The sequence below is a fragment of the Ammospiza caudacuta genome, chromosome Z (genome assembly GCF_027887145.1).
Source record: "Ammospiza caudacuta isolate bAmmCau1 chromosome Z, bAmmCau1.pri, whole genome shotgun sequence".
Taxonomy (NCBI): Eukaryota; Metazoa; Chordata; class Aves; order Passeriformes; family Passerellidae; genus Ammospiza; species Ammospiza caudacuta.
This window is the reverse complement of record NC_080632.1, coordinates 72568918-72637473: the sequence shown is the minus strand read 5'-3', so window position 1 is coordinate 72637473 and position 68556 is coordinate 72568918. Positions and strand designations below refer to the sequence as shown.

Sequence of the window (68556 nt, the reverse complement as noted above, 5' to 3'; positions counted from 1 at the left end):
TGAGCGAGCACCAAGGCCAGAGGACAGACAGGATGGAAGAGTGCAAGAACAGAGCCTGAGGAGTGCGAGGGCACCGGCAGGCAGTACACTTCCCATGCTCTTTCTTCTCCTGTGTGGCGTGACAGCAGCAGCAGCAGCAGCAGCAGCAGCAGCAGCAAAAGAAAGGTGAGAGCAAGAAATCTCGGCTCTCCTTAAGCTCCAGCTGACAAGCAGCATCCGGGCAGTCTTGGGCAAGCACAAGCGGGATCCCTCACCTCCCGACAGACAGCGCCTATCTGTCCTTCCTCCAGGTACACTGCCCTCAGCACATCAAACAAGGTGCCGCTGTCCATGAACTCCATGGCCAGCCAGAGCTCCGCATCCACCAGGTAGCTGAAAGAAGAAAACCACGGCATGGAGCAACAGAATGGGCATAGCCTCAGTCACCCCAGGGCCTGAGACAGGTTTTTGCAGCTGCTCTCCAAGCTACGGGTGCCACAAGAGACTGTTGAACACCAGCTCCACCTCCTCCCACGCTCTGGAGACACGCAGAGAAATCATCCCCAGCTCTGTTCTCTGCCAGCGACCAAAGGGCATCGTCTCTTTGCGCTTGCACCAGCTAAAGCTACATTGACACCAGAATATGCCAACCTGTCTAAGTAGGTAACGATATTGGGACTCCTGTTGTCCCTCATGGCCAGGATTTCATTGGCAGCCAGCTCCTCGGACATCTCCTCCTCGAGTGACATGATCTTGATTGCCACCTGCAATGACATTGGCCACCGGTACCTTGACAAGACGCACCCCGCTCGAGATCACAAGGAGCATGGAGCGAGTGCTGGTGCAATGAGGCAGCACGCTGGGCCAAAGTGCCTTGTCACTAGACAGCAGAGCTTAGCAGAAGCACCAAAAGCCATCCCAAATGCATTCTGCCCCCTGAGCCTAGACTGTATTTCAGAAGAACAGCCCCTGCTGCAGACATGGAGCTGCCACCCAAACCTCCAAGCACAGCTCACAGCAGCGGGCAAAGCGCTCCAGAGCTGCAAAATGGCGTGAGGCTCTTGGCACTTTACCTGTTGTCTGCTGCTGGTGTCAAGGGCTTTATAAACAGCTCCAAACCCTCTAGAAAGACAAAAGCAGCAGAAAGAGACCTTTATCCCTCTGGCAGTGAAAGCAAGCCCAGGCAGCAGATCTCCCCAGGCTGCCTGGACGCCTTCCTTAGAAAAAATGCCTGGCTGCAGCATCTCTTCGGCCAACAGCATGTTAGCCCGTGAGCCCTCTGCCATGCGGGGCAGGCTGTCCAAGGGAACACTAAGGTGCAGCATGAAGACCAAGGGCCGCTGGAAATCTCCAAGGCGCACACCCTGCCAGGTCATTTCAGAACCTAAGGGGAACTCTCTCCTTGTGCAAGTGTGCATGCATGTGTGTGTCAAAAAAGGGAGAACAATTTGAGTCAGAAGACTGTCCTTGACAATCTGACCTTTCTTGGATGGCAAGGTGCTCTTTCAGGCCACAAAGCTGTAGGGCCAGGGCTTCTCCCAGCTCCTGCTCCTCACTGCTGCAAGCAAGACACTGCCAGCATCAACTTGTCTTTGATGAGGCCTTTGCATTGCTCTGACCGAGCAGTCCAGGCAGGCGACACGAGGTCAAGCCGGAGCCTGACCATGATTGGAGCTTGCCTGACTTCACGCTTGATATTGCACCAGCCAAAGACCTGGCCCACACTTTTGTAAAATGAGCTGACGTCACGCTTACCCTCGCCCGAGTTCCTCAAATGCCGTGTATTTGCCCGTTGGCCGGCCCGGACTCACGATGCTCCCTGAAAGACAAAAGCAGTGCAGGCCGCTCACTCGCACACAGAGACGCCGCTGCCCAGAGCGTCCCAAAGGCAGCCCCACTGCCCGCAGCTCTGGGCCCTTTGCGGTCCCGCGGCTTCCAGCTGCTGAGACCAGCAAGTGGGAGGGCCATCTTCTCCACCTTTCATCAGGTGGCCTTTCCAAGAAGGCCTTGATTTCTTTCAAGAGCAGCATCTCACGCGATAAGCCAAAATGATGAGCCCTTAAGAAGGGGGCCCTAAGAGGTAAGCAAGGGCCTTTGCTGCTTCCGCAGTCACACCCACCATCACTGGCAGGTCCACTGCCAGGGGCACAAAGTGTCTGGGCCGGAGGAGGAGTAAGAACCAGAGCCAGAAAACACCTGGGGCCAGACAGCTCCCTGGGCAATAGTCACTTGCTAGGTGCCAGCCTTCTGCTCAAGCAGAAACAATCTCTGCTTTTGCCTTTGGCCCAGAAGGCAGCCCAGGCAGGGCCAAGCCAGGCCCAGCCGCCCTCACAGGCAGCAGGGACTCCCTGGGTGCTGCCACGCTTCCTCAGAGCAGTACAACACCTTCTGCAGAGAGGCCTAAGTGCCTCTGAGACTGAGGGCCAGCATCTGGCGCAGCCTACACCCAGACACTCGCACAAGACCCTGCTCTGGCAGACAAGAAATGCACCAGACGGACGTACTCAGTGTCTTCAGGCCCTGCTCTTCCCTCATCTCGGGCTGCTGGGCTGCGCTGCTGCAAGAAGTGCCGGCAGCGGGGCTTGAGCTGGCTGCTGCAGGCCATGCTGGTCCGGCGGCACCAGGTTGAATGGCAGAGCCTGTCTTGCGCTGGGACAAGAAAGGATTGCCCGTCAGAAGGGTGGCTGGCACTCATGCCCCCCCCTAAGCGCACAGCAAAAGCAAGGCCTTGGGAAGGTGCTGCCAGCCACGGCCAGGCCTCTCCAGCTGGAGCAGTTCCCATGTCCCCTTCTCAAAGGCACCTTCGGGAGAAGCCCAAAGGCTACTTGGATCCAGCCCCTCCCGACCACCTCCATGCTCCACGTGTTCAGCTTTTCTGCAAGACACTGGCAACAAGGTATTGATGGGGCTGCCAAATCCACAAAGAGATCAGAGCAGGGCCCCAGAGCCTCGCTGCTTTCCTCCTCCTGTCTTTTCCTGGGCCGGAATGAAATCAGCCCGGAGTTGGCAGGCAACAGTCTGCTCAGAAGCCCGCAGCGTGTCCCTTCTCTGATCTGTTTCACGGATTTCCCTTCTCTATGGCAGCCTTTAGAGAGCGGCCCTTGGGAGCCGCCTTCCAGCCCTGCCCAGACCCACCCGCCCTTTTACAATGCAGGGCTGCCGAGGATTCTCCTCTCCAAACTCTGCTCTGACCGGCTGGAAGTGAAGCACAGCCTGAAGCTAATTAGTCCACGGAGACAGCAGGTCCCTTCCAGGGGCCAGTGTCTGCCAGGTACCCTGCAAGGCTGTCAACTGCGTATTTGGGCCGCGCTGTCCGCTGACCACAGGCAGCCTGCACTGACAACGGGCACAAGGGGCTGACTCCTGCACTGAGAGTCACTCAATGCTGCCTCCTGTCTGATCCCAAGAGACACTCTGGCGCCCTCTCAGCATCCCAGCTTCAATGTCAAACTTCAGAACCCATTGGCCAGGGCTCCCCAGCTTGCCTGAAGCCGCACTACGTCACAGCAGGCACACGGCTGCCAGCATCTTCAGCCACGAGCAACAAGGGCTGCTCCAAAACGGGTAGCCTGGCCCTGCGCCAAAGGCAGTGCCAAGCTCAGCTGTCACTTACTGGCTCTGCAAGTTCAGGCTGTGAAGGGACAGCGGCTGAAGGCTTCATCTTCCTTTGCTCCTCTTCATCCTCTTCCTCAATGACAGAGGCAGCCAGAGGAGCTGCTGACCCTGCTGTTGTGCCCTGCAGGCAGACAGAAGTGAGAGAGATGGGCAAAAGCCAGTGCCTTAGGAGCTGCTTTCTATTGAGCTGGGAAAGGACCCAGAAGAAGGGCAAATCATAGACTTTGATACAAGTGGGCCTCTGAGTCACGCAAAGCCGAGGAAGCTGGCTGAACGAGCTGCTACTCCATCTTGCTGTGCATTTGAGCTTCCCTGCTGCCTAGAAGCAGCAAGATGCCTTGGAGCTGTCCCTTTTGCCTTTCATCTCTTGAAAGGCTTTTCACTGGAAAATCAGCAAACAGCCAGTGCTCCCTTTGCTACTGCTGATGCCACCGGGCAGCTGGCCTTTCCTTCAGCCTCCCACGCCGGCACTCCACACTCGGCTGCAACAGGCCAAGCTGGCAGAATTGCTGCACAATTCTCACACGCCAGCAACGTCTCAGCTTCCTTTGCCACTCACCAAAGGACAGGCTTGTCTCCATCCGCGTGTCAGGTGACCTGCAGCCAGCAAGGCAAAAGGAACCAGAGGCCCTTAGAAAAGTGCCTGTGCTGGCCACTCCCACAGCACAAGGCAGTCCCAACACAGAGCATTTCCCTTTCCCAACATGCCTCCAGGAGCAACAGCTCTTTCCCACAGCAAGCAAGAGAACAAGAAGGACGCTAGAGGAGCCTCTGGCTACATTTGGGCCTCTTTTGCCAAGAGAGAAATAGGAAGACGGTGCTGGAAATGCCCGCTGCTCTTCAAAACTTTGAGCTTCTCTTGTGCCTAACAGCTCAAGCTACATTCCCCTCTTCCCTTTCCTGCATTTTCCATATACATTCTTTCAAATTGCATGCCCTAATTCCCATCCCTTGGCTGAAGATGATAGCCCAGCAAAGCTTCCACAAAGGGTCCCTTCCCTGTGGCAGCTCCCTGCTGAAGCAGCCCAGGAACAGCTGCTGGGCTCAGCAGCAAACCCTCCCTGCACTGGAGTTTGTGCTGCATGGCCAAGGCAATCGCAGTCTTGGCACAGCATCAAAGGCTCAAGTCATGCAGCCAAGGCCTCTAAGGGGTAGAATATGGAGCAAAAGGTGCTTTCCTTCACTCCTGGAGAGAACCACTGAGTTGGTAGAAATACTTCTGAGGATCTGCCCTCAGAGTCTGCAATTTGCAGCTTGTCTTGCTTGAAGCAGCAAGCTGAGGAAATGACAGACTCCGCAGCCACGCACTCTCCCGGGGAGGGAAGGCAACCGCTGCAGGTTGCATGGCAAATAGTCTGCACGCGCTACCCAGTACAGATGCCCCCTTTGTAGCTGATGCTGCTGGCAGGACATTGACCAAAGCGGTGGCACCTTCACGGCCATTTTGTTCCCAAAGAAACTGGGCCACTGCTGCGGCATAAAGAGCAGAGCCAAGCAAAAGTTGGGCAATGCCAGCCCCAGGAGAAACCTTTACTTACGAGTCAGCTGGGTCAGGTAGTAGCCAGAATAGACAACAGAAAAGATGGTGCAAACGGCGGCACAGACTTGCCCAATCATTTTGGCAGTGCTGTGCGCGTTTGCACGCTGAGTGCCAGCCAAGGGAAAGCCAAGACTCCTCTCGGGGTGCAGGCCGTCTGCTGAGAGCTCCTTGAGCACAAGGATCCTCCTGCAGGGAGCCAGCGGAAGAGCTGCTCTGGACGACCAGGCCTGGCGCGCACCGGGACAACGCTGTGCTGACAGCACTGTGACGTGGCACCTCTGGCTTGACCTCACAATGGCAGCAGCTCTGTGGCTTTCTTGTGCCCAGCAAGACAACCTTGTGTACAGCTGATGCAAAAGAAAAGCCTGGGAAATTCTCCTCACTCACAAAGGCAGTGCTCAAGGCATGCCAGGGGAACTCAGAAAATGCGCCAATCCAAGCGGCATCCAAGCAATGCAAGCAAACATGACTCTTGGTCCCAAAAGCTTTGACTGAAAGCAAGTCTGCTTCTTCTAGGTGGCATCCTAGCTGGTTTGGAAAAGCCTAACTTCTTCAGTGACATTTAGATGGCAAACGAAGCAAAGATAATAAATTTCCAGGACTATTGTAGGCTGCAGTTGCTCCTTGAGCACGCGGGTGCATGCTGACCTATGGAGGGGCTTGACAGCTGGCCTGCAAGCAAAGCTGAGTTCATGGAAGAAATAGCAGTTGATGGTTTTTGAGTGTATCCAAAGCAAGGAAGAAGACAAGGCCATCAGCATGGAAACCCATTAGAAGAGATTCAGGAAAAGTTGCGTATGCTAGACTAGGTGCCGAAGTAGATGTGCATACGTGCCTTATAAATTTCTGTAAAACTTTTGCCAGTTGTATTGACGTTAATTGCTTTGCACCAATGGATAGAAGAAGTTATTGTGATGTAGTTAGTGACTTGAGATCACGCTTTGTTAAGAGTGTATAAGCTGGAGAACATGCAGAATAAAACAAACAAACCTTTTTCTTCTTGGACCCTGATCACGTGTGTATGCCACGTCCGGCCTAACGGTGACGCTTGCCCCATCTCTGGGTCAAGAAACAAGTCTTGTCTGACTGGTAACTTTTCAACAAGCTGAGAAAGAAATTAGTAGCTGGACATGCAGATTTCTGAAGAGAGGAAAGAAAAGTGTTGACAAGAATAAACCTAAGTTTTCAATGCCTGAAACACTCAAAAATAACATGTTTTGGGATAGTGTACCATATGTTAGACAGAGTTAAAACAAACCACAACTCATTAGTATCTGGACTTCATTGCCCACTCTGCTTAGAGATGTTGCTTAAAGGCACTTGGTGTCAAGGATCCAGTTCCTGTAGATCACTGTCGACATAGATCAAAATCCTACCAACAAATCAGTGTCAAAACCAGCAAGAGTGAGACTTTTGTCCTTGGCAGGAGCTTCCAGGTGCTCCTGGAAGTCCCCAGGCCTTGACACAAAGAGGTGTATTCAACGGAGGGAGAGAAGCATCATGCTTAGCTCTAAATGTGACCTTTGCTAGCAGATCATACTAGCAGGCAATAAATTACATTTGTTCTGCACTTCGGCAGAGCCAAGATGGGAATCAAAGTCTAGATCACAGGAGAAGATCACACGAGCCTCAGCTTTTCCAGAAGAGGAAAAATACAAAGGATAGTAAATTTGCGTTGGGTTTACAGGCTATTTTTGCAGATCGATAGACAAGGGATGAAGCTTAAAAGATGAGAGCAAAGGAAAATCAACAGATATGCTGAAAGTGAGTGAAGAGTAAGGGGACCTCAAATTAACTGAAAAGCTGCACAGAAAGCTTCTCTACTTTGTGCACTTGCCTCAAGTTTTCAATGGCAAAATCTAGGAGTACTTCAAACTTATTTTTATTAATTCTAGAAGAAAGACAATCAAAACGGTGTACTTCTGCTTACAGTATCAAGTAAAGCACAGGAAGCCATTAGAGTAAGAAAAATTGTGTTCAGACGGCTGAGGCAGCCTTAGGGGTAGGAGGAATGGGGAGGCATGGAAATCAGGCCTGTGGGCAACATTCAAGGGGCATCCAGTCCCTGAGCAGTCCCTCACAGTGGGTATGCCAGCAGATGGAGGCGAAATGGAGCCACAGCTGGGTGGGAAAAGAGCCGGGGTGGGGAGCCGTGCTCAGCAGGGGCTCCTGCATCAAATTGCTCAATGACAGGTGTGCTATGCTGTGTGCATGTTTCCAACACCTGGCAACAGCAGGCTGGCCCAGAGGTGGGAAAAGGCCAAGGAGGCAGCAGAGTGGGAATGGGGCTCTGCAGGAGGCCCTGGTGGTTGCACACCCCTGTAGGGGATGAGGCTGGCCCAGAGGGTCCCTGGGGGTCTGGGGTGAAAAGCGGGGAAAAGAGAAGCAGGGAGGAAATGCCAGATGCTGCCGCTGTGAGAATGCCATTCCATCCCACAGGTGACATAGTGAGAGGAGGGTGGCAACAAAATGGTGATTGCTGCTGATCAGCCTGACATCTGATCAAGACAAGAGGCCCAGAAAGGACTGCACATCTGCCTCCTAGTGCTGTCCTGAATGGCAGCTCATTACCTGGTGTTCATTACCTGTAGGTCTCTCAGCTTCCCACAGGCATGCCACACTTCAGATAAGCAAAGCTGCTTACCTCACTATGTTCTTTGGGCCTCTGAAAGGGACTGTCCACTTAGCTACAGCCTGGCAAGGAAGGGAGTCTTACAACACTCTGGATATTTTCGACTTTTATTGACACTCGGGCTGAAACAAAGTATCCCCTCGCTGCTTCTTCATCTTCATCATTCTGTCCTGCAGGTGGCCTGCTCAGGCTGACAGCTTGGAGCGCCTGCAGGCTCCAGTTCTGCTGCAGCCCAGCTTTTCCTCTCACTGCTTAATTCTTATTATGACAATTCTTTCATTTCTACTTCAAAGCTTCCCTAAATTAACAACACTCTATCCTAAGCTAAACAATCCTCTACTATCCAAGCTGTCTACGTTCTATAGTCCTTAAAAGTTGATCCCTATAGTTCCTAATTTTTTTCAATTTTCATCTTTTGCAGAAAGAAAAACAACAGAGCTTTAAATTGAACCTAACAACATATCTAACCTAACCTAACCTAACCTCATCTAATCCAACCTAATGCTAACCTAACCCAACCTAACCTAACAGCTAACCTAACAGCTAACCTAACAGCTAAACTGAGCAAATATCTACACTATCATGTTTCCTAGCTACGGCACAGCTCCTCTTCAACCTCGGGGGATGGCTGAAGCTCTGCCTAAAGATGACACATCCCCTTTTCCCTCCTCTTGGCTGGCGGGGCATCAGGGCCTCCTCAGGCGCAGGTGTCTCCTCTCCAGTCTTCCTGCACTTGCTTGGCTGAGATGATCAGAGCAGCCAGGCTGGAGGCAGGATCGCCTGAGGTCACGAAGGGATGCTGCCCAGAGGAAAAAGAACAAAGCAAGGAACTCTTACTTTCCAGGATCACATCCTCGCGGGCTCAAGCAGGATTCCCTGGCTACCAGCAAGACACACAAAGAGCACTGAGGGCAGCATGTCCCCCTGCGCCTTCCTGTCCTGGCAGCTTTCAGTGCCATGTGGCCCACACTCCTCCTCCTCCTCATCCCTTCATGCAGGTGTCCTCAGCTGCCAGGGCTTTTTGCCCCTTTGCTTTTTCTTACCTGTAGGAGCTCCTGGGCAGACCAGCGCCTGTCCTCATCTGCCTGCAGGCAGCAGTGGAGGAAGTCGCGCAGGAGAGCCGAGTGGTGCCTGGGGTTCTGCAGTTTTGGGGGCCCGTTCCTTTCTAGCAGTTCAAAAACCTACAGCACATGGATGCAAGAGGACACTCCACCTGCTCCTTTGCTAGCCACACACAGCTCTCTCCACACAGAGCCCTCTTGCTAAGCTGCACCTTACCCGGAGACGGGCTTCCCGCTGGTAAGGAGCTTCCCCTTCCACCATTTCCAGCCCCATGATCCCCAGGGACCAGATGTCCACTTTGGGGCCGTAGGCTTCTCCTCTCACCACCTCCGGTGCCATCCAGCTGGGAGTGCCGACGCTGGAGCTGCGCTTGCTGTGCTCAGGGCTGAGCTGAGCACAGAGGCCAAAGTCACCTGAGGACAAAAACAAAGCCTGTCAAAGCCAGCTACCACTGGCAAAGCAGCCAAAACCATTGCCCTGACCAGGCCATGCTGAATCTAACTGAAAAAGCAGCTGAGCTCTCCTTCCACGTGCCTGGAGCCAGGCAAATAAGGCATCGGCTGCTTCAAAAACACCCTGACGATTCACGCACTGGCCAAGCCGCGCTTCTGCCCCAGTGGCCGTCACCAAAATGCAAGCGCACGGCATATGCTGGACATGCTGCAGCCCAGCAGGGATACCCACCCAACTTGACGGATCCGTCCGTGCCCACCAGGACGTTGCAACTTTTGATGTCTCTGTGGATGACTTGGCGGGAATGAAGGAAATGCAGTCCTTGCAGGCACTGAGAGAGAAAAAGGAGGGAGGGAAAGTTAACCTGCAGGATCTGATTTCATCCCACCCGCAAGGAAAGAGCTCAAGGGGATTGGCGGCTTTCTCAGGGAATTGTGAGCGAGGGCAAAACATCACGCTGCTGTCACCATGAAGAGCTTGCTGCTTCAACACTCTTGGAAGTTTTTTCTAGATTTCCAAGCAAAGGCGTCTGGGCTCCCAAAAGTTCCACCGGCCTTGGGTAGGAAGCACGCCACCTTTGGCTGGGAGGCGGCACGGCAAAGAATTTTGGGGAAGCCTAGTGGCAGCAGAAGAGGAAGCTGCTGGTGACAGCAGCACCTTCGAGCTGTTCCACAATGCATCGCCATGCAGGCTGCAATGCTAGCCTTTGAAGCTGAGGACAGCTCTTTGCCCTTAGCTTGAAATTCTGCCACCCGCATGCTGCCTTCCAGTGGCAAGCAATGTAGGACAGACAGACAGGCTCCAGGCAAACATTCCCAGGCAAAGCTGAGAAGAGGAAGAAAGAGAAATTGAGCCAGTGAGCGAGCACCAAGGCCAGAGGACAGACAGGATGGAAGAGTGCAAGAACAGAGCCTGAGGAGTGCGAGGGCACCGGCAGGCAGTACACTTCCCATGCTCTTTCTTCTCCTGTGTGGCGTGACAGCAGCAGCAGCAGCAGCAGCAGCAGCAGCAGCAAAAGAAAGGTGAGAGCAAGAAATCTCGGCTCTCCTTAAGCTCCAGCTGACAAGCAGCATCCGGGCAGTCTTGGGCAAGCACAAGCGGGATCCCTCACCTCCCGACAGACAGCGCCTATCTGTCCTTCCTCCAGGTACACTGCCCTCAGCACATCAAACAAGGTGCCGCTGTCCATGAACTCCATGGCCAGCCAGAGCTCCGCATCCACCAGGTAGCTGAAAGAAGAAAACCACGGCATGGAGCAACAGAATGGGCATAGCCTCAGTCACCCCAGGGCCTGAGACAGGTTTTTGCAGCTGCTCTCCAAGCTACGGGTGCCACAAGAGACTGTTGAACACCAGCTCCACCTCCTCCCACGCTCTGGAGACACGCAGAGAAATCATCCCCAGCTCTGTTCTCTGCCAGCGACCAAAGGGCATCGTCTCTTTGCGCTTGCACCAGCTAAAGCTACATTGACACCAGAATATGCCAACCTGTCTAAGTAGGTAACGATATTGGGACTCCTGTTGTCCCTCATGGCCAGGATTTCATTGGCAGCCAGCTCCTCGGACATCTCCTCCTCGAGTGACATGATCTTGATTGCCACCTGCAATGACATTGGCCACCGGTACCTTGACAAGACGCACCCCGCTCGAGATCACAAGGAGCATGGAGCGAGTGCTGGTGCAATGAGGCAGCACGCTGGGCCAAAGTGCCTTGTCACTAGACAGCAGAGCTTAGCAGAAGCACCAAAAGCCATCCCAAATGCATTCTGCCCCCTGAGCCTAGACTGTATTTCAGAAGAACAGCCCCTGCTGCAGACATGGAGCTGCCACCCAAACCTCCAAGCACAGCTCACAGCAGCGGGCAAAGCGCTCCAGAGCTGCAAAATGGCGTGAGGCTCTTGGCACTTTACCTGTTGTCTGCTGCTGGTGTCAAGGGCTTTATAAACAGCTCCAAACCCTCTAGAAAGACAAAAGCAGCAGAAAGAGACCTTTATCCCTCTGGCAGTGAAAGCAAGCCCAGGCAGCAGATCTCCCCAGGCTGCCTGGACGCCTTCCTTAGAAAAAATGCCTGGCTGCAGCATCTCTTCGGCCAACAGCATGTTAGCCCGTGAGCCCTCTGCCATGCGGGGCAGGCTGTCCAAGGGAACACTAAGGTGCAGCATGAAGACCAAGGGCCGCTGGAAATCTCCAAGGCGCACACCCTGCCAGGTCATTTCAGAACCTAAGGGGAACTCTCTCCTTGTGCAAGTGTGCATGCATGTGTGTGTCAAAAAAGGGAGAACAATTTGAGTCAGAAGACTGTCCTTGACAATCTGACCTTTCTTGGATGGCAAGGTGCTCTTTCAGGCCACAAAGCTGTAGGGCCAGGGCTTCTCCCAGCTCCTGCTCCTCACTGCTGCAAGCAAGACACTGCCAGCATCAACTTGTCTTTGATGAGGCCTTTGCATTGCTCTGACCGAGCAGTCCAGGCAGGCGACACGAGGTCAAGCCGGAGCCTGACCATGATTGGAGCTTGCCTGACTTCACGCTTGATATTGCACCAGCCAAAGACCTGGCCCACACTTTTGTAAAATGAGCTGACGTCACGCTTACCCTCGCCCGAGTTCCTCAAATGCCGTGTATTTGCCCGTTGGCCGGCCCGGACTCACGATGCTCCCTGAAAGACAAAAGCAGTGCAGGCCGCTCACTCGCACACAGAGACGCCGCTGCCCAGAGCGTCCCAAAGGCAGCCCCACTGCCCGCAGCTCTGGGCCCTTTGCGGTCCCGCGGCTTCCAGCTGCTGAGACCAGCAAGTGGGAGGGCCATCTTCTCCACCTTTCATCAGGTGGCCTTTCCAAGAAGGCCTTGATTTCTTTCAAGAGCAGCATCTCACGCGATAAGCCAAAATGATGAGCCCTTAAGAAGGGGGCCCTAAGAGGTAAGCAAGGGCCTTTGCTGCTTCCGCAGTCACACCCACCATCACTGGCAGGTCCACTGCCAGGGGCACAAAGTGTCTGGGCCGGAGGAGGAGTAAGAACCAGAGCCAGAAAACACCTGGGGCCAGACAGCTCCCTGGGCAATAGTCACTTGCTAGGTGCCAGCCTTCTGCTCAAGCAGAAACAATCTCTGCTTTTGCCTTTGGCCCAGAAGGCAGCCCAGGCAGGGCCAAGCCAGGCCCAGCCGCCCTCACAGGCAGCAGGGACTCCCTGGGTGCTGCCACGCTTCCTCAGAGCAGTACAACACCTTCTGCAGAGAGGCCTAAGTGCCTCTGAGACTGAGGGCCAGCATCTGGCGCAGCCTACACCCAGACACTCGCACAAGACCCTGCTCTGGCAGACAAGAAATGCACCAGACGGACGTACTCAGTGTCTTCAGGCCCTGCTCTTCCCTCATCTCGGGCTGCTGGGCTGCGCTGCTGCAAGAAGTGCCGGCAGCGGGGCTTGAGCTGGCTGCTGCAGGCCATGCTGGTCCGGCGGCACCAGGTTGAATGGCAGAGCCTGTCTTGCGCTGGGACAAGAAAGGATTGCCCGTCAGAAGGGTGGCTGGCACTCATGCCCCCCCCTAAGCGCACAGCAAAAGCAAGGCCTTGGGAAGGTGCTGCCAGCCACGGCCAGGCCTCTCCAGCTGGAGCAGTTCCCATGTCCCCTTCTCAAAGGCACCTTCGGGAGAAGCCCAAAGGCTACTTGGATCCAGCCCCTCCCGACCACCTCCATGCTCCACGTGTTCAGCTTTTCTGCAAGACACTGGCAACAAGGTATTGATGGGGCTGCCAAATCCACAAAGAGATCAGAGCAGGGCCCCAGAGCCTCGCTGCTTTCCTCCTCCTGTCTTTTCCTGGGCCGGAATGAAATCAGCCCGGAGTTGGCAGGCAACAGTCTGCTCAGAAGCCCGCAGCGTGTCCCTTCTCTGATCTGTTTCACGGATTTCCCTTCTCTATGGCAGCCTTTAGAGAGCGGCCCTTGGGAGCCGCCTTCCAGCCCTGCCCAGACCCACCCGCCCTTTTACAATGCAGGGCTGCCGAGGATTCTCCTCTCCAAACTCTGCTCTGACCGGCTGGAAGTGAAGCACAGCCTGAAGCTAATTAGTCCACGGAGACAGCAGGTCCCTTCCAGGGGCCAGTGTCTGCCAGGTACCCTGCAAGGCTGTCAACTGCGTATTTGGGCCGCGCTGTCCGCTGACCACAGGCAGCCTGCACTGACAACGGGCACAAGGGGCTGACTCCTGCACTGAGAGTCACTCAATGCTGCCTCCTGTCTGATCCCAAGAGACACTCTGGCGCCCTCTCAGCATCCCAGCTTCAATGTCAAACTTCAGAACCCATTGGCCAGGGCTCCCCAGCTTGCCTGAAGCCGCACTACGTCACAGCAGGCACACGGCTGCCAGCATCTTCAGCCACGAGCAACAAGGGCTGCTCCAAAACGGGTAGCCTGGCCCTGCGCCAAAGGCAGTGCCAAGCTCAGCTGTCACTTACTGGCTCTGCAAGTTCAGGCTGTGAAGGGACAGCGGCTGAAGGCTTCATCTTCCTTTGCTCCTCTTCATCCTCTTCCTCAATGACAGAGGCAGCCAGAGGAGCTGCTGACCCTGCTGTTGTGCCCTGCAGGCAGACAGAAGTGAGAGAGATGGGCAAAAGCCAGTGCCTTAGGAGCTGCTTTCTATTGAGCTGGGAAAGGACCCAGAAGAAGGGCAAATCATAGACTTTGATACAAGTGGGCCTCTGAGTCACGCAAAGCCGAGGAAGCTGGCTGAACGAGCTGCTACTCCATCTTGCTGTGCATTTGAGCTTCCCTGCTGCCTAGAAGCAGCAAGATGCCTTGGAGCTGTCCCTTTTGCCTTTCATCTCTTGAAAGGCTTTTCACTGGAAAATCAGCAAACAGCCAGTGCTCCCTTTGCTACTGCTGATGCCACCGGGCAGCTGGCCTTTCCTTCAGCCTCCCACGCCGGCACTCCACACTCGGCTGCAACAGGCCAAGCTGGCAGAATTGCTGCACAATTCTCACACGCCAGCAACGTCTCAGCTTCCTTTGCCACTCACCAAAGGACAGGCTTGTCTCCATCCGCGTGTCAGGTGACCTGCAGCCAGCAAGGCAAAAGGAACCAGAGGCCCTTAGAAAAGTGCCTGTGCTGGCCACTCCCACAGCACAAGGCAGTCCCAACACAGAGCATTTCCCTTTCCCAACATGCCTCCAGGAGCAACAGCTCTTTCCCACAGCAAGCAAGAGAACAAGAAGGACGCTAGAGGAGCCTCTGGCTACATTTGGGCCTCTTTTGCCAAGAGAGAAATAGGAAGACGGTGCTGGAAATGCCCGCTGCTCTTCAAAACTTTGAGCTTCTCTTGTGCCTAACAGCTCAAGCTACATTCCCCTCTTCCCTTTCCTGCATTTTCCATATACATTCTTTCAAATTGCATGCCCTAATTCCCATCCCTTGGCTGAAGATGATAGCCCAGCAAAGCTTCCACAAAGGGTCCCTTCCCTGTGGCAGCTCCCTGCTGAAGCAGCCCAGGAACAGCTGCTGGGCTCAGCAGCAAACCCTCCCTGCACTGGAGTTTGTGCTGCATGGCCAAGGCAATCGCAGTCTTGGCACAGCATCAAAGGCTCAAGTCATGCAGCCAAGGCCTCTAAGGGGTAGAATATGGAGCAAAAGGTGCTTTCCTTCACTCCTGGAGAGAACCACTGAGTTGGTAGAAATACTTCTGAGGATCTGCCCTCAGAGTCTGCAATTTGCAGCTTGTCTTGCTTGAAGCAGCAAGCTGAGGAAATGACAGACTCCGCAGCCACGCACTCTCCCGGGGAGGGAAGGCAACCGCTGCAGGTTGCATGGCAAATAGTCTGCACGCGCTACCCAGTACAGATGCCCCCTTTGTAGCTGATGCTGCTGGCAGGACATTGACCAAAGCGGTGGCACCTTCACGGCCATTTTGTTCCCAAAGAAACTGGGCCACTGCTGCGGCATAAAGAGCAGAGCCAAGCAAAAGTTGGGCAATGCCAGCCCCAGGAGAAACCTTTACTTACGAGTCAGCTGGGTCAGGTAGTAGCCAGAATAGACAACAGAAAAGATGGTGCAAACGGCGGCACAGACTTGCCCAATCATTTTGGCAGTGCTGTGCGCGTTTGCACGCTGAGTGCCAGCCAAGGGAAAGCCAAGACTCCTCTCGGGGTGCAGGCCGTCTGCTGAGAGCTCCTTGAGCACAAGGATCCTCCTGCAGGGAGCCAGCGGAAGAGCTGCTCTGGACGACCAGGCCTGGCGCGCACCGGGACAACGCTGTGCTGACAGCACTGTGACGTGGCACCTCTGGCTTGACCTCACAATGGCAGCAGCTCTGTGGCTTTCTTGTGCCCAGCAAGACAACCTTGTGTACAGCTGATGCAAAAGAAAAGCCTGGGAAATTCTCCTCACTCACAAAGGCAGTGCTCAAGGCATGCCAGGGGAACTCAGAAAATGCGCCAATCCAAGCGGCATCCAAGCAATGCAAGCAAACATGACTCTTGGTCCCAAAAGCTTTGACTGAAAGCAAGTCTGCTTCTTCTAGGTGGCATCCTAGCTGGTTTGGAAAAGCCTAACTTCTTCAGTGACATTTAGATGGCAAACGAAGCAAAGATAATAAATTTCCAGGACTATTGTAGGCTGCAGTTGCTCCTTGAGCACGCGGGTGCATGCTGACCTATGGAGGGGCTTGACAGCTGGCCTGCAAGCAAAGCTGAGTTCATGGAAGAAATAGCAGTTGATGGTTTTTGAGTGTATCCATAGCAAGGAAGAAGACAAGGCCATCAGCATGGAAACCCATTAGAAGAGATTCAGGAAAAGTTGCGTATGCTAGACTAGGTGCCGAAGTAGATGTGCATACGTGCCTTATAAATTTCTGTAAAACTTTTGCCAGTTGTATTGACGTTAATTGCTTTGCACCAATGGATAGAAGAAGTTATTGTGATGTAGTTAGTGACTTGAGATCACGCTTTGTTAAGAGTGTATAAGCTGGAGAACATGCAGAATAAAACAAACAAACCTTTTTCTTCTTGGACCCTGATCACGTGTGTATGCCACGTCCGGCCTAACGGTGACGCTTGCCCCATCTCTGGGTCAAGAAACAAGTCTTGTCTGACTGGTAACTTTTCAACAAGCTGAGAAAGAAATTAGTAGCTGGACATGCAGATTTCTGAAGAGAGGAAAGAAAAGTGTTGACAAGAATAAACCTAAGTTTTCAATGCCTGAAGCACTCAAAAATAACATGTTTTGGGATAGTGTACCATATGTTAGACAGAGTTAAAACAAACCACAACTCATTAGTATCTGGACTTCATTGCCCACTCTGCTTAGAGATGTTGCTTAAAGGCACTTGGTGTCAAGGATCCAGTTCCTGTAGATCACTGTCGACATAGATCAAAATCCTACCAACAAATCAGTGTCAAAACCAGCAAGAGTGAGACTTTTGTCCTTGGCAGGAGCTTCCAGGTGCTCCTGGAAGTCCCCAGGCCTTGACACAAAGAGGTGTATTCAACGGAGGGAGAGAAGCATCATGCTTAGCTCTAAATGTGACCTTTGCTAGCAGATCATACTAGCAGGCAATAAATTACATTTGTTCTGCACTTCGGCAGAGCCAAGATGGGAATCAAAGTCTAGATCACAGGAGAAGATCACACGAGCCTCAGCTTTTCCAGAAGAGGAAAAATACAAAGGATAGTAAATTTGCGTTGGGTTTACAGGCTATTTTTGCAGATCGATAGACAAGGGATGAAGCTTAAAAGATGAGAGCAAAGGAAAATCAACAGATATGCTGAAAGTGAGTGAAGAGTAAGGGGACCTCAAATTAACTGAAAAGCTGCACAGAAAGCTTCTCTACTTTGTGCACTTGCCTCAAGTTTTCAATGGCAAAATCTAGGAGTACTTCAAACTTATTTTTATTAATTCTAGAAGAAAGACAATCAAAACGGTGTACTTCTGCTTACAGTATCAAGTAAAGCACAGGAAGCCATTAGAGTAAGAAAAATTGTGTTCAGACGGCTGAGGCAGCCTTAGGGGTAGGAGGAATGGGGAGGCATGGAAATCAGGCCTGTGGGCAACATTCAAGGGGCATCCAGTCCCTGAGCAGTCCCTCACAGTGGGTATGCCAGCAGATGGAGGCGAAATGGAGCCACAGCTGGGTGGGAAAAGAGCCGGGGTGGGGAGCCGTGCTCAGCAGGGGCTCCTGCATCAAATTGCTCAATGACAGGTGTGCTATGCTGTGTGCATGTTTCCAACACCTGGCAACAGCAGGCTGGCCCAGAGGTGGGAAAAGGCCAAGGAGGCAGCAGAGTGGGAATGGGGCTCTGCAGGAGGCCCTGGTGGTTGCACACCCCTGTAGGGGATGAGGCTGGCCCAGAGGGTCCCTGGGGGTCTGGGGTGAAAAGCGGGGAAAAGAGAAGCAGGGAGGAAATGCCAGATGCTGCCGCTGTGAGAATGCCATTCCATCCCACAGGTGACATAGTGAGAGGAGGGTGGCAACAAAATGGTGATTGCTGCTGATCAGCCTGACATCTGATCAAGACAAGAGGCCCAGAAAGGACTGCACATCTGCCTCCTAGTGCTGTCCTGAATGGCAGCTCATTACCTGGTGTTCATTACCTGTAGGTGTCTCAGCTTCCCACAGGCATGCCACACTTCAGGTAAGCAAAGCTGCTTACCTCACTATGTTCTTTGGGCCTCTGAAAGGGACTGTCCACTTAGCTACAGCCTGGCAAGGAAGGGAGTCTTACAACACTCTGGATATTTTCGACTTTTATTGACACTCGGGCTGAAACAAAGTATCCCCTCGCTGCTTCTTCATCTTCATCATTCTGTCCTGCAGGTGGCCTGCTCAGGCTGACAGCTTGGAGCGCCTGCAGGCTCCAGTTCTGCTGCAGCCCAGCTTTTCCTCTCACTGCTTAATTCTTATTATGACAATTCTTTCATTTCTACTTCAAAGCTTCCCTAAATTAACAACACTCTATCCTAAGCTAAACAATCCTCTACTATCCAAGCTGTCTACGTTCTATAGTCCTTAAAAGTTGATCCCTATAGTTCCTAATTTTTTTCAATTTTCATCTTTTGCAGAAAGAAAAACAACAGAGCTTTAAATTGAACCTAACAACATATCTAACCTAACCTAACCTAACCTCATCTAATCCAACCTAATGCTAACCTAACCCAACCTAACCTAACAGCTAACCTAACAGCTAACCTAACAGCTAAACTGAGCAAATATCTACACTATCATGTTTCCTAGCTACGGCACAGCTCCTCTTCAACCTCGGGGGATGGCTGAAGCTCTGCCTAAAGATGACACATCCCCTTTTCCCTCCTCTTGGCTGGCGGGGCATCAGGGCCTCCTCAGGCGCAGGTGTCTCCTCTCCAGTCTTCCTGCACTTGCTTGGCTGAGATGATCAGAGCAGCCAGGCTGGAGGCAGGATCGCCTGAGGTCACGAAGGGATGCTGCCCAGAGGAAAAAGAACAAAGAAAGGAACTCTTACTTTCCAGGATCACATCCTCGCGGGCTCAAGCAGGATTCCCTGGCTACCAGCAAGACACACAAAGAGCACTGAGGGCAGCATGTCCCCCTGCGCCTTCCTGTCCTGGCAGCTTTCAGTGCCATGTGGCCCACACTCCTCCTCCTCCTCATCCCTTCATGCAGGTGTCCTCAGCTGCCAGGGCTTTTTGCCCCTTTGCTTTTTCTTACCTGTAGGAGCTCCTGGGCAGACCAGCGCCTGTCCTCATCTGCCTGCAGGCAGCAGTGGAGGAAGTCGCGCAGGAGAGCCGAGTGGTGCCTGGGGTTCTGCAGTTTTGGGGGCCCGTTCCTTTCTAGCAGTTCAAAAACCTACAGCACATGGATGCAAGAGGACACTCCACCTGCTCCTTTGCTAGCCACACACAGCTCTCTCCACACAGAGCCCTCTTGCTAAGCTGCACCTTACCCGGAGACGGGCTTCCCGCTGGTAAGGAGCTTCCCCTTCCACCATTTCCAGCCCCATGATCCCCAGGGACCAGATGTCCACTTTGGGGCCGTAGGCTTCTCCTCTCACCACCTCCGGTGCCATCCAGCTGGGAGTGCCGACGCTGGAGCTGCGCTTGCTGTGCTCAGGGCTGAGCTGAGCACAGAGGCCAAAGTCACCTGAGGACAAAAACAAAGCCTGTCAAAGCCAGCTACCACTGGCAAAGCAGCCAAAACCATTGCCCTGACCAGGCCATGCTGAATCTAACTGAAAAAGCAGCTGAGCTCTCCTTCCACGTGCCTGGAGCCAGGCAAATAAGGCATCGGCTGCTTCAAAAACACCCTGACGATTCACGCACTGGCCAAGCCGCGCTTCTGCCCCAGTGGCCGTCACCAAAATGCAAGCGCACGGCATATGCTGGACATGCTGCAGCCCAGCAGGGATACCCACCCAACTTGACGGATCCGTCCGTGCCCACCAGGACGTTGCAACTTTTGATGTCTCTGTGGATGACTTGGCGGGAATGAAGGAAATGCAGTCCTTGCAGGCACTGAGAGAGAAAAAGGAGGGAGGGAAAGTTAACCTGCAGGATCTGATTTCATCCCACCCGCAAGGAAAGAGCTCAAGGGGATTGGCGGCTTTCTCAGGGAATTGTGAGCGAGGGCAAAACATCACGCTGCTGTCACCATGAAGAGCTTGCTGCTTCAACACTCTTGGAAGTTTTTTCTAGATTTCCAAGCAAAGGCGTCTGGGCTCCCAAAAGTTCCACCGGCCTTGGGTAGGAAGCACGCCACCTTTGGCTGGGAGGCGGCACGGCAAAGAATTTTGGGGAAGCCTAGTGGCAGCAGAAGAGGAAGCTGCTGGTGACAGCAGCACCTTCGAGCTGTTCCACAATGCATCGCCATGCAGGCTGCAATGCTAGCCTTTGAAGCTGAGGACAGCTCTTTGCCCTTAGCTTGAAATTCTGCCACCCGCATGCTGCCTTCCAGTGGCAAGCAATGTAGGACAGACAGACAGGCTCCAGGCAAACATTCCCAGGCAAAGCTGAGAAGAGGAAGAAAGAGAAATTGAGCCAGTGAGCGAGCACCAAGGCCAGAGGACAGACAGGATGGAAGAGTGCAAGAACAGAGCCTGAGGAGTGCGAGGGCACCGGCAGGCAGTACACTTCCCATGCTCTTTCTTCTCCTGTGTGGCGTGACAGCAGCAGCAGCAGCAGCAGCAGCAGCAGCAGCAAAAGAAAGGTGAGAGCAAGAAATCTCGGCTCTCCTTAAGCTCCAGCTGACAAGCAGCATCCGGGCAGTCTTGGGCAAGCACAAGCGGGATCCCTCACCTCCCGACAGACAGCGCCTATCTGTCCTTCCTCCAGGTACACTGCCCTCAGCACATCAAACAAGGTGCCGCCGTCCATGAACTCCATGGCCAGCCAGAGCTCCGCATCCACCAGGTAGCTGAAAGAAGAAAACCACGGCATGGAGCAACAGAATGGGCATAGCCTCAGTCACCCCAGGGCCTGAGACAGGTTTTTGCAGCTGCTCTCCAAGCTACGGGTGCCACAAGAGACTGTTGAACACCAGCTCCACCTCCTCCCACGCTCTGGAGACACGCAGAGAAATCATCCCCAGCTCTGTTCTCTGCCAGCGACCAAAGGGCATCGTCTCTTTGCGCTTGCACCAGCTAAAGCTACATTGACACCAGAATATGCCAACCTGTCTAAGTAGGTAACGATATTGGGACTCCTGTTGTCCCTCATGGCCAGGATTTCATTGGCAGCCAGCTCCTCGGACATCTCCTCCTCGAGTGACATGATCTTGATTGCCACCTGCAATGACATTGGCCACCGGTACCTTGACAAGACGCACCCCGCTCGAGATCACAAGGAGCATGGAGCGAGTGCTGGTGCAATGAGGCAGCACGCTGGGCCAAAGTGCCTTGTCACTAGACAGCAGAGCTTAGCAGAAGCACCAAAAGCCATCCCAAATGCATTCTGCCCCCTGAGCCTAGACTGTATTTCAGAAGAACAGCCCCTGCTGCAGACATGGAGCTGCCACCCAAACCTCCAAGCACAGCTCACAGCAGCGGGCAAAGCGCTCCAGAGCTGCAAAATGGCGTGAGGCTCTTGGCACTTTACCTGTTGTCTGCTGCTGGTGTCAAGGGCTTTATAAACAGCTCCAAACCCTCTAGAAAGACAAAAGCAGCAGAAAGAGACCTTTATCCCTCTGGCAGTGAAAGCAAGCCCAGGCAGCAGATCTCCCCAGGCTGCCTGGACGCCTTCCTTAGAAAAAATGCCTGGCTGCAGCATCTCTTCGGCCAACAGCATGTTAGCCCGTGAGCCCTCTGCCATGCGGGGCAGGCTGTCCAAGGGAACACTAAGGTGCAGCATGAAGACCAAGGGCCGCTGGAAATCTCCAAGGCGCACACCCTGCCAGGTCATTTCAGAACCTAAGGGGAACTCTCTCCTTGTGCAAGTGTGCATGCATGTGTGTGTCAAAAAAGGGAGAACAATTTGAGTCAGAAGACTGTCCTTGACAATCTGACCTTTCTTGGATGGCAAGGTGCTCTTTCAGGCCACAAAGCTGTAGGGCCAGGGCTTCTCCCAGCTCCTGCTCCTCACTGCTGCAAGCAAGACACTGCCAGCATCAACTTGTCTTTGATGAGGCCTTTGCATTGCTCTGACCGAGCAGTCCAGGCAGGCGACACGAGGTCAAGCCGGAGCCTGACCATGATTGGAGCTTGCCTGACTTCACGCTTGATATTGCACCAGCCAAAGACCTGGCCCACACTTTTGTAAAATGAGCTGACGTCACGCTTACCCTCGCCCGAGTTCCTCAAATGCCGTGTATTTGCCCGTTGGCCGGCCCGGACTCACGATGCTCCCTGAAAGACAAAAGCAGTGCAGGCCGCTCACTCGCACACAGAGACGCCGCTGCCCAGAGCGTCCCAAAGGCAGCCCCACTGCCCGCAGCTCTGGGCCCTTTGCGGTCCCGCGGCTTCCAGCTGCTGAGACCAGCAAGTGGGAGGGCCATCTTCTCCACCTTTCATCAGGTGGCCTTTCCAAGAAGGCCTTGATTTCTTTCAAGAGCAGCATCTCACGCGATAAGCCAAAATGATGAGCCCTTAAGAAGGGGGCCCTAAGAGGTAAGCAAGGGCCTTTGCTGCTTCCGCAGTCACACCCACCATCACTGGCAGGTCCACTGCCAGGGGCACAAAGTGTCTGGGCCGGAGGAGGAGTAAGAACCAGAGCCAGAAAACACCTGGGGCCAGACAGCTCCCTGGGCAATAGTCACTTGCTAGGTGCCAGCCTTCTGCTCAAGCAGAAACAATCTCTGCTTTTGCCTTTGGCCCAGAAGGCAGCCCAGGCAGGGCCAAGCCAGGCCCAGCCGCCCTCACAGGCAGCAGGGACTCCCTGGGTGCTGCCACGCTTCCTCAGAGCAGTACAACACCTTCTGCAGAGAGGCCTAAGTGCCTCTGAGACTGAGGGCCAGCATCTGGCGCAGCCTACACCCAGACACTCGCACAAGACCCTGCTCTGGCAGACAAGAAATGCACCAGACGGACGTACTCAGTGTCTTCAGGCCCTGCTCTTCCCTCATCTCGGGCTGCTGGGCTGCGCTGCTGCAAGAAGTGCCGGCAGCGGGGCTTGAGCTGGCTGCTGCAGGCCATGCTGGTCCGGCGGCACCAGGTTGAATGGCAGAGCCTGTCTTGCGCTGGGACAAGAAAGGATTGCCCGTCAGAAGGGTGGCTGGCACTCATGCCCCCCCCTAAGCGCACAGCAAAAGCAAGGCCTTGGGAAGGTGCTGCCAGCCACGGCCAGGCCTCTCCAGCTGGAGCAGTTCCCATGTCCCCTTCTCAAAGGCACCTTCGGGAGAAGCCCAAAGGCTACTTGGATCCAGCCCCTCCCGACCACCTCCATGCTCCACGTGTTCAGCTTTTCTGCAAGACACTGGCAACAAGGTATTGATGGGGCTGCCAAATCCACAAAGAGATCAGAGCAGGGCCCCAGAGCCTCGCTGCTTTCCTCCTCCTGTCTTTTCCTGGGCCGGAATGAAATCAGCCCGGAGTTGGCAGGCAACAGTCTGCTCAGAAGCCCGCAGCGTGTCCCTTCTCTGATCTGTTTCACGGATTTCCCTTCTCTATGGCAGCCTTTAGAGAGCGGCCCTTGGGAGCCGCCTTCCAGCCCTGCCCAGACCCACCCGCCCTTTTACAATGCAGGGCTGCCGAGGATTCTCCTCTCCAAACTCTGCTCTGACCGGCTGGAAGTGAAGCACAGCCTGAAGCTAATTAGTCCACGGAGACAGCAGGTCCCTTCCAGGGGCCAGTGTCTGCCAGGTACCCTGCAAGGCTGTCAACTGCGTATTTGGGCCGCGCTGTCCGCTGACCACAGGCAGCCTGCACTGACAACGGGCACAAGGGGCTGACTCCTGCACTGAGAGTCACTCAATGCTGCCTCCTGTCTGATCCCAAGAGACACTCTGGCGCCCTCTCAGCATCCCAGCTTCAATGTCAAACTTCAGAACCCATTGGCCAGGGCTCCCCAGCTTGCCTGAAGCCGCACTACGTCACAGCAGGCACACGGCTGCCAGCATCTTCAGCCACGAGCAACAAGGGCTGCTCCAAAACGGGTAGCCTGGCCCTGCGCCAAAGGCAGTGCCAAGCTCAGCTGTCACTTACTGGCTCTGCAAGTTCAGGCTGTGAAGGGACAGCGGCTGAAGGCTTCATCTTCCTTTGCTCCTCTTCATCCTCTTCCTCAATGACAGAGGCAGCCAGAGGAGCTGCTGACCCTGCTGTTGTGCCCTGCAGGCAGACAGAAGTGAGAGAGATGGGCAAAAGCCAGTGCCTTAGGAGCTGCTTTCTATTGAGCTGGGAAAGGACCCAGAAGAAGGGCAAATCATAGACTTTGATACAAGTGGGCCTCTGAGTCACGCAAAGCCGAGGAAGCTGGCTGAACGAGCTGCTACTCCATCTTGCTGTGCATTTGAGCTTCCCTGCTGCCTAGAAGCAGCAAGATGCCTTGGAGCTGTCCCTTTTGCCTTTCATCTCTTGAAAGGCTTTTCACTGGAAAATCAGCAAACAGCCAGTGCTCCCTTTGCTACTGCTGATGCCACCGGGCAGCTGGCCTTTCCTTCAGCCTCCCACGCCGGCACTCCACACTCGGCTGCAACAGGCCAAGCTGGCAGAATTGCTGCACAATTCTCACACGCCAGCAACGTCTCAGCTTCCTTTGCCACTCACCAAAGGACAGGCTTGTCTCCATCCGCGTGTCAGGTGACCTGCAGCCAGCAAGGCAAAAGGAACCAGAGGCCCTTAGAAAAGTGCCTGTGCTGGCCACTCCCACAGCACAAGGCAGTCCCAACACAGAGCATTTCCCTTTCCCAACATGCCTCCAGGAGCAACAGCTCTTTCCCACAGCAAGCAAGAGAACAAGAAGGACGCTAGAGGAGCCTCTGGCTACATTTGGGCCTCTTTTGCCAAGAGAGAAATAGGAAGACGGTGCTGGAAATGCCCGCTGCTCTTCAAAACTTTGAGCTTCTCTTGTGCCTAACAGCTCAAGCTACATTCCCCTCTTCCCTTTCCTGCATTTTCCATATACATTCTTTCAAATTGCATGCCCTAATTCCCATCCCTTGGCTGAAGATGATAGCCCAGCAAAGCTTCCACAAAGGGTCCCTTCCCTGTGGCAGCTCCCTGCTGAAGCAGCCCAGGAACAGCTGCTGGGCTCAGCAGCAAACCCTCCCTGCACTGGAGTTTGTGCTGCATGGCCAAGGCAATCGCAGTCTTGGCACAGCATCAAAGGCTCAAGTCATGCAGCCAAGGCCTCTAAGGGGTAGAATATGGAGCAAAAGGTGCTTTCCTTCACTCCTGGAGAGAACCACTGAGTTGGTAGAAATACTTCTGAGGATCTGCCCTCAGAGTCTGCAATTTGCAGCTTGTCTTGCTTGAAGCAGCAAGCTGAGGAAATGACAGACTCCGCAGCCACGCACTCTCCCGGGGAGGGAAGGCAACCGCTGCAGGTTGCATGGCAAATAGTCTGCACGCGCTACCCAGTACAGATGCCCCCTTTGTAGCTGATGCTGCTGGCAGGACATTGACCAAAGCGGTGGCACCTTCACGGCCATTTTGTTCCCAAAGAAACTGGGCCACTGCTGCGGCATAAAGAGCAGAGCCAAGCAAAAGTTGGGCAATGCCAGCCCCAGGAGAAACCTTTACTTACGAGTCAGCTGGGTCAGGTAGTAGCCAGAATAGACAACAGAAAAGATGGTGCAAACGGCGGCACAGACTTGCCCAATCATTTTGGCAGTGCTGTGCGCGTTTGCACGCTGAGTGCCAGCCAAGGGAAAGCCAAGACTCCTCTCGGGGTGCAGGCCGTCTGCTGAGAGCTCCTTGAGCACAAGGATCCTCCTGCAGGGAGCCAGCGGAAGAGCTGCTCTGGACGACCAGGCCTGGCGCGCACCGGGACAACGCTGTGCTGACAGCACTGTGACGTGGCACCTCTGGCTTGACCTCACAATGGCAGCAGCTCTGTGGCTTTCTTGTGCCCAGCAAGACAACCTTGTGTACAGCTGATGCAAAAGAAAAGCCTGGGAAATTCTCCTCACTCACAAAGGCAGTGCTCAAGGCATGCCAGGGGAACTCAGAAAATGCGCCAATCCAAGCGGCATCCAAGCAATGCAAGCAAACATGACTCTTGGTCCCAAAAGCTTTGACTGAAAGCAAGTCTGCTTCTTCTAGGTGGCATCCTAGCTGGTTTGGAAAAGCCTAACTTCTTCAGTGACATTTAGATGGCAAACGAAGCAAAGATAATAAATTTCCAGGACTATTGTAGGCTGCAGTTGCTCCTTGAGCACGCGGGTGCATGCTGACCTATGGAGGGGCTTGACAGCTGGCCTGCAAGCAAAGCTGAGTTCATGGAAGAAATAGCAGTTGATGGTTTTTGAGTGTATCCATAGCAAGGAAGAAGACAAGGCCATCAGCATGGAAACCCATTAGAAGAGATTCAGGAAAAGTTGCGTATGCTAGACTAGGTGCCGAAGTAGATGTGCATACGTGCCTTATAAATTTCTGTAAAACTTTTGCCAGTTGTATTGACGTTAATTGCTTTGCACCAATGGATAGAAGAAGTTATTGTGATGTAGTTAGTGACTTGAGATCACGCTTTGTTAAGAGTGTATAAGCTGGAGAACATGCAGAATAAAACAAACAAACCTTTTTCTTCTTGGACCCTGATCACGTGTGTATGCCACGTCCGGCCTAACGGTGACGCTTGCCCCATCTCTGGGTCAAGAAACAAGTCTTGTCTGACTGGTAACTTTTCAACAAGCTGAGAAAGAAATTAGTAGCTGGACATGCAGATTTCTGAAGAGAGGAAAGAAAAGTGTTGACAAGAATAAACCTAAGTTTTCAATGCCTGAAGCACTCAAAAATAACATGTTTTGGGATAGTGTACCATATGTTAGACAGAGTTAAAACAAACCACAACTCATTAGTATCTGGACTTCATTGCCCACTCTGCTTAGAGATGTTGCTTAAAGGCACTTGGTGTCAAGGATCCAGTTCCTGTAGATCACTGTCGACATAGATCAAAATCCTACCAACAAATCAGTGTCAAAACCAGCAAGAGTGAGACTTTTGTCCTTGGCAGGAGCTTCCAGGTGCTCCTGGAAGTCCCCAGGCCTTGACACAAAGAGGTGTATTCAACGGAGGGAGAGAAGCATCATGCTTAGCTCTAAATGTGACCTTTGCTAGCAGATCATACTAGCAGGCAATAAATTACATTTGTTCTGCACTTCGGCAGAGCCAAGATGGGAATCAAAGTCTAGATCACAGGAGAAGATCACACGAGCCTCAGCTTTTCCAGAAGAGGAAAAATACAAAGGATAGTAAATTTGCGTTGGGTTTACAGGCTATTTTTGCAGATCGATAGACAAGGGATGAAGCTTAAAAGATGAGAGCAAAGGAAAATCAACAGATATGCTGAAAGTGAGTGAAGAGTAAGGGGACCTCAAATTAACTGAAAAGCTGCACAGAAAGCTTCTCTACTTTGTGCACTTGCCTCAAGTTTTCAATGGCAAAATCTAGGAGTACTTCAAACTTATTTTTATTAATTCTAGAAGAAAGACAATCAAAACGGTGTACTTCTGCTTACAGTATCAAGTAAAGCACAGGAAGCCATTAGAGTAAGAAAAAATGTGTTCAGACGGCTGAGGCAGCCTTAGGGATAGGAGGAATGGGGAGGTGTGGAAATCAGGCCTGTGGGCAACATTCAAGGAGCATCCAGTCCCTGAGCAGTCCCTCACAGTGGGTATGCCAGCAGATGGAGGCGAAATGGAGCCACAGCTGGGTGGGAAAAGAGCCGGGGTGGGGAGCCGTGCTCAGCAGGGGCTCCTGCATCAAATTGCTCAATGACAGGTGTGCTATGCTGTGTGCATGTTTCCAACACCTGGCAACAGCAGGCTGGCCCAGAGGTGGGAAAAGGCCAAGGAGGCAGCAGAGTGGGAATGGGGCTCTGCAGGAGGCCCTGGTGGTTGCACACCCCTGTAGGGGATGAGGCTGGCCCAGAGGGTCCCTGGGGGTCTGGGGTGAAAAGCGGGGAAAAGAGAAGCAGGGAGGAAATGCCAGATGCTGCCGCTGTGAGAATGCCATTCCATCCCACAGGTGACATAGTGAGAGGAGGGTGGCAACAAAATGGTGATTGCTGCTGATCAGCCTGACATCTGATCAAGACAAGAGGCCCAGAAAGGACTGCACATCTGCCTCCTAGTGCTGTCCTGAATGGCAGCTCATTACCTGGTGTTCATTACCTGTAGGTGTCTCAGCTTCCCACAGGCATGCCACACTTCAGGTAAGCAAAGCTGCTTACCTCACTATGTTCTTTGGGCCTCTGAAAGGGACTGTCCACTTAGCTACAGCCTGGCAAGGAAGGGAGTCTTACAACACTCTGGATATTTTCGACTTTTATTGACACTCGGGCTGAAACAAAGTATCCCCTCGCTGCTTCTTCATCTTCATCATTCTGTCCTGCAGGTGGCCTGCTCAGGCTGACAGCTTGGAGCGCCTGCAGGCTCCAGTTCTGCTGCAGCCCAGCTTTTCCTCTCACTGCTTAATTCTTATTATGACAATTCTTTCATTTCTACTTCAAAGCTTCCCTAAATTAACAACACTCTATCCTAAGCTAAACAATCCTCTACTATCCAAGCTGTCTACGTTCTATAGTCCTTAAAAGTTGATCCCTATAGTTCCTAATTTTTTTCAATTTTCATCTTTTGCAGAAAGAAAAACAACAGAGCTTTAAATTGAACCTAACAACATATCTAACCTAACCTAACCTAACCTCATCTAATCCAACCTAATGCTAACCTAACCCAACCTAACCTAACAGCTAACCTAACAGCTAACCTAACAGCTAAACTGAGCAAATATCTACACTATCATGTTTCCTAGCTACGGCACAGCTCCTCTTCAACCTCGGGGGATGGCTGAAGCTCTGCCTAAAGATGACACATCCCCTTTTCCCTCCTCTTGGCTGGCGGGGCATCAGGGCCTCCTCAGGCGCAGGTGTCTCATCTCCAGTCTTCCTGCACTTGCTTGGCTGAGATGATCAGAGCAGCCAGGCTGGAGGCAGGATCGCCTGAGGTCACGAAGGGATGCTGCCCAGAGGAAAAAGAACAAAGCAAGGAACTCTTACTTTCCAGGATCACATCCTCGCGGGCTCAAGCAGGATTCCCTGGCTACCAGCAAGACACACAAAGAGCACTGAGGGCAGCATGTCCCCCTGCGCCTTCCTGTCCTGGCAGCTTTCAGTGCCATGTGGCCCACACTCCTCCTCCTCCTCATCCCTTCATGCAGGTGTCCTCAGCTGCCAGGGCTTTTTGCCCCTTTGCTTTTTCTTACCTGTAGGAGCTCCTGGGCAGACCAGCGCCTGTCCTCATCTGCCTGCAGGCAGCAGCGGAGGAAGTCGCGCAGGAGAGCCGAGTGGTGCCTGGGGTTCTGCAGTTTTGGGGGCCCGTTCCTTTCTAGCAGTTCAAAAACCTACAGCACATGGATGCAAGAGGACACTCCACCTGCTCCTTTGCTAGCCACACACAGCTCTCTCCACACAGAGCCCTCTTGCTAAGCTGCACCTTACCCGGAGACGGGCTTCCCGCTGGTAAGGAGCTTCCCCTTCCACCATTTCCAGCCCCATGATCCCCAGGGACCAGATGTCCACTTTGGGGCCGTAGGCTTCTCCTCTCACCACCTCCGGTGCCATCCAGCTGGGAGTGCCGACGCTGGAGCTGCGCTTGCTGTGCTCAGGGCTGAGCTGAGCACAGAGGCCAAAGTCACCTGAGGACAAAAACAAAGCCTGTCAAAGCCAGCTACCACTGGCAAAGCAGCCAAAACCATTGCCCTGACCAGGCCATGCTGAATCTAACTGAAAAAGCAGCTGAGCTCTCCTTCCACGTGCCTGGAGCCAGGCAAATAAGGCATCGGCTGCTTCAAAAACACCCTGACGATTCACGCACTGGCCAAGCCGCGCTTCTGCCCCAGTGGCCGTCACCAAAATGCAAGCGCACGGCATATGCTGGACATGCTGCAGCCCAGCAGGGATACCCACCCAACTTGACGGATCCGTCCGTGCCCACCAGGACGTTGCAACTTTTGATGTCTCTGTGGATGACTTGGCGGGAATGAAGGAAATGCAGTCCTTGCAGGCACTGAGAGAGAAAAAGGAGGGAGGGAAAGTTAACCTGCAGGATCTGATTTCATCCCACCCGCAAGGAAAGAGCTCAAGGGGATTGGCGGCTTTCTCAGGGAATTGTGAGCGAGGGCAAAACATCACGCTGCTGTCACCATGAAGAGCTTGCTGCTTCAACACTCTTGGAAGTTTTTTCTAGATTTCCAAGCAAAGGCGTCTGGGCTCCCAAAAGTTCCACCGGCCTTGGGTAGGAAGCACGCCACCTTTGGCTGGGAGGCGGCACGGCAAAGAATTTTGGGGAAGCCTAGTGGCAGCAGAAGAGGAAGCTGCTGGTGACAGCAGCACCTTCGAGCTGTTCCACAATGCATCGCCATGCAGGCTGCAATGCTAGCCTTTGAAGCTGAGGACAGCTCTTTGCCCTTAGCTTGAAATTCTGCCACCCGCATGCTGCCTTCCAGTGGCAAGCAATGTAGGACAGACAGACAGGCTCCAGGCAAACATTCCCAGGCAAAGCTGAGAAGAGGAAGAAAGAGAAATTGAGCCAGCACCAAGGCCAGACGACAGACAGGATGGAAGAGTGCAAGAACAGAGCCTGAGGAGTGCGAGGGCACCGGCAGGCAGTACACTTCCCATGCTCTTTCTTCTCCTGTGTGGCGTGACAGCAGCAGCAGCAGCAGCAGCAGCAGCAGCAGCAGCAAAAGAAAGGTGAGAGCAAGAAATCTCGGCTCTCCTTAAGCTCCAGCTGACAAGCAGCATCCGGGCAGTCTTGGGCAAGCACAAGCGGGATCCCTCACCTCCCGACAGACAGCGCCTATCTGTCCTTCCTCCAGGTACACTGCCCTCAGCACATCAAACAAGGTGCCGCCGTCCATGAACTCCATGGCCAGCCAGAGCTCCGCATCCACCAGGTAGCTGAAAGAAGAAAACCACGGCATGGAGCAACAGAATGGGCATAGCCTCAGTCACCCCAGGGCCTGAGACAGGTTTTTGCAGCTGCTCTCCAAGCTACGGGTGCCACAAGAGACTGTTGAACACCAGCTCCACCTCCTCCCACGCTCTGGAGACACGCAGAGAAATCATCCCCAGCTCTGTTCTCTGCCAGCGACCAAAGGGCATCGTCTCTTTGCGCTTGCACCAGCTAAAGCTACATTGACACCAGAATATGCCAACCTGTCTAAGTAGGTAACGATATTGGGACTCCTGTTGTCCCTCATGGCCAGGATTTCATTGGCAGCCAGCTCCTCGGACATCTCCTCCTCGAGTGACATGATCTTGATTGCCACCTGCAATGACATTGGCCACCGGTACCTTGACAAGACGCACCCCGCTCGAGATCACAAGGAGCATGGAGCGAGTGCTGGTGCAATGAGGCAGCACGCTGGGCCAAAGTGCCTTGTCACTAGACAGCAGAGCTTAGCAGAAGCACCAAAAGCCATCCCAAATGCATTCTGCCCCCTGAGCCTAGACTGTATTTCAGAAGAACAGCCCCTGCTGCAGACATGGAGCTGCCACCCAAACCTCCAAGCACAGCTCACAGCAGCGGGCAAAGCGCTCCAGAGCTGCAAAATGGCGTGGGGCTCTTGGCACTTTACCTGTTGTCCGCTGCTGGTGTCAAGGGCTTTATAAACAGCTCCAAACCCTCTAGAAAGACCAAAGCAGCAGAAAGAGACCTTTATCCCTCTGGCAGTGAAAGCAAGCCCAGGCAGCAGATCTCCCCAGGCTGCCTGGACGCCTTCCTTAGAAAAAATGCCTGGCTGCAGCATCTCTTCGGCCAACAGCATGTTAGCCCGTGAGCCCTCTGCCATGCGGGGCAGGCTGTCCAAGGGAACACTAAGGTGCAGCATGAAGACCAAGGGCCGCTGGAAATCTCCAAGGCGCACACCCTGCCAGGTCATTTCAGAACCTAAGGGGAACTCTCTCCTTGTGCGGGTGTGCATGCATGTGTGTGTCAAAAAAGGGAGAACAGTTTGAGTCAGAAGACTGTCCTTGACAATCTGACCTTTCTTGGATGGCAAGGTGCTCTTTCAGGCCACAAAGCTGCAGGGCCAGGGCTTCTCCCAGCTCCTGCTCCTCACTGCTGCAAGCAAGACACTGCCAGCATCAACTTGTCTTTGATGAGGCCTTTGCATTGCTCTGACCGAGCAGTCCAGGCAGGCGACACGAGGTCAAGCCGGAGCCTGACCATGATTGGAGCTTGCCTGACTTCACGCTTGATATTGCACCAGCCAAAGACCTGGCCCACACTTTTGTAAAATGAGCTGACGTCACGCTTACCCTCGCCCGAGTTCCTCAAATGCCGTGTATTTGCCCGTTGGCCGGCCCGGACTCACGATGCTCCCTGAAAGACAAAAGCAGTGCAGGCCGCTCACTCGCACACAGAGACGCCGCTGCCCAGAGCGTCCCAAAGGCAGCCCCACTGCCCGCAGCTCTGGGCCCTTTGCGGTCCCGCGGCTTCCAGCTGCTGAGACCAGCAAGTGGGAGGGCCATCTTCTCCACCTTTCATCAGGTGGCCTTTCCAAGAAGGCCTTGATTTCTTTCAAGAGCAGCATCTCACGCGATAAGCCAAAATGATGAGCCCTTAAGAAGGGGGCCCTAAGAGGTAAGCAAGGGCCTTTGCTGCTTCCGCAGTCACACCCACCATCACTGGCAGGTCCACTGCCAGGGGCACAAAGTGTCTGGGCCGGAGGAGGAGTAAGAACCAGAGCCAGAAAACACCTGGGGCCAGACAGCTCCCTGGGCAATAGTCACTTGCTACGTGCCAGCCTTCTGCTCAAGCAGAAACAATCTCTGCTTTTGTCTTTGGCCCAGAAGGCAGCCCAGGCAGGGCCAAGCCAGGCCCAGCCGCCCTCACAGGCAGCAGGGACTCCCTGAGCGCTGCCGCGCTTCCTCAGAGCAGTACAACACCTTCTGCAGAGAGGCCTAAGTGCCTCTGAGACTGAGGGCCAGCATCTGGCGCAGCCTACACCCAGACACTCGCACAAGACCCTGCTCTGGCAGACAAGAAATGCACCAGACGGACGTACTCAGTGTCTTCAGGCCCTGCTCCTCCCTCATCTCGGGCTGCTGGGCTGCGCTGCTGCAGGAAGTGCCGGCAGCGGGGCTTGAGCTGGCTGCTGCAGGCCATGCTGGTCCGGTGGCACCAGGTTGAATGGCAGAGCCTGTCTTGCGCTGGGACAAGAAAGGATTGCCCGTCAGAAGGGTGGCTGGCACTCATGCCCCCCCCTAAGCGCACAGCAAAAGCAAGGCCTTGGGAAGGTGCTGCCAGCCACGGCCAGGCCTCTCCAGCTGGAGCAGTTCCCATGTCCCCTTCTCAAAGGCACCTTCGGGAGAAGCCCAAAGGCTACTTGGATCCAGCCCCTCCCGACCACCTCCATGCTCCACGTGTTCAGCTTTTCTGCAAGACACTGGCAACAAGGTATCGATGGGGCTGCCAAATCCACAAAGAGATCAGAGCAGGGCCCCAGAGCCTCACTGCTTTCCTCCTCCTGTCTTTTCCTGGGCCGGAATGAAATCAGCCCGGAGTTGGCAGGCAACAGTCTGCTCAGAAGCCCGCAGCGTGTCCCTTCTCTGATCTGTTTCACGGATTTCCCTTCTCTATGGCAGCCTTTAGAGAGCGGCCCTTGGGAGCCGCCTTCCAGCCCTGCCCAGACCCACCCGCCCTTTTACAATGCAGGGCTGCCGAGGATTCTCCTCTCCAAACACTGCTCTGACCGGCTGGAAGTGAAGCACAGCCTGAAGCTAATTAGTCCACGGAGACAGCAGGTCCCTTCCAGGGGCCAGTGTCTGCCAGGTACCCTGCAAGGCTGTCAACTGCGTATTTGGGCCGCGCTGTCCGCTGACCACAGGCAGCCTGCACTGACAACGGGCACAAGGGGCTGACTCCTGCACTGAGAGTCACTCAATGCTGCCTCCTGTCTGATCCCAAGAGACACTCTGGCGCCCTCTCAGCATCCCAGCTTCAATGTCAAACTTCAGAACCCATTGGCCAGGGCTCCCCAGCTTGCCTGAAGCCGCACTACGTCACAGCAGGCACACGGCTGCCAGCATCTTCAGCCACGAGCAACAAGGGCTGCTCCAAAACGGGTAGCCTGGCCGTGCGCCAAAGGCAGTGCCAAGCTCAGCTGTCACTTACTGGCTCTGCAAGTTCAGGCTGTGAAGGGACAGCGGCTGAAGGCTTCATCTTCCTTTGCTCCTCTTCATCCTCTTCCTCAATGACAGAGGCAGCCAGAGGAGCTGCTGACCCTGCTGTTGTGCCCTGCAGGCAGACAGAAGTGAGAGAGATGGGCAAAAGCCAGTGCCTTAGGAGCTGCTTTCTATTGAGCTGGGAAAGGACCCAGAAGAAGGGCAAATCATAGACTTTGATACAAGTGGGCCTCTGAGTCACGCAAAGCCAAGGAAGCTGGCTGAACGAGCTGCTACTCCATCTTGCTGTGCATTTGAGCTTCCCTGCTGCCTAGAAGCAGCAAGATGCCTTGGAGCTGTCCCTTTTGCCTTTCATCTCTTGAAAGGCTTTTCACTGGAAAATCAGCAAACAGCCAGTGCTCCCTTTGCTACTGCTGATGCCACCGGGCAGCTGGCCTTTCCTTCAGCCTCCCACGCCGGCACTCCACACTCGGCTGCAACAGGCCAAGCTGGCAGAATTGCTGCACAATTCTCACACGCCAGCAACGTCTCAGCTTCCTTTGCCACTCACCAAAGGACAGGCTTGTCTCCATCCGCGTGTCAGGTGACCTGCAGCCAGCAAGGCAAAAGGAACCAGAGGCCCTTAGAAAAGTGCCTGTGCTGGCCACTCCCACAGCACAAGGCAGTCCCAACACAGAGCATTTCCCTTTCCCAACATGCCTCCAGGAGCAACAGCTCTTTCCCACAGCAAGCAAGAGAACAAGAAGGACGCTAGAGGAGCCTCTGGCTACATTTGGGCCTCTTTTGCCAAGAGAGAAATAGGAAGACGGTGCTGGAAATGCCCGCTGCTCTTCAAAACTTTGAGCTTCTCTTGTGCCTAACAGCTCAAGCTACATTCCCCTCTTCCCTTTCCTGCATTTTCCATATACATTCTTTCAAATTGCATGCCCTAATTCCCATCCCTTGGCTGAAGATGATAGCCCAGCAAAGCTTCCACAAAGGGTCCCTTCCCTGTGGCAGCTCCCTGCTGAAGCAGCCCAGGAACAGCTGCTGGGCTCAGCAGCAAACCCTCCCTGCACTGGAGTTTGTGCTGCATGGCCAAGGCAATCGCAGTCTTGGCACAGCATCAAAGGCTCAAGTCATGCAGCCAAGGCCTCTAAGGGGTAGAATATGGAGCAAAAGGTGCTTTCCTTCACTCCTGGAGAGAACCACTGAGTTGGTAGAAATACTTCTGAGGATCTGCCCTCAGAGTCTGCAATTTGCAGCTTGTCTTGCTTGAAGCAGCAAGCTGAGGAAATGACAGACTCCGCAGCCACGCACTCTCCCGGGGAGGGAAGGCAACCGCTGCAGGTTGCATGGCAAATAGTCTGCACGCGCTACCCAGTACAGATGCCCCCTTTGTAGCTGATGCTGCTGGCAGGACATTGACCAAAGCGGTGGCACCTTCACGGCCATTTTGTTCCCAAAGAAACTGGGCCACTGCTGCGGCATAAAGAGCAGAGCCAAGCAAAAGTTGGGCAATGCCAGCCCCAGGAGAAACCTTTACTTACGAGTCAGCTGGGTCAGGTAGTAGCCAGAATAGACAACAGAAAAGATGGTGCAAACGGCGGCACAGACTTGCCCAATCATTTTGGCAGTGCTGTGCGCGTTTGCACGCTGAGTGCCAGCCAAGGGAAAGCCAAGACTCCTCTCGGGGTGCAGGCCGTCTGCTGAGAGCTCCTTGAGCACAAGGATCCTCCTGCAGGGAGCCAGCGGAAGAGCTGCTCTGGACGACCAGGCCTGGCGCGCACCGGGACAACGCTGTGCTGACAGCACTGTGATGTGGCACCTCTGGCTTGACCTCACAATGGCAGCAGCTCTGTGGCTTTCTTGTGCCCAGCAAGACAACCTTGTGTACAGCTGATGCAAAAGAAAAGCCTGGGAAATTCTCCTCACTCACAAAGGCAGTGCTCAAGGCATGCCAGGGGAACTCAGAAAATGCGCCAATCCAAGCGGCATCCAAGCAATGCAAGCAAACATGACTCTTGGTCCCAAAAGCTTTGACTGAAAGCAAGTCTGCTTCTTCTAGGTGGCATCCTAGCTGGTTTGGAAAAGCCTAACTTCTTCAGTGACATTTAGATGGCAAACGAAGCAAAGATAATAAATTTCCAGGACTATTGTAGGCTGCAGTTGCTCCTTGAGCACGCGGGTGCATGCTGACCTATGGAGGGGCTTGACAGCTGGCCTGCAAGCAAAGCTGAGTTCATGGAAGAAATAGCAGTTGATGGTTTTTGAGTGTATCCATAGCAAGGAAGAAGACAAGGCCATCAGCATGGAAACCCATTAGAAGAGATTCAGGAAAAGTTGCGTATGCTAGACTAGGTGCCGAAGCAGATGTGCATACGTGCCTTATAAATTTCTGTAAAACTTTTGCCAGTTGTATTGACGTTAATTGCTTTGCACCAATGGATAGAAGAAGTTATTGTGATGTAGTTAGTGACTTGAGATCACGCTTTGTTAAGAGTGTATAAGCTGGAGAACATGCAGAATAAAACAAACAAACCTTTTTCTTCTTGGACCCTGATCACGTGTGTATGCCACGTCCGGCCTAACGGTGACGCTTGCCCCATCTCTGGGTCAAGAAACAAGTCTTGTCTGACTGGTAACTTTTCAACAAGCTGAGAAAGAAATTAGTAGCTGGACATGCAGATTTCTGAAGAGAGGAAAGAAAAGTGTTGACAAGAATAAACCTAAGTTTTCAATGCCTGAAACACTCAAAAATAACATGTTTTGGGATAGTGTACCATATGTTAGACAGAGTTAAAACAAACCACAACTCATTAGTATCTGGACTTCATTGCCCACTCTGCTTAGAGATGTTGCTTAAAGGCACTTGGTGTCAAGGATCCAGTTCCTGTAGATCACTGTCGACATAGATCAAAATCCTACCAACAAATCAGTGTCAAAACCAGCAAGAGTGAGACTTTTGTCCTTGGCAGGAGCTTCCAGGTGCTCCTGGAAGTCCCCAGGCCTTGACACAAAGAGGTGTATTCAACGGAGGGAGAGAAGCATCATGCTTAGCTCTAAATGTGACCTTTGCTAGCAGATCATACTAGCAGGCAATAAATTACATTTGTTCTGCACTTCGGCAGAGCCAAGATGGGAATCAAAGTCTAGATCACAGGAGAAGATCACACGAGCCTCAGCTTTTCCAGAAGAGGAAAAATACAAAGGATAGTAAATTTGCGTTGGGTTTACAGGCTATTTTTGCAGATCGATAAACAAGGGATGAAGCTTAAAAGATGAGAGCAAAGGAAAATCAACAGATATGCTGAAAGTGAGTGAAGAGTAAGGGGACCTCAAATTAACTGAAAAGCTGCACAGAAAGCTCCTCTACTTTGTGCACTTGCCTCAAGTTTTCAATGGCAAAATCTAGGAGTACTTCAAACTTATTTTTATTAATTCTAGAAGAAAGACAATCAAAACGGTGTACTTCTGCTTACAGTATCAAGTAAAGCACAGGAAGCCATTAGAGTAAGAAAAAATGTGTTCAGACGGCTGAGGCAGCCTTAGGGATAGGAGGAATGGGGAGGTGTGGAAATCAGGCCTGTGGGCAACATTCAAGGAGCATCCAGTCCCTGAGCAGTCCCTCACAGTGGGTATGCCAGCAGATGGAGGCGAAATGGAGCCACAGCTGGGTGGGAAAAGAGCCGGGGTGGGGAGCCGTGCTCAGCAGGGGCTCCTGCATCAAATTGCTCAATGACAGGTGTGCTATGCTGTGTGCATGTTTCCAACACCTGGCAACAGCAGGCTGGCCCAGAGGTGGGAAAAGGCCAAGGAGGCAGCAGAGTGGGAATGGGGCTCTGCAGGAGGCCCTGGTGGTTGCACACCCCTGTAGGGGATGAGGCTGGCCCAGAGGGTCCCTGGGGGTCTGGGGTGAAAAGCGGGGAAAAGAGAAGCAGGGAGGAAATGCCAGATGCTGCCGCTGTGAGAATGCCATTCCATCCCACAGGTGACATAGTGAGAGGAGGGTGGCAACAAAATGGTGATTGCTGCTGATCAGCCTGACATCTGATCAAGACAAGAGGCCCAGAAAGGACTGCACATCTGCCTCCTAGTGCTGTCCTGAATGGCAGCTCATTACCTGGTGTTCATTACCTGTAGGTCTCTCAGCTTCCCACAGGCATGCCACACTTCAGGTAAGCAAAGCTGCTTACCTCACTATGTTCTTTGGGCCTCTGAAAGGGACTGTCCACTTAGCTACAGCCTGGCAAGGAAGGGAGTCTTACAACACTCTGGATATTTTCGACTTTTATTGACACTCGGGCTGAAACAAAGTATCCCCTCGCTGCTTCTTCATCTTCATCATTCTGTCCTGCAGGTGGCCTGCTCAGGCTGACAGCTTGGAGCGCCTGCAGGCTCCAGTTCTGCTGCAGCCCAGCTTTTCCTCTCACTGCTTAATTCTTATTATGACAATTCTTTCATTTCTACTTCAAAGCTTCCCTAAATTAACAACACTCTATCCTAAGCTAAACAATCCTCTACTATCCAAGCTGTCTACGTTCTATAGTCCTTAAAAGTTGATCCCTATAGTTCCTAATTTTTTTCAATTTTCATCTTTTGCAGAAAGAAAAACAACAGAGCTTTAAATTGAACCTAACAACATATCTAACCTAACCTAACCTAACCTCATCTAATCCAACCTAATGCTAACCTAACCCAACCTAACCTAACAGCTAACCTAACAGCTAACCTAACAGCTAAACTGAGCAAATATCTACACTATCATGTTTCCTAGCTACGGCACAGCTCCTCTTCAACCTCGGGGGATGGCTGAAGCTCTGCCTAAAGATGACACATCCCCTTTTCCCTCCTCTTGGCTGGCGGGGCATCAGGGCCTCCTCAGGCGCAGGTGTCTCATCTCCAGTCTTCCTGCACTTGCTTGGCTGAGATGATCAGAGCAGCCAGGCTGGAGGCAGGATCGCCTGAGGTCACGAAGGGATGCTGCCCAGAGGAAAAAGAACAAAGCAAGGAACTCTTACTTTCCAGGATCACATCCTCGCGGGCTCAAGCAGGATTCCCTGGCTACCAGCAAGACACACAAAGAGCACTGAGGGCAGCATGTCCCCCTGCGCCTTCCTGTCCTGGCAGCTTTCAGTGCCATGTGGCCCACACTCCTCCTCCTCCTCATCCCTTCATGCAGGTGTCCTCAGCTGCCAGGGCTTTTTGCCCCTTTGCTTTTTCTTACCTGTAGGAGCTCCTGGGCAGACCAGCGCCTGTCCTCATCTGCCTGCAGGCAGCAGTGGAGGAAGTCGCGCAGGAGAGCCGAGTGGTGCCTGGGGTTCTGCAGTTTTGGGGGCCCGTTCCTTTCTAGCAGTTCAAAAACCTACAGCACATGGATGCAAGAGGACACTCCACCTGCTCCTTTGCTAGCCACACACAGCTCTCTCCACACAGAGCCCTCTTGCTAAGCTGCACCTTACCCGGAGACGGGCTTCCCGCTGGTAAGGAGCTTCCCCTTCCACCATTTCCAGCCCCATGATCCCCAGGGACCAGATGTCCACTTTGGGGCCGTAGGCTTCTCCTCTCACCACCTCCGGTGCCATCCAGCTGGGAGTGCCGACGCTGGAGCTGCGCTTGCTGTGCTCAGGGCTGAGCTGAGCACAGAGGCCAAAGTCACCTGAGGACAAAAACAAAGCCTGTCAAAGCCAGCTACCACTGGCAAAGCAGCCAAAACCATTGCCCTGACCAGGCCATGCTGAATCTAACTGAAAAAGCAGCTGAGCTCTCCTTCCACGTGCCTGGAGCCAGGCAAATAAGGCATCGGCTGCTTCAAAAACACCCTGACGATTCACGCACTGGCCAAGCCGCGCTTCTGCCCCAGTGGCCGTCACCAAAATGCAAGCGCACGGCATATGCTGGACATGCTGCAGCCCAGCAGGGATACCCACCCAACTTGACGGATCCGTCCGTGCCCACCAGGACGTTGCAACTTTTGATGTCTCTGTGGATGACTTGGCGGGAATGAAGGAAATGCAGTCCTTGCAGGCACTGAGAGAGAAAAAGGAGGGAGGGAAAGTTAACCTGCAGGATCTGATTTCATCCCACCCGCAAGGAAAGAGCTCAAGGGGATTGGCGGCTTTCTCAGGGAATTGTGAGCGAGGGCAAAACATCACGCTGCTGTCACCATGAAGAGCTTGCTGCTTCAACACTCTTGGAAGTTTTTTCTAGATTTCCAAGCAAAGGCGTCTGGGCTCCCAAAAGTTCCACCGGCCTTGGGTAGGAAGCACGCCACCTTTGGCTGGGAGGCGGCACGGCAAAGAATTTTGGGGAAGCCTAGTGGCAGCAGAAGAGGAAGCTGCTGGTGACAGCAGCACCTTCGAGCTGTTCCACAATGCATCGCCATGCAGGCTGCAATGCTAGCCTTTGAAGCTGAGGACAGCTCTTTGCCCTTAGCTTGAAATTCTGCCACCCGCATGCTGCCTTCCAGTGGCAAGCAATGTAGGACAGACAGACAGGCTCCAGGCAAACATTCCCAGGCAAAGCTGAGAAGAGGAAGAAAGAGAAATTGAGCCAGTGAGCGAGCACCAAGGCCAGACGACAGACAGGATGGAAGAGTGCAAGAACAGAGCCTGAGGAGTGCGAGGGCACCGGCAGGCAGTACACTTCCCATGCTCTTTCTTCTCCTGTGTGGCGTGACAGCAGCAGCAGCAGCAGCAGCAGCAGCAGCAGCAGCAGCAAAAGAAAGGTGAGAGCAAGAAATCTCGGCTCTCCTTAAGCTCCAGCTGACAAGCAGCATCCGGGCAGTCTTGGGCAAGCACAAGCGGGATCCCTCACCTCCCGACAGACAGCGCCTATCTGTCCTTCCTCCAGGTACACTGCCCTCAGCACATCAAACAAGGTGCCGCCGTCCATGAACTCCATGGCCAGCCAGAGCTCCGCATCCACCAGGTAGCTGAAAGAAGAAAACCACGGCATGGAGCAACAGAATGGGCATAGCCTCAGTCACCCCAGGGCCTGAGACAGGTTTTTGCAGCTGCTCTCCAAGCTACGGGTGCCACAAGAGACTGTTGAACACCAGCTCCACCTCCTCCCACGCTCTGGACACACGCAGAGGAATCATCCCCAGCTCTGTTCTCTGCCAGCGACCAAAGGGCATCGTCTCTTTGCGCTTGCACCAGCTAAAGCTACATTGACACCAGAATATGCCAACCTGTCTAAGTAGGTAACGATATTGGGACTCCTGTTGTCCCTCATGGCCAGGATTTCATTGGCAGCCAGCTCCTCGGACATCTCCTCCTCGAGTGACATGATCTTGATTGCCACCTGCAATGACATTGGCCACCGGTACCTTGACAAGACGCACCCCGCTCGAGATCACAAGGAGCATGGAGCGAGTGCTGGTGCAATGAGGCAGCACGCTGGGCCAAAGTGCCTTGTCACTAGACAGCAGAGCTTAGCAGAAGCACCAAAAGCCATCCCAAATGCATTCTGCCCCCTGAGCCTAGACTGTATTTCAGAAGAACAGCCCCTGCTGCAGACATGGAGCTGCCACCCAAACCTCCAAGCACAGCTCACAGAAGCGGGCAAAGCGCTCCAGAGCTGCAAAATGGCGTGGGGCTCTTGGCACTTTACCTGTTGTCCGCTGCTGGTGTCAAGGGCTTTATAAACAGCTCCAAACCCTCTAGAAAGACAAAAGCAGCAGAAAGAGACCTTTATCCCTCTGGCAGTGAAAGCAAGCCCAGGCAGCAGATCTCGCCAGGCTGCCTGGACGCCTTCCTTAGAAAAAATGCCTGGCTGCAGCATCTCTTCGGCCAACAGCATGTTAGCCCGTGAGCCCTCTGCCATGCGGGGCAGGCTGTCCAAGGGAACACTAAGGTGCAGCATGAAGACCAAGGGCCGCTGGAAATCTCCAAGGCGCACACCCTGCCAGGTCATTTCAGAACCTAAGGGGAACTCTCTCCTTGTGCAAGTGTGCATGCATGTGTGTGTCAAAAAAGGGAGAACAATTTGAGTCAGAAGACTGTCCTTGACAATCTGACCTTTCTTGGATGGCAAGGTGCTCTTTCAGGCCACAAAGCTGTAGGGCCAGGGCTTCTCCCAGCTCCTGCTCCTCACTGCTGCAAGCAAGACACTGCCAGCATCAACTTGTCTTTGATGAGGCCTTTGCATTGCTCTGACCGAGCAGTCCAGGCAGGCGACACGAGGTCAAGCCGGAGCCTGACCATGATTGGAGCTTGCCTGACTTCACGCTTGATATTGCACCAGCCAAAGACCTGGCCCACACTTTTGTAAAATGAGCTGACGTCACGCTTACCCTCGCCCGAGTTCCTCAAATGCCGTGTATTTGCCCGTTGGCCGGCCCGGACTCACGATGCTCCCTGAAAGACAAAAGCAGTGCAGGGCGCTCACTCGCACACAGAGACGCCGCTGCCCAGAGCGTCCCAAAGGCAGCCCCACTGCCCGCAGCTCTGGGCCCTTTGCGGTCCCGCGGCTTCCAGCTGCTGAGACCAGCAAGTGGGAGGGCCATCTTCTCCACCTTTCATCAGGTGGCCTTTCCAAGAAGGCCTTGATTTCTTTCAAGAGCAGCATCTCACGCGATAAGCCAAAATGATGAGCCCTTAAGAAGGGGGCCCTAAGAGGTAAGCAAGGGCCTTTGCTGCCTCCGCAGTCACACCCACCATCACTGGCAGGTCCACTGCCAGGGGCACAAAGTGTCTGGGCCGGAGGAGGAGTAAGAACCAGAGCCAGAAAACACCTGGGGCCAGACAGCTCCCTGGGCAATAGTCACTTGCTACGTGCCAGCCTTCTGCTCAAGCAGAAACAATCTCTGCTTTTGTCTTTGGCCCAGAAGGCAGCCCAGGCAGGGCCAAGCCAGGCCCAGCCGCCCTCACAGGCAGCAGGGACTCCCTGAGCGCTGCCGCGCTTCCTCAGAGCAGTACAACACCTTCTGCAGAGAGGCCTAAGTGCCTCTGAGACTGAGGGCCAGCATCTGGCGCAGCCTACACCCAGACACTCGCACAAGACCCTGCTCTGGCAGACAAGAAATGCACCAGACGGACGTACTCAGTGTCTTCAGGCCCTGCTCCTCCCTCATCTCGGGCTGCTGGGCTGCGCTGCTGCAGGAAGTGCCGGCAGCGGGGCTTGAGCTGGCTGCTGCAGGCCATGCTGGTCCGGTGGCACCAGGTTGAATGGCAGAGCCTGTCTTGCGCTGGGACAAGAAAGGATTGCCCGTCAGAAGGGTGGCTGGCACTCATGCCCCCCCCTAAGCGCACAGCAAAAGCAAGGCCTTGGGAAGGTGCTGCCAGCCACGGCCAGGCCTCTCCAGCTGGAGCAGTTCCCATGTCCCCTTCTCAAAGGCACCTTCGGGAGAAGCCCAAAGGCTACTTGGATCCAGCCCCTCCCGACCACCTCCATGCTCCACGTGTTCAGCTTTTCTGCAAGACACTGGCAACAAGGTATCGATGGGGCTGCCAAATCCACAAAGAGATCAGAGCAGGGCCCCAGAGCCTCACTGCTTTCCTCCTCCTGTCTTTTCCTGGGCCGGAATGAAATCAGCCCGGAGTTGGCAGGCAACAGTCTGCTCAGAAGCCCGCAGCGTGTCCCTTCTCTGATCTGTTTCACGGATTTCCCTTCTCTATGGCAGCCTTTAGAGAGCGGCCCTTGGGAGCCGCCTTCCAGCCCTGCCCAGACCCACCCGCCCTTTTACAATGCAGGGCTGCCGAGGATTCTCCTCTCCAAACACTGCTCTGACCGGCTGGAAGTGAAGCACAGCCTGAAGCTAATTAGTCCACGGAGACAGCAGGTCCCTTCCAGGGGCCAGTGTCTGCCAGGTACCCTGCAAGGCTGTCAACTGCGTATTTGGGCCGCGCTGTCCGCTGACCACAGGCAGCCTGCACTGACAACGGGCACAAGGGGCTGACTCCTGCACTGAGAGTCACTCAATGCTGCCTCCTGTCTGATCCCAAGAGACACTCTGGCGCCCTCTCAGCATCCCAGCTTCAATGTCAAACTTCAGAACCCATTGGCCAGGGCTCCCCAGCTTGCCTGAAGCCGCACTACGTCACAGCAGGCACACGGCTGCCAGCATCTTCAGCCACGAGCAACAAGGGCTGCTCCAAAACGGGTAGCCTGGCCGTGCGCCAAAGGCAGTGCCAAGCTCAGCTGTCACTTACTGGCTCTGCAAGTTCAGGCTGTGAAGGGACAGCGGCTGAAGGCTTCATCTTCCTTTGCTCCTCTTCATCCTCTTCCTCAATGACAGAGGCAGCCAGAGGAGCTGCTGACCCTGCTGTTGTGCCCTGCAGGCAGACAGAAGTGAGAGAGATGGGCAAAAGCCAGTGCCTTAGGAGCTGCTTTCTATTGAGCTGGGAAAGCACCCAGAAGAAGGGCAAATCATAGACTTTGATACAAGTGGGCCTCTGAGTCACGCAAAGCCAAGGAAGCTGGCTGAACGAGCTGCTACTCCATCTTGCTGTGCATTTGAGCTTCCCTGCTGCCTAGAAGCAGCAAGATGCCTTGGAGCTGTCCCTTTTGCCTTTCATCTCTTGAAAGGCTTTTCACTGGAAAATCAGCAAACAGCCAGTGCTCCCTTTGCTACTGCTGATGCCACCGGGCAGCTGGCCTTTCCTTCAGCCTCCCACGCCGGCACTCCACACTCGGCTGCAACAGGCCAAGCTGGCAGAATTGCTGCACAATTCTCACACGCCAGCAACGTCTCAGCTTCCTTTGCCACTCACCAAAGGACAGGCTTGTCTCCATCCGCGTGTCAGGTGACCTGCAGCCAGCAAGGCAAAAGGAACCAGAGGCCCTTAGAAAAGTGCCTGTGCTGGCCACTCCCACAGCACAAGGCAGTCCCAACACAGAGCATTTCCCTTTCCCAACATGCCTCCAGGAGCAACAGCTCTTTCCCACAGCAAGCAAGAGAACAAGAAGGACGCTAGAGGAGCCTCTGGCTACATTTGGGCCTCTTTTGCCAAGAGAGAAATAGGAAGACGGTGCTGGAAATGCCCGCTGCTCTTCAAAACTTTGAGCTTCTCTTGTGCCTAACAGCTCAAGCTACATTCCCCTCTTCCCTTTCCTGCATTTTCCATATACATTCTTTCAAATTGCATGCCCTAATTCCCATCCCTTGGCTGAAGATGATAGCCCAGCAAAGCTTCCACAAAGGGTCCCTTCCCTGTGGCAGCTCCCTGCTGAAGCAGCCCAGGAACAGCTGCTGGGCTCAGCAGCAAACCCTCCCTGCACTGGAGTTTGTGCTGCATGGCCAAGGCAATCGCAGTCTTGGCACAGCATCAAAGGCTCAAGTCATGCAGCCAAGGCCTCTAAGGGGTAGAATATGGAGCAAAAGGTGCTTTCCTTCACTCCTGGAGAGAACCACTGAGTTGGTAGAAATACTTCTGAGGATCTGCCCTCAGAGTCTGCAATTTGCAGCTTGTCTTGCTTGAAGCAGCAAGCTGAGGAAATGACAGACTCCGCAGCCACGCACTCTCCCGGGGAGGGAAGGCAACCGCTGCAGGTTGCATGGCAAATAGTCTGCACGCGCTACCCAGTACAGATGCCCCCTTTGTAGCTGATGCTGCTGGCAGGACATTGACCAAAGCGGTGGCACCTTCACGGCCATTTTGTTCCCAAAGAAACTGGGCCACTGCTGCGGCATAAAGAGCAGAGCCAAGCAAAAGTTGGGCAATGCCAGCCCCAGGAGAAACCTTTACTTACGAGTCAGCTGGGTCAGGTAGTAGCCAGAATAGACAACAGAAAAGATGGTGCAAACGGCGGCACAGACTTGCCCAATCATTTTGGCAGTGCTGTGCGCGTTTGCACGCTGAGTGCCAGCCAAGGGAAAGCCAAGACTCCTCTCGGGGTGCAGGCCGTCTGCTGAGAGCTCCTTGAGCACAAGGATCCTCCTGCAGGGAGCCAGCGGAAGAGCTGCTCTGGACGACCAGGCCTGGCGCGCACCGGGACAACGCTGTGCTGACAGCACTGTGATGTGGCACCTCTGGCTTGACCTCACAATGGCAGCAGCTCTGTGGCTTTCTTGTGCCCAGCAAGACAACCTTGTGTACAGCTGATGCAAAAGAAAAGCCTGGGAAATTCTCCTCACTCACAAAGGCAGTGCTCAAGGCATGCCAGGGGAACTCAGAAAATGCGCCAATCCAAGCGGCATCCAAGCAATGCAAGCAAACATGACTCTTGGTCCCAAAAGCTTTGACTGAAAGCAAGTCTGCTTCTTCTAGGTGGCATCCTAGCTGGTTTGGAAAAGCCTAACTTCTTCAGTGACATTTAGATGGCAAACGAAGCAAAGATAATAAATTTCCAGGACTATTGTAGGCTGCAGTTGCTCCTTGAGCACGCGGGTGCATGCTGACCTATGGAGGGGCTTGACAGCTGGCCTGCAAGCAAAGCTGAGTTCATGGAAGAAATAGCAGTTGATGGTTTTTGAGTGTATCCATAGCAAGGAAGAAGACAAGGCCATCAGCATGGAAACCCATTAGAAGAGATTCAGGAAAAGTTGCGTATGCTAGACTAGGTGCCGAAGCAGATGTGCATACGTGCCTTATAAATTTCTGTAAAACTTTTGCCAGTTGTATTGACGTTAATTGCTTTGCACCAATGGATAGAAGAAGTTATTGTGATGTAGTTAGTGACTTGAGATCACGCTTTGTTAAGAGTGTATAAGCTGGAGAACATGCAGAATAAAACAAACAAACCTTTTTCTTCTTGGACCCTGATCACGTGTGTATGCCACGTCCGGCCTAACGGTGACGCTTGCCCCATCTCTGGGTCAAGAAACAAGTCTTGTCTGACTGGTAACTTTTCAACAAGCTGAGAAAGAAATTAGTAGCTGGACATGCAGATTTCTGAAGAGAGGAAAGAAAAGTGTTGACAAGAATAAACCTAAGTTTTCAATGCCTGAAACACTCAAAAATAACATGTTTTGGGATAGTGTACCATATGTTAGACAGAGTTAAAACAAACCACAACTCATTAGTATCTGGACTTCATTGCCCACTCTGCTTAGAGATGTTGCTTAAAGGCACTTGGTGTCAAGGATCCAGTTCCTGTAGATCACTGTCGACATAGATCAAAATCCTACCAACAAATCAGTGTCAAAACCAGCAAGAGTGAGACTTTTGTCCTTGGCAGGAGCTTCCAGGTGCTCCTGGAAGTCCCCAGGCCTTGACACAAAGAGGTGTATTCAACGGAGGGAGAGAAGCATCATGCTTAGCTCTAAATGTGACCTTTGCTAGCAGATCATACTAGCAGGCAATAAATTACATTTGTTCTGCACTTCGGCAGAGCCAAGATGGGAATCAAAGTCTAGATCACAGGAGAAGATCACACGAGCCTCAGCTTTTCCAGAAGAGGAAAAATACAAAGGATAGTAAATTTGCGTTGGGTTTACAGGCTATTTTTGCAGATCGATAGACAAGGGATGAAGCTTAAAAGATGAGAGCAAAGGAAAATCAACAGATATGCTGAAAGTGAGTGAAGAGTAAGGGGACCTCAAATTAACTGAAAAGCTGCACAGAAAGCTCCTCTACTTTGTGCACTTGCCTCAAGTTTTCAATGGCAAAATCTAGGAGTACTTCAAACTTATTTTTATTAATTCTAGAAGAAAGACAATCAAAACGGTGTACTTCTGCTTACAGTATCAAGTAAAGCACAGGAAGCCATTAGAGTAAGAAAAATTGTGTTCAGACGGCTGAGGCAGCCTTAGGGGTAGGAGGAATGGGGAGGCGTGGAAATCAGGCCTGTGGGCAACATTCAAGGAGCATCCAGTCCCTGAGCAGTCCCTCACAGTGGGTATGCCAGCAGATGGAGGTGAAATGGAGCCACAGCTGGGTGGTAAAAGGGCCAGGGTGGGGAGCCGTGCTCAGCAGGGGCTCCTGCATCAAATTGCTCAATGACAGGTGTGCTATGCTGTGTGCATGTTTCCAACACCTGGCAACAGCAGGCTGGCCCAGAGGTGGGAAAAGGCCAAGGAGGCAGCAGAGTGGGAATGGGGCTCTGCAGGAGGCCCTGGTGGTTGCACACCCCTGTAGGGGATGAGGCTGGCCCAGAGGGTCCCTGGGGGTCTGGGGTGAAAAGCGGGGAAAAGAGAAGCAGGGAGGAAATGCCAGATGCTGCCGCTGTGAGAATGCCATTCCATCCCACAGGTGACATAGTGAGAGGAGGGTGGCAACAAAATGGTGATTGCTGCTGATCAGCCTGACATCTGATCAAGACAAGAGGCCCAGAAAGGACTGCACATCTGCCTCCTAGTGCTGTCCTGAATGGCAGCTCATTACCTGGTGTTCATTACCTGTAGGTGTCTCAGCTTCCCACAGGCATGCCACACTTCAGGTAAGCAAAGCTGCTTACCTCACTATGTTCTTTGGGCCTCTGAAAGGGACTGTCCACTTAGCTACAGCCTGGCAAGGAAGGGAGTCTTACAACACTCTGGATATTTTCGACTTTTATTGACACTCGGGCTGAAACAAAGTATCCCCTCGCTGCTTCTTCATCTTCATCATTCTGTCCTGCAGGTGGCCTGCTCAGGCTGACAGCTTGGAGCGCCTGCAGGCTCCAGTTCTGCTGCAGCCCAGCTTTTCCTCTCACTGCTTAATTCTTATTATGACAATTCTTTCATTTCTACTTCAAAGCTTCCCTAAATTAACAACACTCTATCCTAAGCTAAACAATCCTCTACTATCCAAGCTGTCTACGTTCTATAGTCCTTAAAAGTTGATCCCTATAGTTCCTAATTTTTTTCAATTTTCATCTTTTGCAGAAAGAAAAACAACAGAGCTTTAAATTGAACCTAACAACATATCTAACCTAACCTAACCTAACCTCATCTAATCCAACCTAATGCTAACCTAACCCAACCTAACCTAACAGCTAACCTAACAGCTAACCTAACAGCTAAACTGAGCAAATATCTACACTATCATGTTTCCTAGCTACGGCACAGCTCCTCTTCAACCTCGGGGGATGGCTGAAGCTCTGCCTAAAGATGACACATCCCCTTTTCCCTCCTCTTGGCTGGCGGGGCATCAGGGCCTCCTCAGGCGCAGGTGTCTCATCTCCAGTCTTCCTGCACTTGCTTGGCTGAGATGATCAGAGCAGCCAGGCTGGAGGCAGGATCGCCTGAGGTCACGAAGGGATGCTGCCCAGAGGAAAAAGAACAAAGCAAGGAACTCTTACTTTCCAGGATCACATCCTCGCGGGCTCAAGCAGGATTCCCTGGCTACCAGCAAGACACACAAAGAGCACTGAGGGCAGCATGTCCCCCTGCGCCTTCCTGTCCTGGCAGCTTTCAGTGCCATGTGGCCCACACTCCTCCTCCTCCTCATCCCTTCATGCAGGTGTCCTCAGCTGCCAGGGCTTTTTGCCCCTTTGCTTTTTCTTACCTGTAGGAGCTCCTGGGCAGACCAGCGCCTGTCCTCATCTGCCTGCAGGCAGCAGTGGAGGAAGTCGCGCAGGAGAGCCGAGTGGTGCCTGGGGTTCTGCAGTTTTGGGGGCCCGTTCCTTTCTAGCAGTTCAAAAACCTACAGCACATGGATGCAAGAGGACACTCCACCTGCTCCTTTGCTAGCCACACACAGCTCTCTCCACACAGAGCCCTCTTGCTAAGCTGCACCTTACCCGGAGACAGGCTTCCCGCTGGTAAGGAGCTTCCCCTTCCACCATTTCCAGCCCCATGATCCCCAGGGACCAGATGTCCACTTTGGGGCCGTAGGCTTCTCCTCTCACCACCTCCGGTGCCATCCAGCTGGGAGTGCCGACGCTGGAGCTGCGCTTGCTGTGCTCAGGGCTGAGCTGAGCACAGAGGCCAAAGTCACCTGAGGACAAAAACAAAGCCTGTCAAAGCCAGCTACCACTGGCAAAGCAGCCAAAACCATTGCCCTGACCAGGCCATGCTGAATCTAACTGAAAAAGCAGCTGAGCTCTCCTTCCACGTGCCTGGAGCCAGGCAAATAAGGCATCGGCTGCTTCAAAAACACCCTGACGATTCACGCACTGGCCAAGCCGCGCTTCTGCCCCAGTGGCCGTCACCAAAATGCAAGCGCACGGCATATGCTGGACATGCTGCAGCCCAGCAGGGATACCCACCCAACTTGACGGATCCGTCCGTGCCCACCAGGACGTTGCAACTTTTGATGTCTCTGTGGATGACTTGGCGGGAATGAAGGAAATGCAGTCCTTGCAGGCACTGAGAGAGAAAAAGGAGGGAGGGAAAGTTAACCTGCAGGATCTGATTTCATCCCACCCGCAAGGAAAGAGCTCAAGGGGATTGGCGGCTTTCTCAGGGAATTGTGAGCGAGGGCAAAACATCACGCTGCTGTCACCATGAAGAGCTTGCTGCTTCAACACTCTTGGAAGTTTTTTCTAGATTTCCAAGCAAAGGCGTCTGGGCTCCCAAAAGTTCCACCGGCCTTGGGTAGGAAGCACGCCACCTTTGGCTGGGAGGCGGCACGGCAAAGAATTTTGGGGAAGCCTAGTGGCAGCAGAAGAGGAAGCTGCTGGTGACAGCAGCACCTTCGAGCTGTTCCACAATGCATCGCCATGCAGGCTGCAATGCTAGCCTTTGAAGCTGAGGACAGCTCTTTGCCCTTAGCTTGAAATTCTGCCACCCGCATGCTGCCTTCCAGTGGCAAGCAATGTAGGACAGACAGACAGGCTCCAGGCAAACATTCCCAGGCAAAGCTGAGAAGAGGAAGAAAGAGAAATTGAGCCAGTGAGCGAGCACCAAGGCCAGACGACAGACAGGATGGAAGAGTGCAAGAACAGAGCCTGAGGAGTGCGAGGGCACCGGCAGGCAGTACACTTCCCATGCTCTTTCTTCTCCTGTGTGGCGTGACAGCAGCAGCAGCAGCAGCAGCAGCAGCAGCAGCAGCAGCAAAAGAAAGGTGAGAGCAAGAAATCTCGGCTCTCCTTAAGCTCCAGCTGACAAGCAGCATCCGGGCAGTCTTGGGCAAGCACAAGCGGGATCCCTCACCTCCCGACAGACAGCGCCTATCTGTCCTTCCTCCAGGTACACTGCCCTCAGCACATCAAACAAGGTGCCGCCGTCCATGAACTCCATGGCCAGCCAGAGCTCCGCATCCACCAGGTAGCTGAAAGAAGAAAACCACGGCATGGAGCAACAGAATGGGCATAGCCTCAGTCACCCCAGGGCCTGAGACAGGTTTTTGCAGCTGCTCTCCAAGCTACGGGTGCCACAAGAGACTGTTGAACACCAGCTCCACCTCCTCCCACGCTCTGGACACACGCAGAGGAATCATCCCCAGCTCTGTTCTCTGCCAGCGACCAAAGGGCATCGTCTCTTTGCGCTTGCACCAGCTAAAGCTACATTGACACCAGAATATGCCAACCTGTCTAAGTAGGTAACGATATTGGGACTCCTGTTGTCTCTCATGGCCAGGATTTCATTGGCAGCCAGCTCCTCGGACATCTCCTCCTCGAGTGACATGATCTTGATTGCCACCTGCAATGACATTGGCCACCGGTACCTTGACAAGACGCACCCCGCTCGAGATCACAAGGAGCATGGAGCGAGTGCTGGTGCAATGAGGCAGCACGCTGGGCCAAAGTGCCTTGTCACTAGACAGCAGAGCTTAGCAGAAGCACCAAAAGCCATCCCAAATGCATTCTGCCCCCTGAGCCTAGACTGTATTTCAGAAGAACAGCCCCTGCTGCAGACATGGAGCTGCCACCCAAACCTCCAAGCACAGCTCACAGAAGCGGGCAAAGCGCTCCAGAGCTGCAAAATGGCGTGGGGCTCTTGGCACTTTACCTGTTGTCCGCTGCTGGTGTCAAGGGCTTTATAAACAGCTCCAAACCCTCTAGAAAGACAAAAGCAGCAGAAAGAGACCTTTATCCCTCTGGCAGTGAAAGCAAGCCCAGGCAGCAGATCTCCCCAGGCTGCCTGGACGCCTTCCTTAGAAAAAATGCCTGGCTGCAGCATCTCTTCGGCCAACAGCATGTTAGCCCGTGAGCCCTCTGCCATGCGGGGCAGGCTGTCCAAGGGAACACTAAGGTGCAGCATGAAGACCAAGGGCCGCTGGAAATCTCCAAGGCGCACACCCTGCCAGGTCATTTCAGAACCTAAGGGGAACTCTCTCCTTGTGCAAGTGTGCATGCATGTGTGTGTCAAAAAAGGGAGAACAATTTGAGTCAGAAGACTGTCCTTGACAATCTGACCTTTCTTGGATGGCAAGGTGCTCTTTCAGGCCACAAAGCTGTAGGGCCAGGGCTTCTCCCAGCTCCTGCTCCTCACTGCTGCAAGCAAGACACTGCCAGCATCAACTTGTCTTTGATGAGGCCTTTGCATTGCTCTGACCGAGCAGTCCAGGCAGGCGACACGAGGTCAAGCCGGAGCCTGACCATGATTGGAGCTTGCCTGACTTCACGCTTGATATTGCACCAGCCAAAGACCTGGCCCACACTTTTGTAAAATGAGCTGACGTCACGCTTACCCTCGCCCGAGTTCCTCAAATGCCGTGTATTTGCCCGTTGGCCGGCCCGGACTCACGATGCTCCCTGAAAGACAAAAGCAGTGCAGGGCGCTCACTCGCACACAGAGACGCCGCTGCCCAGAGCGTCCCAAAGGCAGCCCCACTGCCCGCAGCTCTGGGCCCTTTGCGGTCCCGCGGCTTCCAGCTGCTGAGACCAGCAAGTGGGAGGGCCATCTTCTCCACCTTTCATCAGGTGGCCTTTCCAAGAAGGCCTTGATTTCTTTCAAGAGCAGCATCTCACGCGATAAGCCAAAATGATGAGCCCTTAAGAAGGGGGCCCTAAGAGGTAAGCAAGGGCCTTTGCTGCTTCCGCAGTCACACCCACCATCACTGGCAGGTCCACTGCCAGGGGCACAAAGTGTCTGGGCCGGAGGAGGAGTAAGAACCAGAGCCAGAAAACACCTGGGGCCAGACAGCTCCCTGGGCAATAGTCACTTGCTAGGTGCCAGCCTTCTGCTCAAGCAGAAACAATCTCTGCTTTTGCCTTTGGCCCAGAAGGCAGCCCAGGCAGGGCCAAGCCAGGCCCAGCCGCCCTCACAGGCAGCAGGGACTCCCTGGGTGCTGCCACGCTTCCTCAGAGCAGTACAACACCTTCTGCAGAGAGGCCTAAGTGCCTCTGAGACTGAGGGCCAGCATCTGGCGCAGCCTACACCCAGACACTCGCACAAGACCCTGCTCTGGCAGACAAGAAATGCACCAGACGGACGTACTCAGTGTCTTCAGGCCCTGCTCTTCCCTCATCTCGGGCTGCTGGGCTGCGCTGCTGCAAGAAGTGCCGGCAGCGGGGCTTGAGCTGGCTGCTGCAGGCCATGCTGGTCCGGCGGCACCAGGTTGAATGGCAGAGCCTGTCTTGCGCTGGGACAAGAAAGGATTGCCCGTCAGAAGGGTGGCTGGCACTCATGCCCCCCCCTAAGCGCACAGCAAAAGCAAGGCCTTGGGAAGGTGCTGCCAGCCACGGCCAGGCCTCTCCAGCTGGAGCAGTTCCCATGTCCCCTTCTCAAAGGCACCTTCGGGAGAAGCCCAAAGGCTACTTGGATCCAGCCCCTCCCGACCACCTCCATGCTCCACGTGTTCAGCTTTTCTGCAAGACACTGGCAACAAGGTATTGATGGGGCTGCCAAATCCACAAAGAGATCAGAGCAGGGCCCCAGAGCCTCGCTGCTTTCCTCCTCCTGTCTTTTCCTGGGCCGGAATGAAATCAGCCCGGAGTTGGCAGGCAACAGTCTGCTCAGAAGCCCGCAGCGTGTCCCTTCTCTGATCTGTTTCACGGATTTCCCTTCTCTATGGCAGCCTTTAGAGAGCGGCCCTTGGGAGCCGCCTTCCAGCCCTGCCCAGACCCACCCGCCCTTTTACAATGCAGGGCTGCCGAGGATTCTCCTCTCCAAACTCTGCTCTGACCGGCTGGAAGTGAAGCACAGCCTGAAGCTAATTAGTCCACGGAGACAGCAGGTCCCTTCCAGGGGCCAGTGTCTGCCAGGTACCCTGCAAGGCTGTCAACTGCGTATTTGGGCCGCGCTGTCCGCTGACCACAGGCAGCCTGCACTGACAACGGGCACAAGGGGCTGACTCCTGCACTGAGAGTCACTCAATGCTGCCTCCTGTCTGATCCCAAGAGACACTCTGGCGCCCTCTCAGCATCCCAGCTTCAATGTCAAACTTCAGAACCCATTGGCCAGGGCTCCCCAGCTTGCCTGAAGCCGCACTACGTCACAGCAGGCACACGGCTGCCAGCATCTTCAGCCACGAGCAACAAGGGCTGCTCCAAAACGGGTAGCCTGGCCGTGCGCCAAAGGCAGTGCCAAGCTCAGCTGTCACTTACTGGCTCTGCAAGTTCAGGCTGTGAAGGGACAGCGGCTGAAGGCTTCATCTTCCTTTGCTCCTCTTCATCCTCTTCCTCAATGACAGAGGCAGCCAGAGGAGCTGCTGACCCTGCTGTTGTGCCCTGCAGGCAGACAGAAGTGAGAGAGATGGGCAAAAGCCAGTGCCTTAGGAGCTGCTTTCTATTGAGCTGGGAAAGGACCCAGAAGAAGGGCAAATCATAGACTTTGATACAAGTGGGCCTCTGAGTCACGCAAAGCCGAGGAAGCTGGCTGAACGAGCTGCTACTCCATCTTGCTGTGCATTTGAGCTTCCCTGCTGCCTAGAAGCAGCAAGATGCCTTGGAGCTGTCCCTTTTGCCTTTCATCTCTTGAAAGGCTTTTCACTGGAAAATCAGCAAACAGCCAGTGCTCCCTTTGCTACTGCTGATGCCACCGGGCAGCTGGCCTTTCCTTCAGCCTCCCACGCCGGCACTCCACACTCGGCTGCAACAGGCCAAGCTGGCAGAATTGCTGCACAATTCTCACACGCCAGCAACGTCTCAGCTTCCTTTGCCACTCACCAAAGGACAGGCTTGTCTCCATCCGCGTGTCAGGTGACCTGCAGCCAGCAAGGCAAAAGGAACCAGAGGCCCTTAGAAAAGTGCCTGTGCTGGCCACTCCCACAGCACAAGGCAGTCCCAACACAGAGCATTTCCCTTTCCCAACATGCCTCCAGGAGCAACAGCTCTTTCCCACAGCAAGCAAGAGAACAAGAAGGACGCTAGAGGAGCCTCTGGCTACATTTGGGCCTCTTTTGCCAAGAGAGAAATAGGAAGACGGTGCTGGAAATGCCCGCTGCTCTTCAAAACTTTGAGCTTCTCTTGTGCCTAACAGCTCAAGCTACATTCCCCTCTTCCCTTTCCTGCATTTTCCATATACATTCTTTCAAATTGCATGCCCTAATTCCCATCCCTTGGCTGAAGATGATAGCCCAGCAAAGCTTCCACAAAGGGTCCCTTCCCTGTGGCAGCTCCCTGCTGAAGCAGCCCAGGAACAGCTGCTGGGCTCAGCAGCAAACCCTCCCTGCACTGGAGTTTGTGCTGCATGGCCAAGGCAATCGCAGTCTTGGCACAGCATCAAAGGCTCAAGTCATGCAGCCAAGGCCTCTAAGGGGTAGAATATGGAGCAAAAGGTGCTTTCCTTCACTCCTGGAGAGAACCACTGAGTTGGTAGAAATACTTCTGAGGATCTGCCCTCAGAGTCTGCAATATGCAGCTTGTCTTGCTTGAAGCAGCAAGCTGAGGAAATGACAGACTCCGCAGCCGCGCACTCTCCCGGGGAGGGAAGGCAACCGCTGCAGGTTGCATGGCAAATAGTCTGCACGCGCTACCCAGTACAGATGCCCCCTTTGTAGCTGATGCTGCTGGCAGGACATTGACCAAAGCGGTGGCACCTTCACGGCCATTTTGTTCCCAAAGAAACTGGGCCACTGCTGCGGCATAAAGAGCAGAGCCAAGCAAAAGTTGGGCAATGCCAGCCCCAGGAGAAACCTTTACTTACGAGTCAGCTGGGTCAGGTAGTAGCCAGAATAGACAACAGAAAAGATGGTGCAAACGGCGGCACAGACTTGCCCAATCATTTTGGCAGTGCTGTGCGCGTTTGCACGCTGAGTGCCAGCCAAGGGAAAGCCAAGACTCCTCTCGGGGTGCAGGCCGTCTGCTGAGAGCTCCTTGAGCACAAGGATCCTCCTGCAGGGAGCCAGCGGAAGAGCTGCTCTGGACGACCAGGCCTGGCGCGCACCGGGACAACGCTGTGCTGACAGCACTGTGACGTGGCACCTCTGGCTTGACCTCACAATGGCAGCAGCTCTGTGGCTTTCTTGTGCCCAGCAAGACAACCTTGTGTACAGCTGATGCAAAAGAAAAGCCTGGGAAATTCTCCTCACTCACAAAGGCAGTGCTCAAGGCATGCCAGGGGAACTCAGAAAATGCGCCAATCCAAGCGGCATCCAAGCAATGCAAGCAAACATGACTCTTGGTCCCAAAAGCTTTGACTGAAAGCAAGTCTGCTTCTTCTAGGTGGCATCCTAGCTGGTTTGGAAAAGCCTAACTTCTTCAGTGACATTTAGATGGCAAACGAAGCAAAGATAATAAATTTCCAGGACTATTGTAGGCTGCAGTTGCTCCTTGAGCACGCGGGTGCATGCTGACCTATGGAGGGGCTTGACAGCTGGCCTGCAAGCAAAGCTGAGTTCATGGAAGAAATAGCAGTTGATGGTTTTTGAGTGTATCCATAGCAAGGAAGAAGACAAGGCCATCAGCATGGAAACCCATTAGAAGAGATTCAGGAAAAGTTGCGTATGCTAGACTAGGTGCCGAAGTAGATGTGCATACGTGCCTTATAAATTTCTGTAAAACTTTTGCCAGTTGTATTGACGTTAATTGCTTTGCACCAATGGATAGAAGAAGTTATTGTGATGTAGTTAGTGACTTGAGATCACGCTTTGTTAAGAGTGTATAAGCTGGAGAACATGCAGAATAAAACAAACAAACCTTTTTCTTCTTGGACCCTGATCACGTGTGTATGCCACGTCCGGCCTAACGGTGACGCTTGCCCCATCTCTGGGTCAAGAAACAAGTCTTGTCTGACTGGTAACTTTTCAACAAGCTGAGAAAGAAATTAGTAGCTGGACATGCAGATTTCTGAAGAGAGGAAAGAAAAGTGTTGACAAGAATAAACCTAAGTTTTCAATGCCTGAAACACTCAAAAATAACATGTTTTGGGATAGTGTACCATATGTTAGACAGAGTTAAAACAAACCACAACTCATTAGTATCTGGACTTCATTGCCCACTCTGCTTAGAGATGTTGCTTAAAGGCACTTGGTGTCAAGGATCCAGTTCCTGTAGATCACTGTCGACATAGATCAAAATCCTACCAACAAATCAGTGTCAAAACCAGCAAGAGTGAGACTTTTGTCCTTGGCAGGAGCTTCCAGGTGCTCCTGGAAGTCCCCAGGCCTTGACACAAAGAGGTGTATTCAACGGAGGGAGAGAAGCATCATGCTTAGCTCTAAATGTGACCTTTGCTAGCAGATCATACTAGCAGGCAATAAATTACATTTGTTCTGCACTTCGGCAGAGCCAAGATGGGAATCAAAGTCTAGATCACAGGAGAAGATCACACGAGCCTCATCTTTTCCAGAAGAGGAAAAATACAAAGGATAGTAAATTTGCGTTGGGTTTACAGGCTATTTTTGCAGATCGATAGACAAGGGATGAAGCTTAAAAGATGAGAGCAAAGGAAAATCAACAGATATGCTGAAAGTGAGTGAAGAGTAAGGGGACCTCAAATTAACTGAAAAGCTGCACAGAAAGCTCCTCTACTTTGTGCACTTGCCTCAAGTTTTCAATGGCAAAATCTAGGAGTACTTCAAACTTATTTTTATTAATTCTAGAAGAAAGACAATCAAAACGGTGTACTTCTGCTTACAGTATCAAGTAAAGCACAGGAAGCCATTAGAGTAAGAAAAATTGTGTTCAGACGGCTGAGGCAGCCTTAGGGGTAGGAGGAATGGGGAGGCATGGAAATCAGGCCTGTGGGCAACATTCAAGGAGCATCCAGTCCCTGAGCAGTCCCTCACAGTGGGTATGCCAGCAGATGGAGGCGAAATGGAGCCACAGCTGGGTGGGAAAAGAGCCGGGGTGGGGAGCCGTGCTCAGCAGGGGCTCCTGCATCAAATTGCTCAATGACAGGTGTGCTATGCTGTGTGCATGTTTCCAACACCTGGCAACAGCAGGCTGGCCCAGAGGTGGGAAAAGGCCAAGGAGGCAGCAGAGTGGGAATGGGGCTCTGCAGGAGGCCCTGGTGGTTGCACACCCCTGTAGGGGATGAGGCTGGCCCAGAGGGTCCCTGGGGGTCTGGGGTGAAAAGCGGGGAAAAGAGAAGCAGGGAGGAAATGCCAGATGCTGCCGCTGTGAGAATGCCATTCCATCCCACAGGTGACATAGTGAGAGGAGGGTGGCAACAAAATGGTGATTGCTGCTGATCAGCCTGACATCTGATCAAGACAAGAGGCCCAGAAAGGACTGCACATCTGCCTCCTAGTGCTGTCCTGAATGGCAGCTCATTACCTGGTGTTCATTACCTGTAGGTGTCTCAGCTTCCCACAGGCATGCCACACTTCAGGTAAGCAAAGCTGCTTACCTCACTATGTTCTTTGGGCCTCTGAAAGGGACTGTCCACTTAGCTACAGCCTGGCAAGGAAGGGAGTCTTACAACACTCTGGATATTTTCGACTTTTATTGACACTCGGGCTGAAACAAAGTATCCCCTCGCTGCTTCTTCATCTTCATCATTCTGTCCTGCAGGTGGCCTGCTCAGGCTGACAGCTTGGAGCGCCTGCAGGCTCCAGTTCTGCTGCAGCCCAGCTTTTCCTCTCACTGCTTAATTCTTATTATGACAATTCTTTCATTTCTACTTCAAAGCTTCCCTAAATTAACAACACTCTATCCTAAGCTAAACAATCCTCTACTATCCAAGCTGTCTACGTTCTATAGTCCTTAAAAGTTGATCCCTATAGTTCCTAATTTTTTTCAATTTTCATCTTTTGCAGAAAGAAAAACAACAGAGCTTTAAATTGAACCTAACAACATATCTAACCTAACCTAACCTAACCTCATCTAATCCAACCTAATGCTAACCTAACCCAACCTAACCTAACAGCTAACCTAACAGCTAACCTAACAGCTAAACTGAGCAAATATCTACACTATCATGTTTCCTAGCTACGGCACAGCTCCTCTTCAACCTCGGGGGATGGCTGAAGCTCTGCCTAAAGATGACACATCCCCTTTTCCCTCCTCTTGGCTGGCGGGGCATCAGGGCCTCCTCAGGCGCAGGTGTCTCCTCTCCAGTCTTCCTGCACTTGCTTGGCTGAGATGATCAGAGCAGCCAGGCTGGAGGCAGGATCGCCTGAGGTCACGAAGGGATGCTGCCCAGAGGAAAAAGAACAAAGAAAGGAACTCTTACTTTCCAGGATCACATCCTCGCGGGCTCAAGCAGGATTCCCTGGCTACCAGCAAGACACACAAAGAGCACTGAGGGCAGCATGTCCCCCTGCGCCTTCCTGTCCTGGCAGCTTTCAGTGCCACGTGGCCCACACTCCTCCTCCTCCTCATCCCTTCATGCAGGTGTCCTCAGCTGCCAGGGCTTTTTGCCCCTTTGCTTTTTCTTACCTGTAGGAGCTCCTGGGCAGACCAGCGCCTGTCCTCATCTGCCTGCAGGCAGCAGTGGAGGAAGTCGCGCAGGAGAGCCGAGTGGTGCCTGGGGTTCTGCAGTTTTGGGGGCCCGTTCCTTTCTAGCAGTTCAAAAACCTACAGCACATGGATGCAAGAGGACACTCCACCTGCTCCTTTGCTAGCCACACACAGCTCTCTCCACACAGAGCCCTCTTGCTAAGCTGCACCTTACCCGGAGACGGGCTTCCCGCTGGTAAGGAGCTTCCCCTTCCACCATTTCCAGCCCCATGATCCCCAGGGACCAGATGTCCACTTTGGGGCCGTAGGCTTCTCCTCTCACCACCTCCGGTGCCATCCAGCTGGGAGTGCCGACGCTGGAGCTGCGCTTGCTGTGCTCAGGGCTGAGCTGAGCACAGAGGCCAAAGTCACCTGAGGACAAAAACAAAGCCTGTCAAAGCCAGCTACCACTGGCAAAGCAGCCAAAACCATTGCCCTGACCAGGCCATGCTGAATCTAACTGAAAAAGCAGCTGAGCTCTCCTTCCACGTGCCTGGAGCCAGGCAAATAAGGCATCGGCTGCTTCAAAAACACCCTGACGATTCACGCACTGGCCAAGCCGCGCTTCTGCCCCAGTGGCCGTCACCAAAATGCAAGCGCACGGCATATGCTGGACATGCTGCAGCCCAGCAGGGATACCCACCCAACTTGACGGATCCGTCCGTGCCCACCAGGACGTTGCAACTTTTGATGTCTCTGTGGATGACTTGGCGGGAATGAAGGAAATGCAGTCCTTGCAGGCACTGAGAGAGAAAAAGGAGGGAGGGAAAGTTAACCTGCAGGATCTGATTTCATCCCACCCGCAAGGAAAGAGCTCAAGGGGATTGGCGGCTTTCTCAGGGAATTGTGAGCGAGGGCAAAACATCACGCTGCTGTCACCATGAAGAGCTTGCTGCTTCAACACTCTTGGAAGTTTTTTCTAGATTTCCAAGCAAAGGCGTCTGGGCTCCCAAAAGTTCCACCGGCCTTGGGTAGGAAGCACGCCACCTTTGGCTGGGAGGCGGCACGGCAAAGAATTTTGGGGAAGCCTAGTGGCAGCAGAAGAGGAAGCTGCTGGTGACAGCAGCACCTTCGAGCTGTTCCACAATGCATCGCCATGCAGGCTGCAATGCTAGCCTTTGAAGCTGAGGACAGCTCTTTGCCCTTAGCTTGAAATTCTGCCACCCGCATGCTGCCTTCCAGTGGCAAGCAATGTAGGACAGACAGACAGGCTCCAGGCAAACATTCCCAGGCAAAGCTGAGAAGAGGAAGAAAGAGAAATTGAGCCAGTGAGCGAGCACCAAGGCCAGACGACAGACAGGATGGAAGAGTGCAAGAACAGAGCCTGAGGAGTGCGAGGGCACCGGCAGGCAGTACACTTCCCATGCTCTTTCTTCTCCTGTGTGGCGTGACAGCAGCAGCAGCAGCAGCAGCAGCAGCAGCAGCAGCAGCAAAAGAAAGGTGAGAGCAAGAAATCTCGGCTCTCCTTAAGCTCCAGCTGACAAGCAGCATCCGGGCAGTCTTGGGCAAGCACAAGCGGGATCCCTCACCTCCCGACAGACAGCGCCTATCTGTCCTTCCTCCAGGTACACTGCCCTCAGCACATCAAACAAGGTGCCGCCGTCCATGAACTCCATGGCCAGCCAGAGCTCCGCATCCACCAGGTAGCTGAAAGAAGAAAACCACGGCATGGAGCAACAGAATGGGCATAGCCTCAGTCACCCCAGGGCCTGAGACAGGTTTTTGCAGCTGCTCTCCAAGATACGGGTGCCACAAGAGACTGTTGAACACCAGCTCCACCTCCTCCCACGCTCTGGACACACGCAGAGAAATCATCCCCAGCTCTGTTCTCTGCCAGCGACCAAAGGGCATCGTCTCTTTGCGCTTGCACCAGCTAAAGCTACATTGACACCAGAATATGCCAACCTGTCTAAGTAGGTAACGATATTGGGACTCCTGTTGTCCCTCATGGCCAGGATTTCATTGGCAGCCAGCTCCTCGGACATCTCCTCCTCGAGTGACATGATCTTGATTGCCACCTGCAATGACATTGGCCACCGGTACCTTGAGAAGACGCACCCCGCTCGAGATCACAAGGAGCATGGAGCGAGTGCTGGTGCAATGAGGCAGCACGCTGGGCCAAAGTGCCTTGTCACTAGACAGCAGAGCTTAGCAGAAGCACCAAAAGCCATCCCAAATGCATTCTGCCCCCTGAGCCTAGACTGTATTTCAGAAGAACAGCCCCTGCTGCAGACATGGAGCTGCCACCCAAACCTCCAAGCACAGCTCACAGCAGCGGGCAAAGCGCTCCAGAGCTGCAAAATGGCGTGGGGCTCTTGGCACTTTACCTGTTGTCCGCTGCTGGTGTCAAGGGCTTTATAAACAGCTCCAAACCCTCTAGAAAGACAAAAGCAGCAGAAAGAGACCTTTATCCCTCTGGCAGTGAAAGCAAGCCCAGGCAGCAGATCTCGCCAGGCTGCCTGGACGCCTTCCTTAGAAAAAATGCCTGGCTGCAGCATCTCTTTGGCCAACAGCATGTTAGCCCCTGAGCCCTCTGCCATGCGGGGCAGGCTGTCCAAGGGAACACTAAGGTGCAGCATGAAGACCAAGGGCCGCTGGAAATCTCCAAGGCGCACACCCTGCCAGGTCATTTCAGAACCTAAGGGGAACTCTCTCCTTGTGCAAGTGTGCATGCATGTGTGTGTCAAAAAAGGGAGAACAATTTGAGTCAGAAGACTGTCCTTGACAATCTGACCTTTCTTGGATGGCAAGGTGCTCTTTCAGGCCACAAAGCTGTAGGGCCAGGGCTTCTCCCAGCTCCTGCTCCTCACTGCTGCAAGCAAGACACTGCCAGCATCAACTTGTCTTTGATGAGGCCTTTGCATTGCTCTGACCGAGCAGTCCAGGCAGGCGACACGAGGTCAAGCCGGAGCCTGACCATGACTGGAGCTTGCCTGACTTCACGCTTGATATTGCACCAGCCAAAGACCTGGCCCACACTTTTGTAAAATGAGCTGACGTCACGCTTACCCTCGCCCGAGTTCCTCAAATGCCGTGTATTTGCCCGTTGGCCGGCCCGGACTCACGATGCTCCCTGAAAGACAAAAGCAGTGCAGGGCGCTCACTCGCACACAGAGACGCCGCTGCCCAGAGCGTCCCAAAGGCAGCCCCACTGCCCGCAGCTCTGGGCCCTTTGCGGTCCCGCGGCTTCCAGCTGCTGAGACCAGCAAGTGGGAGGGCCATCTTCTCCACCTTTCATCAGGTGGCCTTTCCAAGAAGGCCTTGATTTCTTTCAAGAGCAGCATCTCACGCGATAAGCCAAATGATGAGCACTTAAGAAGGCCCTAAGAGGTAAGCAAGGGCCTTTGCTGCTTCCGCAGTCACACCCACCATCACTGGCAGGTCCACTGCCAGGGGCACAAAGTGTCTGGGCCGGAGGAGGAGTAAGAACCAGAGCCAGAAAACACCTGGGGCCAGACAGCTCCCTGGGCAATAGTCACTTGCTACGTGCCAGCCTTCTGCTCAAGCAGAAACAATCTCTGCTTTTGCCTTTGGCCCAGAAGGCAGCCCAGGCAGGGCCAAGCCAGGCCCAGCCGCCCTCACAGGCAGCAGGGACTCCCTGGGTGCTGCCACGCTTCCTCAGAGCAGTACAACACCTTCTGCAGAGAGGCCTAAGTGCCTCTGAGACTGAGGGCCAGCATCTGGCGCAGCCTACACCCAGACACTCGCACAAGACCCTGCTCTGGCAGACAAGAAATGCACCAGACGGACGTACTCAGTGTCTTCAGGCCCTGCTCTTCCCTCATCTCGGGCTGCTGGGCTGCGCTGCTGCAAGAAGTGCCGGCAGCGGGGCTTGAGCTGGCTGCTGCAGGCCATGCTGGTCCGGCGGCACCAGGTTGAATGGCAGAGCCTGTCTTGCGCTGGGACAAGAAAGGATTGCCCGTCAGAAGGGTGGCTGGCACTCATGCCCCCCCTAAGCGCACAGCAAAAGCAAGGCCTTGGGAAGGTGCTGCTAGCCACGGCCAGGCCTCTCCAGCTGGAGCAGTTCCCATGTCCCCTTCTCAAAGGCACCTTCGGGAGAAGCCCAAAGGCTACTTGGATCCAGCCCCTCCCGACCACCTCCATGCTCCACGTGTTCAGCTTTTCTGCAAGACACTGGCAACAAGGTATTGATGGGGCTGCCAAATCCACAAAGAGATCAGAGCAGGGCCCCAGAGCCTCGCTGCTTTCCTCCTCCTGTCTTTTCCTGGGCCGGAATGAAATCAGCCCGGAGTTGGCAGGCAACAGTCTGCTCAGAAGCCCGCAGCGTGTCCCTTCTCTGATCTGTTTCACGGATTTCCCTTCTCTATGGCAGCCTTTAGAGAGCGGCCCTTGGGAGCCGCCTTCCAGCCCTGCCCAGACCCACCCGCCCTTTTACAATGCAGGGCTGCCGAGGATTCTCCTCTCCAAACTCTGCTCTGACCGGCTGGAAGTGAAGCACAGCCTGAAGCTAATTAGTCCACGGAGACAGCAGGTCCCTTCCAGGGGCCAGTGTCTGCCAGGTACCCTGCAAGGCTGTCAACTGCGTATTTGGGCCGCGCTGTCCGCTGACCACAGGCAGCCTGCACTGACAACGGGCACAAGGGGCTGACTCCTGCACTGAGAGTCACTCAATGCTGCCTCCTGTCTGATCCCAAGAGACACTCTGGCGCCCTCTCAGCATCCCAGCTTCAATGTCAAACTTCAGAACCCATTGGCCAGGGCTCCCCAGCTTGCCTGAAGCCGCACTACGTCACAGCAGGCACACGGCTGCCAGCATCTTCAGCCACGAGCAACAAGGGCTGCTCCAAAACGGGTAGCCTGGCCCTGCGCCAAAGGCAGTGCCAAGCTCAGCTGTCACTTACTGGCTCTGCAAGTTCAGGCTGTGAAGGGACAGCGGCTGAAGGCTTCATCTTCCTTTGCTCCTCTTCATCCTCTTCCTCAATGACAGAGGCAGCCAGAGGAGCTGCTGACCCTGCTGTTGTGCCCTGCAGGCAGACAGAAGTGAGAGAGATGGGCAAAAGCCAGTGCCTTAGGAGCTGCTTTCTATTGAGCTGGGAAAGGACCCAGAAGAAGGGCAAATCATAGACTTTGATACAAGTGGGCCTCTGAGTCACGCAAAGCCGAGGAAGCTGGCTGAACGAGCTGCTACTCCATCTTGCTGTGCATTTGAGCTTCCCTGCTGCCTAGAAGCAGCAAGATGCCTTGGAGCTGTCCCTTTTGCCTTTCATCTCTTGAAAGGCTTTTCACTGGAAAATCAGCAAACAGCCAGTGCTCCCTTTGCTACTGCTGATGCCACCGGGCAGCTGGCCTTTCCTTCAGCCTCCCACGCCGGCACTCCACACTCGGCTGCAACAGGCCAAGCTGGCAGAATTGCTGCACAATTCTCACACGCCAGCAACGTCTCAGCTTCCTTTGCCACTCACCAAAGGACAGGCTTGTCTCCATCCGCGTGTCAGGTGACCTGCAGCCAGCAAGGCAAAAGGAACCAGAGGCCCTTAGAAAAGTGCCTGTGCTGGCCACTCCCACAGCACAAGGCAGTCCCAACACAGAGCATTTCCCTTTCCCAACATGCCTCCAGGAGCAACAGCTCTTTCCCACAGCAAGCAAGAGAACAAGAAGGACGCTAGAGGAGCCTCTGGCTACATTTGGGCCTCTTTTGCCAAGAGAGAAATAGGAAGACGGTGCTGGAAATGCCCGCTGCTCTTCAAAACTTTGAGCTTCTCTTGTGCCTAACAGCTCAAGCTACATTCCCCTCTTCCCTTTCCTGCATTTTCCATATACATTCTTTCAAATTGCATGCCCTAATTCCCATCCCTTGGCTGAAGATGATAGCCCAGCAAAGCTTCCACAAAGGGTCCCTTCCCTGTGGCAGCTCCCTGCTGAAGCAGCCCAGGAACAGCTGCTGGGCTCAGCAGCAAACCCTCCCTGCACTGGAGTTTGTGCTGCATGGCCAAGGCAATCGCAGTCTTGGCACAGCATCAAAGGCTCAAGTCATGCAGCCAAGGCCTCTAAGGGGTAGAATATGGAGCAAAAGGTGCTTTCCTTCACTCCTGGAGAGAACCACTGAGTTGGTAGAAATACTTCTGAGGATCTGCCCTCAGAGTCTGCAATATGCAGCTTGTCTTGCTTGAAGCAGCAAGCTGAGGAAATGACAGACTCCGCAGCCGCGCACTCTCCCGGGGAGGGAAGGCAACCGCTGCAGGTTGCATGGCAAATAGTCTGCACGCGCTACCCAGTACAGATGCCCCCTTTGTAGCTGATGCTGCTGGCAGGACATTGACCAAAGCGGTGGCACCTTCACGGCCATTTTGTTCCCAAAGAAACTGGGCCACTGCTGCGGCATAAAGAGCAGAGCCAAGCAAAAGTTGGGCAATGCCAGCCCCAGGAGAAACCTTTACTTACGAGTCAGCTGGGTCAGGTAGTAGCCAGAATAGACAACAGAAAAGATGGTGCAAACGGCGGCACAGACTTGCCCAATCATTTTGGCAGTGCTGTGCGCGTTTGCACGCTGAGTGCCAGCCAAGGGAAAGCCAAGACTCCTCTCGGGGTGCAGGCCGTCTGCTGAGAGCTCCTTGAGCACAAGGATCCTCCTGCAGGGAGCCAGCGGAAGAGCTGCTCTGGACGACCAGGCCTGGCGCGCACCGGGACAACGCTGTGCTGACAGCACTGTGACGTGGCACCTCTGGCTTGACCTCACAATGGCAGCAGCTCTGTGGCTTTCTTGTGCCCAGCAAGACAACCTTGTGTACAGCTGATGCAAAAGAAAAGCCTGGGAAATTCTCCTCACTCACAAAGGCAGTGCTCAAGGCATGCCAGGGGAACTCAGAAAATGCGCCAATCCAAGCGGCATCCAAGCAATGCAAGCAAACATGACTCTTGGTCCCAAAAGCTTTGACTGAAAGCAAGTCTGCTTCTTCTAGGTGGCATCCTAGCTGGTTTGGAAAAGCCTAACTTCTTCAGTGACATTTAGATGGCAAACGAAGCAAAGATAATAAATTTCCAGGACTATTGTAGGCTGCAGTTGCTCCTTGAGCACGCGGGTGCATGCTGACCTATGGAGGGGCTTGACAGCTGGCCTGCAAGCAAAGCTGAGTTCATGGAAGAAATAGCAGTTGATGGTTTTTGAGTGTATCCATAGCAAGGAAGAAGACAAGGCCATCAGCATGGAAACCCATTAGAAGAGATTCAGGAAAAGTTGCGTATGCTAGACTAGGTGCCGAAGTAGATGTGCATACGTGCCTTATAAATTTCTGTAAAACTTTTGCCAGTTGTATTGACGTTAATTGCTTTGCACCAATGGATAGAAGAAGTTATTGTGATGTAGTTAGTGACTTGAGATCACGCTTTGTTAAGAGTGTATAAGCTGGAGAACATGCAGAATAAAACAAACAAACCTTTTTCTTCTTGGACCCTGATCACGTGTGTATGCCACGTCCGGCCTAACGGTGACGCTTGCCCCATCTCTGGGTCAAGAAACAAGTCTTGTCTGACTGGTAACTTTTCAACAAGCTGAGAAAGAAATTAGTAGCTGGACATGCAGATTTCTGAAGAGAGGAAAGAAAAGTGTTGACAAGAATAAACCTAAGTTTTCAATGCCTGAAACACTCAAAAATAACATGTTTTGGGATAGTGTACCATATGTTAGACAGAGTTAAAACAAACCACAACTCATTAGTATCTGGACTTCATTGCCCACTCTGCTTAGAGATGTTGCTTAAAGGCACTTGGTGTCAAGGATCCAGTTCCTGTAGATCACTGTCGACATAGATCAAAATCCTACCAACAAATCAGTGTCAAAACCAGCAAGAGTGAGACTTTTGTCCTTGGCAGGAGCTTCCAGGTGCTCCTGGAAGTCCCCAGGCCTTGACACAAAGAGGTGTATTCAACGGAGGGAGAGAAGCATCATGCTTAGCTCTAAATGTGACCTTTGCTAGCAGATCATACTAGCAGGCAATAAATTACATTTGTTCTGCACTTCGGCAGAGCCAAGATGGGAATCAAAGTCTAGATCACAGGAGAAGATCACACGAGCCTCAGCTTTTCCAGAAGAGGAAAAATACAAAGGATAGTAAATTTGCGTTGGGTTTACAGGCTATTTTTGCAGATCGATAGACAAGGGATGAAGCTTAAAAGATGAGAGCAAAGGAAAATCAACAGATATGCTGAAAGTGAGTGAAGAGTAAGGGGACCTCAAATTAACTGAAAAGCTGCACAGAAAGCTCCTCTACTTTGTGCACTTGCCTCAAGTTTGAAATGGCAAAATCTAGGAGTACTTCAAACTTATTTTTATTAATTCTAGAAGAAAGACAATCAAAACGGTGTACTTCTGCTTACAGTATCAAGTAAAGCACAGGAAGCCATTAGAGTAAGAAAAAATGTGTTCAGACGGCTGAGGCAGCCTTAGGGGTAGGAGGAATGGGGAGGCGTGGAAATCAGGCCTGTGGGCAACATTCAAGGAGCATCCAGTCCCTGAGCAGTCCCTCACAGTGGGTATGCCAGCAGATGGAGGCGAAATGGAGCCACAGCTGGGTGGGAAAAGAGCCGGGGTGGGGAGCCGTGCTCAGCAGGGGCTCCTGCATCAAATTGCTCAATGACAGGTGTGCTATGCTGTGTGCATGTTTCCAACACCTGGCAACAGCAGGCTGGCCCAGAGGTGGGAAAAGGCCAAGGAGGCAGCAGAGTGGGAATGGGGCTCTGCAGGAGGCCCTGGTGGTTGCACACCGCTGTAGGGGATGAGGCTGGCCCAGAGGGTCCCTGGGGGTCTGGGGTGAAAAGCGGGGAAAAGAGAAGCAGGGAGGAAATGCCAGATGCTGCCGCTGTGAGAATGCCATTCCATCCCACAGGTGACATAGTGAGAGGAGGGTGGCAACAAAATGGTGATTGCTGCTGATCAGCCTGACATCTGATCAAGACAAGAGGCCCAGAAAGGACTGCACATCTGCCTCCTAGTGCTGTCCTGAATGGCAGCTCATTACCTGGTGTTCATTACC

At 53.4% G+C, this 68556-nt stretch overlaps 3 protein-coding genes across 3 annotated transcripts; all 3 read right to left on the bottom strand.

The window, feature by feature from the left end:
- Positions 1 to 33611: 33611 nt before the first annotated feature.
- Positions 33612 to 43387, bottom strand: LOC131571683 (serine/threonine-protein kinase PAK 1-like). The gene is made up of 11 exons (XM_058824466.1): positions 43379 to 43387; positions 43037 to 43073; positions 42288 to 42351; positions 41606 to 41654; positions 41184 to 41296; positions 40808 to 40925; positions 39922 to 40021; positions 39454 to 39650; positions 39216 to 39356; positions 35542 to 35710; positions 33612 to 33724 (listed from the first exon to the last, which is right to left on the bottom strand). The coding sequence occupies exons 1-11, from the start codon at positions 43385 to 43387 to the stop codon at positions 33612 to 33614; spliced, it is 1110 nt and encodes a 369-aa protein (XP_058680449.1).
- Positions 43388 to 43755: 368 nt separating this feature from the next.
- LOC131571682 (serine/threonine-protein kinase PAK 1-like) lies at positions 43756 to 51425 on the bottom strand. Its single transcript, XM_058824465.1, has 7 exons — positions 51328 to 51425; positions 50952 to 51069; positions 50066 to 50165; positions 49598 to 49794; positions 49369 to 49500; positions 45686 to 45854; positions 43756 to 43868 (listed from the first exon to the last, which is right to left on the bottom strand). The coding sequence occupies exons 1-7, from the start codon at positions 51423 to 51425 to the stop codon at positions 43756 to 43758; spliced, it is 927 nt and encodes a 308-aa protein (XP_058680448.1).
- A 1021-nt stretch (positions 51426 to 52446) lies between these two features.
- Positions 52447 to 66047, bottom strand: LOC131571681 (serine/threonine-protein kinase PAK 1-like). Its single transcript, XM_058824463.1, has 13 exons — positions 65969 to 66047; positions 64054 to 64151; positions 63321 to 63465; positions 62576 to 62639; positions 61894 to 61942; positions 61472 to 61584; positions 61096 to 61213; positions 60210 to 60309; positions 59742 to 59938; positions 59504 to 59644; positions 55830 to 55998; positions 53181 to 53325; positions 52447 to 52495 (listed from the first exon to the last, which is right to left on the bottom strand). Exons 1-13 carry the CDS (start codon positions 66045 to 66047, stop codon positions 52447 to 52449), a joined length of 1467 nt encoding a protein of 488 aa, XP_058680446.1.
- Between the last annotated feature and the right edge of the window lie 2509 nt (positions 66048 to 68556).

Excerpts from the sequence above, each read along its gene's own strand:
- LOC131571681 (XM_058824463.1), bottom strand. The coding sequence starts at position 66,047 with ATGATTGGGCAAGTCTGTGCCGCCGTTTGCACCATCTTTTCTGTTGTC. Across the intron at positions 61,214-61,471 it reads ATCGTTACCTACTTAGACAG|CTACCTGGTGGATGCGGAGC; the intron begins GTTGGCATATTC and ends TTCTTCTTTCAG. Across the intron at positions 52,496-53,180 it reads GCAGGGCCTGAAGACACTGA|GGAGCATCGTGAGTCCGGGC; the intron begins GTACGTCCGTCT and ends TTTGTCTTTCAG.
- LOC131571683 (XM_058824466.1), bottom strand. Across the intron at positions 41,297-41,605 it reads ACACCAGCAGCGGACAACAG|GTGGCAATCAAGATCATGTC; the intron begins GTAAAGTGCCAA and ends ATGTCATTGCAG. Across the intron at positions 40,022-40,807 it reads TAGGCGCTGTCTGTCGGGAG|TGCCTGCAAGGACTGCATTT; the intron begins GTGAGGGATCCC and ends TTTCTCTCTCAG.
- LOC131571682 (XM_058824465.1), bottom strand. The coding sequence starts at position 51,425 with ATGTCACTCGAGGAGGAGATGTCCGAGGAGCTGGCTGCCAATGAAATC. Across the intron at positions 50,166-50,951 it reads TAGGCGCTGTCTGTCGGGAG|TGCCTGCAAGGACTGCATTT; the intron begins GTGAGGGATCCC and ends TTTCTCTCTCAG. Across the intron at positions 49,501-49,597 it reads AGCGGGAAGCCTGTCTCCGG|GTTTTTGAACTGCTAGAAAG; the intron begins GTAAGGTGCAGC and ends CATGTGCTGTAG.